Source organism: Cupressus sempervirens, chromosome 8, assembly GCF_028749045.1.
Source record: "Cupressus sempervirens isolate cs-2001-9-10 chromosome 8, ASM2874904v1, whole genome shotgun sequence".
Lineage (NCBI taxonomy): Eukaryota > Viridiplantae > Streptophyta > Pinopsida > Cupressales > Cupressaceae > Cupressus > Cupressus sempervirens.
The window spans coordinates 72,010,435-72,082,523 of NC_143125.1; the positions used below are offsets into that span (position 1 = coordinate 72,010,435).

General features: G+C 34.1%; 1 protein-coding gene across 3 annotated transcripts; it reads right to left on the reverse strand.

Moving 5' to 3' along the window:
* Nucleotides 1-30,292: 30,292 nt before the first annotated feature.
* On the reverse strand, nt 30,293-32,615 carry LOC149541674 (UDP-glycosyltransferase 85A1-like). Of its 3 annotated transcripts, none has more exons than XM_089796820.1 (3): nt 31,978-32,615; nt 31,239-31,804; nt 30,293-31,021 (listed from the first exon to the last, which is right to left on the reverse strand). In XM_089796820.1, the coding sequence occupies exons 1-3, from the start codon at nt 32,486-32,488 to the stop codon at nt 30,638-30,640; spliced, it is 1,461 nt and encodes a 486-aa protein (XP_089652946.1). In that variant the 5' UTR covers nt 32,489-32,615; the 3' UTR covers nt 30,293-30,637. The 3 variants fall into 3 exon arrangements, with proteins under 3 accessions (XP_089652946.1, XP_089652947.1, XP_089652948.1); XM_089796821.1 differs by having other exon boundaries at nt 30,293-30,999; nt 31,978-32,573; XM_089796822.1 differs by having other exon boundaries at nt 30,582-30,999; nt 31,178-31,804; nt 31,978-32,573.
* Between the last annotated feature and the right edge of the window lie 39,474 nt (nt 32,616-72,089).

Sequence of the window (72,089 nt, forward strand, 5' to 3'; positions counted from 1 at the left end):
TCATCTTCGACAACAAAGACCATGCATGCATGGGTTGAGTAGATAGATCTAGAGGAAGAGGTGGTGACCACACCATAGGAGAAGAATAGAACACAACTAGACTCTTTGCAAGTTAGGGTTGTTGAGTCATAGGCAAGTATCATGACTACATCATCATTGAGGACCTATCTCCAAATTCCTATGAAATGAAACACGTATGCCATGGTAGGAAATTTACTAACACATAAGGATAATATCTCTCATTATTAAATATTAGAGATTGGGTTTTCCTTGACATTTCTTTAAAACATTGATGTAAAAGGCGTCCTTATTTTGCACGGATTTTTAACATTGGGGATGTGGATCATTTCACCATTGAGTCTGAGTGGATTAGTTCATGTTTCAAATTTTCTAGGTAGACCAAATTTTGATATTCAAGTGATATAAGGTCTATTGGAAATTCAAATTTGGCACAAAGACCACAAGCTTATTTCATAAAGAGTGCTACTAAATTCACTCTTTATTGTAGACCACAGTAAGGTGAAGCAATTATGATATACATAGTACTACTAAATTCAGTCTTTATTGTGGATCACAAAAAGGTGAAGCAATTATGATACATAGAGTACTACTAAATTCACTCTTTATTGTAGATGATAGTAAGGTGAAGCAATTATGAAAATAGGTGAAACAATTTCAGCTACAGAGGCAACTATAGCATTGTGAACACACTACTTGCTCAGGCGGCAAAGAAAGAGGATGCGTATTTTGTAGAAAGGCTCTTTGAAAGAGGGCTACATCCCTCCAAAATAGATGATAAAAGAGGAAAAGCAGTGTTGCACCATGCAGCAAAGTTGTATGATGTGTCAAAGGGACTTGATATTCCAGCAAAGCTACTTTCAAAAGAAAGTAGTCTCAAAAATGTCATTGACCAGAAACAGACAACTCCTCTACATAGAGCAGCATTTTCTTGAAATGCGAGAATGTGTGGACTCCTCCTCCAAAAAAAGGAAAGTGTGAGATCCAAAGATGAGAATGGCACCATGCACTTGTGCACAAGCAACAAAAGGAAGAGGTTGTTCATGTTGTGATTTCAACATAGGTAGAAAATAGCATTGAAGGCAGACCTTGGTTGGTAGATGTAGAGGACAATAATGGAAAAATAAAGAAATAAAAAGAGATATTGGAATATGCATTCCTAAACTAAATTACATGATCATGGGTAAATACCAATAGTCATAACAAATTATGACATACCTAAATAATAAAAAATGATTTAGAATGGAGGAAAACACAAGGAAATAGATTTAAAATGGAAATACCTACCTCACAGTTTTGTACATTTTCGAACAAGATAACTGACCGATCATAAGTTGTGAGTTGTTTCCTGCAAGAGAGGTAATGAATAAAACCTTTCAATGAACTTGTTAGTCCAAAAATACAAAGAAAAAAATTGACGATAAATGCATCCAATGTTCAAATTGAAAAAATAAAAGTGGATTTAATAAGATCAAATACATTGCTCCCAAATTACCAAATTAGATTGTTTCATAATCATGCTTCACTTCTCTATGAAAAAATCCAACAAATCAGTAAAAAATGTAACAACTAAAAAAATAGCTAAGTTGAATAAAGAGGAATGCACCATATTCTCAATGGAAGAAATATTTACTTGCAACAACTACAAAATACTCAAAGCACTACTTTCTACAAATCTATATCAAAGTAATGTATAGAACAAATAGCATTGCTCTTTAAAGACAATTATTATAAAATTAATGTGACTATCACCATCATAAATGAAATATTCAATGCTCAACAAGTAACATTCCCCTATCATTTGGTTAAGTGTACCAATGTACTTGAATAGTTCCTTTGATTAAATGTCCGAAGGTGTTGAACAATAGCTTCAAGACATACTATATTGTACAAAAAGTAAAGATGAAGATGATAATGGAATTCGTATCCACAAGAAATCTGACATGTACTTGATTTTTATCCTAAAAAATGGTGAACATTGATTACAAAATCTAGAAGAAATCTATATTGACACACTACAAGGCAGTTACTTTCAACTTTAGTAGGTCAATAATTGTACTAAATACTACTATGGACACAACTTTATTGACTTCTTACAAGATTTCCCAAGATATACTCATGAATACCAACTTTTTAGGTTATAGACTACCTGTCTAAACACAACCTACACTTTATTATTATTACAAAAATTAAATAGTATGCAAAAAAAATTGTTATGGCACAATGCAAAAAGAGGGGTAAAAATTTATTAAGATAGAAAGGAATACAACAAGGAGAGCTCAACAAGGAGCTCGATCCTGAGCAACAAGATCATCAAATTCTTGCACCATCTCAAAGGGCAGTTGCCTCCTATCCCTAATATTCCAACCCAGATCATGACTAGATGCTCATTTGTCTAAACAATCAGTAGTTCTATTCCATTCATGAGGAATATACATGAACCTAATGAACTGAAAAGAGGAAGAGAAGAAAAGAATCTTCTTAACAACAGTAGCTAGCTGCCAACTAACATCCTCAAGCTCTTGTGAAGAAAGCATGTTCACCACCACCTGGGAATCAGACTCATAGATAATCTTACTCCATCCCCGCAAGAAACACTGTTCCACAGCATATAAAATAGCCTGAGCTTCCATGAGATTGTTAGTATAATCACCCTTATGAACAGAGAAGAAAAATTTAACATCCCAAGAACTACAACATGCCACTCCGCCAATACCAGCCAAACCAGGATTCCCACGGGAAGAACCATCAGTGTTAATTTTTAGAACTCCATAGGGAGGAGGAGTCCAGTGCCCATCCCAGTTAACCCGACCCTTCCTCTGATGGTGAAGCTACCTGGACATAGAAGGAAACCTATGAGCTACAGCCCCATCCTGCAGATGAAAATTGAGGCGATTACAAATAGCAAGACCAACCAGATCCATACCCCCATCAAGCTCACACTTCACAAGAATAGTTTCCTGAAGAGAATGTGATATTTTCTACCAAAGATGCAAAACACCAAGCTGAACATCTTGGAATATGCGACAATTCCTCTCCAACCAGATATGCCAAAGCATGAAAGATGGGCCAACAATCCAAGCAACATGGAGAAACGAAGACTTGGAGGGAGCAGTACCCAAGCGGGCCCAGAACTCAGGCAAAGAGGAAGCATGCCGACAAGAGCAACCCCAAGCACACCACCAAAGGTGCCATATTTGAGTAGAATAGGTGCAATGGAAGAACAGATGGGAGAGAGACTCCTCTCCATTACCACACAAAACACAATAAGAGGGGCGCTGAAATCCACGTTTACAAAGATTATCCCAGGTAAGAAAATGGTTGTGAGCTAGTATCCACATGAAAAAATTGCACTTGGACCAAGAAACTTTATTCCAAACTTGCTTCCACCAAGGGACCTCAGCATCCCCAAATAATTGTCTAGTTATCTCCTAATACCTAGTAGAGACATGATATTTACCAGACAAGGTACCACCCCAAGCCAAAACATCTGGACCAAGCAAAGAAGAACACTCTCTAGAGGCTAGAATTTGAGAAAGCTCCTGACGATCCATGTTTGTACCTCCAGGAGACCAATCAGAAGAATGCTTCCATCTGTAACCAACAACAGGTCCCAATTGATAAGGAGTCTTGTAATGAGCCACTTTATCCCATCCAGCGGCAAGAAAAGAGTCACAAAGAGGCTAAAGATGAGGGTATATGGATAAAATGGAAGGGAATCCATCCCAAGCATCAGACCAAAACAAATCCTGAGAACCTCCTTTACATATCCAAAATAGACCCCTCTTTACCAACAACGCACCTATCTTCAAAGTATGCCAAACCATTGAGCCACAACCTTCAAGAGGAAGTGCAAAAACAGAGCAAGGATCAGCACCATGAAAATATTTATGAGTTATAATACAAGCCCAAAGTTGATGTTTTCCAGAGCACCATCACCAATAAAGTTTAGTAGCCAAAGCTTGACTACTCAATAGAGAAGATCGAAGACCAAGACCACCCTCCTTTTTAGGCCTACAAACAGTTGCCCAATTAACCAAGCTCCATTTAGTATTATGCAAATTACCACTCCAAAGGAATTGTCGAGAAAGAGCATCAAACTCCTTGAGAAAGTAAATAGGTGCAGCGTGAACCATGCTTCGATAAGTAGGAAGAGCTTGGAGAACAGCTTGAAGAAGAGTAACTCGGGCAATAGTAGAAAGCCATCTCTGAGTCCAATGATTTACCTTATCCTGAAGCTTGGTAATCAAATTTTTCCAAACGAGACATGGCTGCCTGGAAACAACAATAGGGATGCCAAGATAAGTCAAAGGAAGTGATCCTATCTGAAACCGTAGGATACCAACAATCCTGTGCTGAATAGAATCAGGAGTGTTAAAAAAGTAAATGGAAGATTTGTGCTCATTAACTTTCTAGCCTGAAGCTGCCAAATAAATGTCCAAAGCATGTCGAAAGGCTTCAGCTTCCTTGATCCTAGCAAGACCAACAATAGCAGAATCATCAACAAATTGAAGATGGAAAAGAGAAGGTAAGCCATTACCCTACCGCTAGCCTTGAATAGAATTCTGGGACACTTGATGCTTAATGAATCTGCCCAAGCCTTTAGCCATGATGATGAATAGATATGGGGAGAGAGGGTCAACCTGGCAGAGGCCTCTAGAAGCACCAAATAGTTGAGAAGGTTGACCATTAATAAGAACAGAAAAAGAGGCAGAAGTAACACAACTCATAATCCAACTCACCCAGTCAGAGCTAAATCCAAAAGAAAGAAGAATACTCCTTAGGAAGCTCCATTTAACTCTATCATAGGCCTTAGCCATATCCAGCTTAACAAACATGGCTCTCTCCCTTGAAGTAGTCATAGAGTGAATAGCCTCAGAAGCAATAACCACCCCATCCAAAATTTATCTGCCAACAACAAAACCACCTTGTTCTTTTGAGATAATAATGGGAAGCCACCTTTTCAATCTCTCAGCAATCAACTTAGTAATAACTTTGTAAACCACATTACATAAGGTAATTGGTCTAAAAAACTCCAATTGATTAGCACCCTCTCTCTTAGGAATAAGAGTCAAGAATGTAGAGTTCAAAGCTCGAAGCATCTGCTTGCTAGCATAGGATTCTTTAACCACCTCCAACATATCATGATTAATGATGTCCCAAAATTCCTGAAAGAATTCAACTAGAAAGCCATCAGGACCAGGAGCCTTCCCCTTAGGCATGCCAAAGACCACCTCCTCCAGCTCTTCCAAAGAAATAGGACGCATGAGATAATCATTCATTTCCTGAGTGATAAGGGAAGGAATACAGGACAAAATAAGATTTTCTTCATTATCAGCAGGAGGAGAGTCCTCAGAGAAGAGGGTAGAGAAGTACCAAACAGCCTCCTGGAACAAAGCTAGCAAGGAATTTAGTTGGATACCTTGAGAATTGACCAAAGAAGAGATAGTGCTCTGATTCTTGCGAGATTGCACTATTTTATGGAAAAAGGCAATGTTACAATCACCTTCCTGGAGCCAATCAACTCTAGCCTTTTTCTTCCAAAAAATTTCCTCTCGAAGTTCCCATTCTTCTAGAGCTCTAAAAGCAAGGGATTCAGCCTTGCCAAGATCCTCTGAGAAACCTCGATCTCTAATCTCCCTTGTGATGACATCAAGATCTTCTTGAGCAAACCTCTTCATAAAGTGAAGGTTCCCAAAGCATTCCCTATTCCATATCTTGAGCTGCCTTTTAACATATTGAAGCCTTTTAGAAAATGAGAACATTGCAGTACCATATGCAGGAGCACCATCTTTCCACCAATAGAAAACACAATCATGAAGAGAGGAGTCTCGAAGCCACATCAATTGGAACTTTAAAGGAGGATGCTTCAGAACATAAGCCCCTATAGTGGAAAATTTGATTGGCCAATGATTTGAACCCCTCCAATCAAGGATTTCTGAAGAGATAGTAAGGGTGCCACTAACCCAGAAGCAAGAAACAAGAAATCTATCCAGACGTTCTGAGGTAGCAGCAACACCAGTCCTGCAATTATTCTAGGTATAGAGACCATTAGAAGGCTTAACATCAGAGAGATACAAAAGAGATATATGTTGCCGAAGAAGAGCAGAAGAAGGCCCCAATCTAGCCAAGCCACCATGCTTCTCCTCTAGACTTAAAACTGAATTGAAGTCCCCTGCTAACACCCAAGGATGATAAGGATGACAATTTCTAACATATTGAATATGTTCCCAAAGTTTCTCCTTTCCCACAAGATCAATAGGTGCATACACATTAGTAACCATGATTACCTCTCCTGAGTCTAGAGTAGAAGCTACCATAGAGAGAGATGAGCGAGAAGACATCCAACCAAGAGGAGAAATTTTTTGAGGATCCCAAAATATAGCTAAACCACCCGCACTACCTGTTGCCCCAACACACTGGCATTGACCACGAGAACAAATACTAGAGGCATGTTAGACCATAGACTCCATAGAGAGCTTAGTCTCTTGGATACAAAAAACATCAGGGCTATGATCAACCACCAAGTTATGAATAGCCTTTTGTCTAGGGATGCTATTCAACCCCCTTACATTCCATGAGAGAATAATCATCATTAGGTAGAATTGGGAAAATGAGAATCCAAAGGTTTCACTGAACCAGATACAATCAATATATCTCCATTGAGTTTAATCTTCTCTTGGTCTGTTTTGCGCCCACTCCTTAGAGGAGGAGTAGAAGAAGCCCGCTTAAAGGGTCGAGACATCAACCCCGAGGGGAGAGGAGAACCCTTGCCCTTACCTGATGGTAGCACATTCTTAACCAAGTCAGCTAAAACAACATCATTATCCTCCGACACTGCAGGAGTAACCAGAGCCTCTATTACAGGAGCTACAGGGACCTCATAGTTCTGATATACTACAACTTGGGATGCCCCACAAGCATCATTAGGAACAAATCTCTCATCTGGGCAAACTGGATCATAAGAGATAGGAGGAGGAATACCCTCCTCTAGAACCATACTATCCAGCACCTCAAAGCGGTTAAAACCTGAATTAGATAATCTTTCTTTCAAAGGCCTCTTTTGACCACGACCCTTAGCATGAGGGTGAATAGGGGTAAATCCATCCTTATCCTGCATTTGAGCCTTACCCTTACCTGTAGCATCTTGCGGATTCATCCCCTTGGGAGTATTAGCCATTTGAGATTGTCCTTTCCCTGTAGTATCTGCCAAACCACCAGTATTGCCAGCTGTAGAACCATCCACTCCTTTGAAACTTGAGTTACGGGGGCACTGACACAGTAAATGACCATACTCATGACAAATCTGGTAATGGAAAGGGAGAGATTCATAATCTAACTACTGCACCCAAGAAAAATCCCCCATACCAATTTCCAAAGAATCTGGTAATGGGTTATTCAAATTAATTTCAACACAAATTCTAGCATAAGAAATAACCTTTTTATCGAGGGATTGATGTGCGATTGCAGCCGACTTCCCCAACAAAGCAGCAATTTGTCGAAGGATGTCTTCATGCCAAAATTCCAAGGGAAGATGAGGCAAGCGAACCCAAACTGGCACTGCTGAAGAGAGATCCTCAGCAGAATTAAAACCTGAATGCCAAGGTTTGACAAATAATCCCACATGGTTGTAGAAATAAGGGCCTCCTTCAAAAACACGATCCCGATCAGACATGCAAGAGAATACAACAAAAAAATAACTATTCCCCGCCAACATAATCTCCATATCGCCTTCCACCTGCCACGAGCAGCAGATCCATGCTTCAAAAGTGGATAGGGAAATCCGAATTCCAAGAAATTTGCATATCAAAGCATGCTTGGTCCAATAATCAATGTCCTCCATTATAGCCATTGGAGGAATAACCTGAACAGGGCGATCATGGCTACGCGAAAAATAACCATTAACTTTTTTCAGCTTGGAGCTCTCCCCTGAATCAAATGATTCAGATCACATTGCATGCATAGTTGGAGAAGAACCATCTGTTCTCACCAACAGAGAAGAAATCCTAGGCCTTGCCATGCAAAAAATAAAACCCCAATCCAAAATTGACTACAGAAGATTTGCAAAAACACCGACACAAATTATGTCCAGTAGCTAGCAATCCAAACAGAACAGAAAAATAGTAAAGATCAAACACCAAGAACAGGCTAGGGGAAAAACCCTAGCCCAGCCGGCAGCCAACGCTTCTTCACATTCTCCCAACCATTCAATCTGCTCCACCGCCAACTCCTATTCTACTACCACATTTTTCTCGAAAAAATTGTTATGGCACAATGACTACTCAATGTACAAACCAATTAGAAAGAAGAAAAATACATATTTTCCTATTTCTTTAAAAAAATTGAAAATCAAACATTATGAAAGGAAGACTCATAACATTAATTATTTGTTCTCATTGGTCAAAGAGAAATAAAAATAGCATCCAATGAATGCTTTAGTTTCCTGCCATTTGATAGGAACTAATAAGAGGGTCTAGTAAAAATGGTAGTTCTCTGGGGACTAAAAATACAATTAAATTATATTAATGTTCTATATAAATTATCACATAACAAAATGATCGAATAAATTTTACCCATTGATCATTTTCTAGTATTTCTCAATTATTTTTACTTTTGATTAAGTTTGTACAATGACAACTACTATCTTCTTTTCATACCTTACAACTCTTCCTTAAGACAGGGACTTCAACTCTCTCAGAGCTATTGTTCAGCCAAATTCAAATTAGGCCTAACTTTTTAATTTCCTTTTTTTTGAATTTTATGGGGATTGTTCGAATGAAAATATACTTCAGTGGAGAAAGTTGTCTAATTAGCACTTGTACAGAGTGTATAGGTAAAGTTGATAGTTGTATATATCATTCTCTTTTAGTTGGATGCAAGCAAAACTTTTGAATGTCATTTTCCTTTGAATTCCAAAGCTTTTAATTGGGAGGACAAAGATGCCTTTATTTTTGGTGTTGGCTATCTAACCCCAACATTCAGGATAGATAGATGCACTTTTTATCTATGCCATGGTATGGCATTCACGACCCCCCTTTGCACCATTTCCAAGCCAGTAATGCGAGTGTCAACAATAAAAGGAATGAAGGAGATGTGTGGGATGTTTTATTAAATTAAAACTTAGAATTTTTTTGTAAGTGTAAAAATAGTGAATATATTTTATATTTGTTTGTGATTAGTTATAAATTTTTAATTTTTAGCATTAATTCTTTGTTTTAATATTTATTATTTTATTATTATATTGAATTGATAATGTTTATTATGTATATTTTTATTATTTTAGAGTGTTTAAGTTTATTATATATCATTTATATATTCAATGCATATCTAGATTTATTGGGTTTATATCATTTATATAATAAATCTATATTTTAATATAATAAATCTACATTTTAAATATGATAAATCCATACTTTTATCTAATAAATCTATGTTTTTAAAAATCTATATTCATTATGATTTAAATATATATTTATTATATTTAATGCATATAAATTATATATTTATAAAAAAAAAATATTTAATACATCTATAAGATTATTTGATTTATAATATATTAAAATCTAGATTTATACTATTTATTGAAAATCAAGATTTTTTAAAGTAAAATCAAAATTATTTTTTAAATACTTAAACAATAAATGTACATTCGATCAAATACTTATGTAATTTTAAGACCATAGTTTTAATTGAATGTACATTTATATTTGAAATTTAATACATAAAATAGTTTAAATGTAGATAATTTGATCTATATAATTGAAATTTTGTATTTAAAATATATGCTATCAAATTATTTTAACATATATATGTTAATAACATTTAAATCAATATGATGGAAAACTTAACAAAACCATATAACTAAATATGTTTTGAGTTAACAATTATTTATATGCAATATTGAAATTTAGATATCAAGTGAAAACTTTAATTAGACTTTAGGCTTTTTGTTTGTAAAATTAGACTAAATGACAAAGAAACAAAGCAAAATATTTATATAAAAAAAGTATATATATTAATAAGTTTGAAAGATTAATAAGATTCTTGTTAGCAAATTTTATATTGAAATTATAATAATAAATTATTTTCAAACGTTACTTACTAAAAATTCTACTATAATTAATAGATTCATGTCCTATTTAAATTTTGATATAATATGATATCAAATTCTTTTAAGATTTATAATATTAAAATTATTATATTATTTAACTTAAAAATATATATATTCAATGTAATAATAGAATTATATTTAAGTTTAATATATATTAAAAAATATTAGTTAACAAATAATTTTATCTACTAAAAATTTAATTTAATAATACATATCAAATATAAAACAAAAGAAAAATAATCACAAAAAACATTAATAAAAATATATACTACATAAAACATAAACTTATTTTATCAAAATGTATTATACATGAAACATCAAATAAAAAAACTAATTTAAAATAAAACTATAAATAATTCTTAAACAACACTTAAGATTGTTATGCCCCCACACACACACTACCCCACATGGTCATGGAAGCATGGCATGGTCATCCATCCATCTAGAATAGTGGGGTTAGATAGCCAACACCTTTATTTCCTCCTCGCATTCTACTTCTCCATTTGATGTTACTAATTATGGAATGTCCACATGACTTCTCTCCTCAAAAGCTCTATTGTGGGGCTCAAATTTTTTTAGAAATCTTACATTTTAAAATCTTGTTACCTTTTGGCAAGATCAAATCATAATCTTTATACTTAAGTCAACTTGTTTAATGAGTGGATCTCTTTATCTCTCTTGATCAATATAGAAAAAATCACCATAACATATATTTTGTTGACAAAGCAAAAAAATTGGCAAATATAATATTAATATTATTAGTTCGTGCCTATGGCAAGTAACTTATGTAATCATTTAGGACAATTTTTAAAATTTGAATAGTCAAGCAACCAATCAAAATAAAGTATTAAATTTTATTACATCAAAACATTATAGTTAACTATTTATATATATTTATAATAATTAGAAAATATGATTTTTTGAATTCTTATTGAAAAAAGCAATGAAGAAAATCATTTTCCTTTCACATAAAATACAAAATTTATAACCTAATAACAATATAAACTAATTGAAAACTCTAGAAATATTGCCTAAAAGTTTTAGATCTTGCCAGATATTCTAGATATCCAAGATCATGTTGTGCCTAGAAGGCCCAAAAACACTTAGGGAAGAGCTCAAAAGGTTGAGAAAATTGTTTGTTGTTGTAGCTATTCAATACTTTTGGTAACAATTCACATGCTGCTTTTGTAGTGACAAAATTAGACATGTAAATATTTTTGCTAGTTAATTGCTAATGTACTTTAATTTTTGTTGTGGTAGGGAGATCAAATTTTATAGGATGCCAAACCCTAGGGTTTCCTTCGACATGTCCATCGGCAAGGAAAATATTGATGGAGCTTTTCAAGGATGAAAAAATAAAGATGACAGAGAACTATAATCTGCACTAGTGGAAAGGCCCTCTAATTGAAGGGCAATTCTTTCCAAAAACCCATTGACTTGAAGGGATCTCTTTCCACCAAACCATCCCTAACTTTATCTACAATGGCAGTGACTTTACAGTTGGAAAGAACATTGATCGATTCGTTAAAAATTCTAGTAGTTATTTTTTCCAAAAATATTGGAAATTATTTATGTTTCTAGTTGAATGGGAATACTTATTTTGATATAGAATTTTGAAGGAATATGTGTTTTAGACAATATTTGAAAAGTTAAAGAAAAATCAAAATTTGTTTTCTTTTGGATTTGGATTGTGTGCCAAATTTTACTAATTCAATTTATTATTAGTAAGTTTTTTATTAAGAAAAATAGGTTTTATAGGGATCCTGAAACCCAATAGTTCTTACATAACAAAGGGTTGCAAATTGACAAAACAAGCCCATCAACAAAACAATGGCCAACAAAAAGGCTAGAATGAAAAATAGGCAAAAATCCAAAAAGAAAGAAACCTATAGAGACAACAGAAACCAAAGGTGGAACTTGAAAAATCTTCACTTACTCCCCCGCCTTCCTTTCAAGGTCTGGGATGGTCTCTAACACTTCATAGGCCCTTTGAATCTCCTTTTCTATTAGCTCCTAGTTCTTCTCACAAATTTGATCCAAGTGCCTTTGGGGTATGTCCATTATGGTGTCCTCTTCCATCCTATCTTCTTCATTGTCCTTCCCCTCCTTCTCCACAACAAACCCTCTGGCTTTCAGTTTATCACCAAGACTAACAATGTTTTCATTGAGAGAATTAAGAATAGTGAGCATTTAGTTAGCCATATTGTGGTTCGATTCCCCTGGTCTATCAGGTTCCCTTGCTTAGTCTTCTTCCCCTATCTTTCCAACTATCCCATTCTATCTTTTACCTCCTCCAACTCATGCAAAAGTCATTTTATAGATCCAAAGTTATCAATCATGTTATTTTTTACATTATTGAGCAAGTTCATACCCACCTCCCTCGCATTGTCAATGATGGCCACCAATGCCAGTTCTATTAGTTCCTCTAATTCGATCTTAACCTCCTTTTCTTCAAGGATTTGGGGATTCATAACTTCTCTCACAATCCCCATTTTTGAGGTTCTGGCACTGAAGTTTTTCCAAGCCATACGCCTATCTTTTATAACCACCTCACCACTTCCTTCCTCCATTTTCTCCTTTTATTGCTCTAAAACTTTGGGGGAAACATCCATTCCTATACCCTAGGCTAGCGAAACAGGTACTTGGCACGAAAGTCCTGTAAGGGAAACTGGCTTACAACCTTTCTCCACTACGAAGGGGATTTATTATTAGTAAGTTAATGATTGTATTGGGGTAGGGTTTTTTGGTGTAATTAAATATTCACTAATTACACTTACTTAAGCTTACTTAGGATAATACATTGCATAGTAGTTTGTGATTGAGACACTTATGAGTTTGCACCTCAATTAAACACATGGTGTAGGAGAATTCCACTCTAGGTGGTCATAGTTGTTATCACATTCCACCTTTAGTGCACTTATCACATTATCATCCTAATCATTGCATAATGGAGGATGATCCACCTTTGGTGGACATGTGATTCCACCTTGTGTGGGTGATAGCTTGTCTTCTCCTTATCATTGTCTCTTATCACCTCTCTTATATAAGGAGGCCTATTATGTACATTTTAATTCAATATATTGGATGTCAATAAAGTCCATTATCAATAATAGCATTCTTGCATATCCATGCAATTATCTTGTCAATCTCTTGTAGAAGTTATCTTGGTCTTTCATTTGATCCTAGCCTGGGTGTTGTAGAGTCACCTAAAACTTTAACATGGTATCAAAGCTCTCATGGTGTAAAGACCTCTTCTCAAGAAGTGTAATCTTGGCTTGACTTATTGTTGGTGCAAAATTTTCAATTTGGGCATCATAATTTGGAGGATATTTTAGGAGTTGTATTTTGTTTCCTTCTATTGTAGGTGAAAATTAGAGCTTGCTAGGGAAAATCAGAGGTTGGCATCATATAGAGGAGGTCCAAAAACCCCTAAATAAAATTTTTTTTCATCCAAAAAAGACATTTGAGGCCAAATCTATAGCCATTTAATTTTTGAAGGTGTGGTGGCAGTGATTTAAAAATAATAATTTCGAGGGAAATTTTCAAACAATAATATCTCCCTCATATGGACTCCTTTTTCTGAGCAATTGTTTTTGTTTTGGGGTAGAATTGCATGATCTACAGAATGGTGCAAGTGATTTTGGATATCTGTCTTTGAGTTTTTTTGAAAATCACAAATCCCAATTTTTTGCAACTTTCAAGGCTTTATTTGGACACATCTGATAACATTTTTAGGTGCAATTATTTTTTAAAGTGCATGATATTTCATCTACTTTCCAGATTTGTAATCAGATTTTAGTGATTTGGAGTGGACATATCGCTTTCAAAAATAGGTCTTTTTTTGCTATATTTGCACTTGTCAAATACTTGGATTTCAATTTTCTTAATGGAATCAATAATTTTAAGGAGTTATCAATTGATTTCAGTCATTCTTTTGGTTCATTATAGATTTTTCAAAAGTTCCATTACTCACTCCATATAACTATCATGAATGGAAACAAGCAATTTCTAATCAATTGATGAGTATTGGATTGCTTAGAATGATTCTTGGATAGGATCTAGAACCAGCTACAGGTGTTGCAGAAAGAAGGAAATGGTTTGATGGAAGGATAAAGCACTTGGCTCTCTTAGATCTACCATCTCTCATGATTTTCTATATCATATTGCATCATACACACATCCTCATGGTGCCTGGACAACATTGAAAGGAATCTGTGGTAAACCTGATAGAATAAGAAAATTCAAATTGGAGAATGAGCTTATAGGTCTAAGTTCATGTGATTTTGATAATATTCAAGACTTTTTCTCTAAGCTTAATTCTATTAGATTAGAGCTTTCTAATTGTGGCATTACTAAAGATGATGAGCAATTGATATTTTCTATTCTTTCCAAGGTAGGTCCTAAATATTCAATCTTTGTTTCCACATTCTATGCTTCTATAGATGTTCTTGGTAGTGCATACAAAATGCCTTCTCTTGATGTATTTTTGACTTATTTCACAAGAGAACAAGTAAAGTTAGCACACATGGGTCAATTGAAGCCTTCCAAGTATCAAGCATTGGTTGCAAATGACTCCTCTGCAAAGGCTCCCAAAGGAAAGGGAAACAAACAACACAAGGATCCTAAGCAAAATGAAAAAGGCGATGACTCTCCTTCACAATATAATATTGAATCCATGTCCTCTTCAAGAGAGGAAACATCTAGAAGAAAGAGAGATAAAGGTGCTTATTGAAAAAAGCTAGGACATGATGAGCATAAATGTTTCCATAAGAAGATTGATGAGCTCACTCGCATACTTCAAAATAACAATATAGAGTTGCCCTCATCAGTGTCTTCTCCTTCTTCTCAATATCAGGTAGCTACTACATCTACATCATCATCTAGAGGCAAAGGACAAGCACTTATTGCTTCCACACATCTCGAGCAAGGTAAATGGCTTCTTGATTCAAGTGCATCACATCATATGACATCTTCTATGGATATTTTTTCTTCTATTGAGCCTTTTACTTCTCCACCTATATTGATGGGGTTATAATACATACATTAAGGTTTGTGGTAAAGGTTCTATTCCTATGGGAGAGGCTACATTTAATGATGTTCTTTGTGTACCATCCTTGACCACTAATCTCCTTTCCATTTACCAAATTACTCATGGGGCACAAGGTAAAATTGTTCAGTTTACTCCTCATTATGTCTATATTAGGGACATGAATACTAGAGATGTCATAGCTATGGGAATTGTTGATCATACATCACACTTATATTCTTTTGCACATTTTGTTGATAATGATGATGATATTCATGATGTACCTAACCCTATATCAAGGGTGAATGATACATGTAAGGAGAACATTGGACACTTGAATCATTTTATTCTTGAGACAAGTGTTGAACTTCCTACTCCTCCACCTCCCACTTCTTTAGACAAGCCTCATAATGAAAATTTGGTTAATACATTTGAGTTCTACTATTCGGTAGGATGATCTTTATGCTTTAGATCTAGTAGTGTGGGATGAATTCCTGGATGCTCTTTCAGAAAAGTCTCATAATGAAAATTTGGTTAATACATTTGAGGAGGTTTCTCTTAGAGATACTTCTTCACCTTCTTTGGATATTGGATTTCCCAACTCTTCATGTTCTCTTGATTTTTCACATCTCATAGGTTAGCTTGATGGTGTGACAGAATCTTTGAAATTGGAGACACCTATTTATTCTTCAAAGATGCATACATGGAGACCTTCTTCCTCCTTCCTCACTTTTTATATGCAGTGGCTTCTTCATCTTTTGATGTATTTATCTCTTCCTAAGGAGAGACATCTTTCTTACAGGCATTGGATTATCTATTTCTTGCAGGTACTCTTCATCTACATTGGAGCTTCTTCATTATGGGGGGATATCATGTCTCCTTATTTCCTTCATATGGGGGTTCATTCTTTGTATATACATGATGTATACAATTTTTGGGGGGACTTGAGTACTCCATCCATCCTTGCATCTTATTTTCATATCTCTTTTTGGAGAAGGGTTTTTTCCATGAGGTTTTCTCTCTTTCTCCACTTTATGAGAGATTACATTTCATGTATTGCATTGCATATTGTACATGGGTGCCTAAAATGGCCTAGTAGCCCGGACCAATCTTGCATTGTGAGTTTAAGTGCATTCCCCTAAGGTACACTTAAGGGGAGGGTGTTGGTGTAATTAAATATTCACTAATTACACTTACTTAAGCTTACTTAGGATAATGCATTGCATAGTAATTTGTGATTGAGACACTTAGAAGTCTACACCTCAATTAAACACATGGTGTAGGAGAATTCCACTCTAGGTGGTCATAGTTGTTATCTCGTTCCACCTTTAGTGCACTTATCACATTATCATCCTCATCATTGCACATACTTCATTGCATAATGAAGGATGATCCACCTTTGGTGGACATGTGATTTCACCTTGTGTGGGTGATAGCTTATCTTCTCCTTATCATTGTCTCTTATTGCATCTCCTATATAAGGAGGCCTATTATGTATATTTTAAATCAATCTATTGGATGCCAATCAAGTTCATTATCAATAATAGAATTCTTGCATCTTCATACAATTATCTTGCCAATTTCTTGTGGAAGTTATCTTGGTCTTTCATTTGATCCTAGGGGTGTTATATAGTCACCTAAAACTCTAAAAGGGTTCTTAGTTTTCATTACATCTAAAATATAGCCAAATCCACTTCAGAAGTGAATTTTGACAGTTAGCCTTAGATTCAATTTCTTTATTGCTCTACTATTGAAGTTCATGGAAAATGGGTGCAAGATCAAGTTGGTCAGATTGATGCCCATCATATGCTCATAGAATAAAGTAATTGCCAAGGGCTAAAGGAAATCTTTGAGACTATTATGCAAACCCTAAATGGAATAGTTTCCCGTAGAGGAGGTCTTTATGCAACATTCTTCTATGTTGTGGACTTGGCTTTTTTTAACACTTTTACCATATACTTTGCATCAAAATTTCCTTTTTTTATTTCATCTAACCAATGCCCTACCATTGCAAAACCCTAGTGAATATTCCTTCACCATCATAGATGTAAAATGATCAAAAGCCCTTGGGTTTTTATCAGAAGTCATAGAGCCCAATTTACCTACCAAGATTGAGCTTTTGTTTGTGGGTTCAATGGAGTCCATGCATAGGGAAGACGAAATGCTCATTAAGTTTCATGCATTTTCCCCTTTAATTTCCCTCGCTGGAAAAGAGAAGCATTGTTGGATTATTGGGGACGAAAAGGTCATGGCAAGGGCTTGTGAGTTTGAGAAAGAGGCACTTCACAAGATAGCACAAGCAACAATAAAAATCATGATTTGCCTAGTTATGTCCTCTATTTCTATTGAGTTGCCTATTTTCCCTCAGAAATAGCTCCATGTTTGCTTTTGCTACTTAAGTCCTCTTAATATTCAAAACCATTTTTAACAATTTGAATCAAGAAATTCAATTTCACTGTAGTAGGCAATGTGAGACATCAATTAAGAGCTCTACTAGAAACTAAAAGTAAGATTTTATAGTCCATATAAGGAGAATTATATGAATAGATGAAACTTAATCACAACTAGTAGTTATATATATCACAATCAACACTTCCATAAAGTCAAGCAACCAATGAAGAATCTCATCAGCAAAGGAAAACAAAAATGAATTAAAAAATGTGATTATGGTAAGGTGCACAAAATGGATCTAAAGGAAGCTTTAGAAATTTGATTTCATTGAGGCAATCAAACAAAAATCAAACTGAGTTAGTGTGCAAACAATTGGAGCCATATTTGGGGACTTAATATGAGTAATAAATGTTGTTTTTCATGTCTAAATAAATTTTCAAACCTTTTCCCTTTCATTGGGGGCATTGTGACAACATTTTTTATATTTTTAGAGTGATGATAAGTTTAGAAACTACCCAATTCAAAAATGACAACTTTAGTAAAGAAAGTGAGAAGCTTTTCTGAGTGGCACAATCTCCGTACTAGGAAAATCCTCCACAATAGAGCGTTTTCTTTGGTGGTTCTAATACAAATATTAGCTTTGGGACCTTATAGTATTCAAGATAGATTGAATTCTAAATCTAGTTTGCTCATGCTCCATTTTAACAGCTTGTGGTTTCACTGATGCTTTCAACTTTCCTTTGTGTGTGCCTACATCATATTTATGGTGCAACATCAATTAGTGCTTTGAAAGAATTGCTAATTCTCTTATATATCATGTTCATCTTCCATAAGAATGCTCCATATTCTGCAATTTTTTTGAGGGTACCAAATATCAACTTGATCAATTTGGTAGAGATTGTCAGGTCATGGAATAATTGGTGTTGGCTACTCAAGGTTACACACAAACATATGTGACATGTGTAGGATTATAGGTTAATATTGGTTGCCATATGCCTTCTCTTCCCCACCAAAAGGCAATACATAGCACAAGTTGTGGCAAATATCATGTGGCATGGGAAAGTGCGAAAGAGACACATTGGGAAGGTGAACTTCAAGTTATCTATCCCTAGTAAATTTAGTTTCTTGACAATTTTTTTTTTTAAATGCCTTTTTTCAAAATTATGAGATGAATTTTTTATATTTCTTACACTTTTTAAATATTTAAATATAACTTGATTTCATATGTATTATATGATATAATTTCATTATAGATTTTTCCTAATTACTATATCAATTTAATTATTTTACATTGATATATATATTTATGAAATGTTATATATAATATAATATTTTATTTAAGAAAAATAACTTTTAATTGTTATGAATAAGTTTATTCAGTAACAAATCAAAAAATTCAACATGCATTAAACTCAAGAATAGACAAATGACATGGAATATAAAGAATTATTTAGGTGGTATTTTTTAATGTGGCCACTGAATCCCTTTGTAATAGATTTGGTTTATGAAACGACCTAACTATAGAAAAATAACGAAACTTGTTTTAGTTAACAAGAATCAATTAATCAACAAGCTTCTTTAGATGCCAATTTGCATCTTATGTAATCTTAATTAAAATTAAATATTTCATTGTAACTTTTTATTGAATCGTGTATTAATTCTATTAAAATAATTAAATTGTACATTTCTATATACATTATAGAATTTGTATAGTATTGATAAAAATATTGTAAATAATTTATAATTCAATTTTCAATTATTATTAAATTGAAATCAAGTTAGATTATTATTGCAAGAATTAAAATTTGTGCACTTTTAACAACAAAAAATAAATCAATTTGCCTTATGCTTATGATTTGAGTTACTTGATAGGTTACATTTAGAAATACATTTAAGGTTGTTTAATGACTTTAAGGAAGGTGCATTAAATGATCATACAAGTAGTTAGTGCACGTAGTTAATGCAATAATAAATACTTCAATAATGTGAGTGTGCTAAAGGCATCAAGTGAAATATTCCACACAAGTGCATGGGGGAAGGAGAAAAAACATGCAATCACTCCATCATCAAACCAACTTTCTTGTGCACTTAATGTTTATGTTTAATGTTTTGTTTAAGACTACCCATGTAACATAATTCTATATTTCTTTACCTAGCATTCCTTAGATAAACAATTTATGAATATGTCACCATCATTAAATGTTAAAAAATCTACATTTACAGTATGACTCAATTCTTACCCAAAAACCTACTACACCAAAGGCAAGAACTTTGGCGCTTGTGTCCCTTGTTAATTGTTGTTACTCATCTACTTTTTTTATTAGATCCCCTATCCACTAGTCTAATACGGTTGCATGCTAAACAAAATGCAAGTGAAGCTTATAAGGGTAGAGCGTGAAACATACTTCCTTGTGACCTCAAAAAGTTTTAAAGCATCTCTAGAAAATCCATTTTGTGCATTTCCTACTATCATAGCATTTTGTGAAATCAAATTTCCATTGTGCATTTTGTCAAATAGTTCACATACCTTATGTGTTGTTCCACATTTTACACTACTAGGGTACTCATGACAACATTTGACAAAATAGTTCATTCTTTTATATTTGCTAATAATAAATGAAATGTTGGTTTTTTTTTTTTCATCTACCTTAGATGCTAGTAATAAAAAAGTAGAATAACATCAATAAATGTCTGTGTTTTTTAATTTCATGAAGAAAATTATTCCACACTAGTGTTTTCCACAAAATAAATTATGGCATCCTTTCTATTATCAATTGACATGGAACTTATAGATTTCTACCATAAAGATAGAAACCAAAATAAGGATTTTCTTCTAAGATATCAATTTTTTATCATAAAACTTGTGTGCATTGCCTTTTAAGTTAAAGTGATCCAACCAAGTAAGTTTTTTATATCATGAGCTCAAATTTTTATCATTAAATTCACGCTTCTCTTATGGAAGATAAATAAAACCTAGTATTGACAAACAAAAATGTAGTTTTTAAATTTTAATTAAGGTGAAAAATTGTTCACGGATCTTCAATCACTCTTATTTAGGGTGTTATGACTATTTCAAGTCATCATATTTTAGTAAGGACTCTATTGAGCATGATAATATAAGGGTAACAATAAGCAAAATGAGAAAAGTAGCTCTAATAACTATAATCTCATTTTTTAAAGAAAGATTTGAACCAAAATGGCCTCAGAATCTATGTTTGAGATTTGAATTTTTTACCTTGGATGAGAGGATTTATACATATTTAGTTGCTCACTAAAATATAAGATATTCACATTGTGAGGTATATACTTCTTAAAATACAGTGGATTTTAAATTATAGGCATTCATTGCCCTTTAATATCACCACTTTAAGGTTAGAAAATGACTTCATCACTTATATTTTTTTGTATATGAGTGTGTATTCCATACCTATCTTGAAATTTCTCTAGGGAAATCAAGAATTAATGGAAAAGAGATTTTGGTATTTCAATACATACAAAAATTGTAGCGGGTAAGAGTATTTCAAAATGCAACACAAATAAACTTGCATATTTACTCTAATTTTTTCTTTGTTATTTTTCTACTTCGTACGTTTTGTTGATGTTTTACTCTTATCTTTTAAGAGATTCTTTGTAACACCCTGCCAAGGGATCCAAAAGAATTAAACTAAAATTTTACTAAGTTTGCCAAACAATTTTTTTTTTTTAAACATGAAAGATAAACCATTCATTTCAAACACATTTTAGTGGAAGTAATAACATACATACAACTAAAAACATTCATAACAAGTTACATTCCTTAAGGATCCCAAGACGTTGAATCACATTTGATTTAATTAACACTAAGTCTAACCACTACCACATCCACATGAAAGAATAAATGGAAAGTCCAATGTCCATATTACACATTTGTTCTAAATGCCTCTTGGCAATTAAATTCAGAATGCTCAATCATCCACTGTACATGACATAGGGTATGCAAAGCTTAAAAGATATACATGTGTGAAAATGAAGTACGTCATCCTATTCTAATCCATGATGCAAGTGCAATAAAGTAAATGAAATCAAATTCCATACATGATACATCATCATAGAAGATATAAACATCCATCATAAAAGATAGCCATAAATCATAAACACAACACATAATTATATAAATGCATAGTTCCTCCCAACAGTAAATAGCATCATTAGACCATTGTGGGCCCTAGCCATCCTTCCATTCATAACATCCCAAAATCACTGAAGAGATCATCGGTATTATCATAGTAGGAGTGCCACTCCTAAACATACTACATCATATGCAGAAAGAAATATAACATGCAAATTGAAAACATAAGATAAGTAAATAACATCATCTAACATATGCTAATCATCAATATAAGGATACGTGTCCATCATCATAATCCAAAAATAGAAAGAAGATAGATTCCAAGAAGGAATGCATCAGCCATGGTGTCTCAGATAGATCTCAAATGGTAAGAGTAAAGAAACACTACCATCCAACCACATGGAACCTAAATGGCCCACTCCCACCATGCTGAGGAGATAGTCTCAAGTCCCAAACAAGATATCAAATCACATAACACATGTACTCTCTAAGTCCAGGAATCCTAAAAGTATGCTAACTCAAAGGTTCCATCATAAAAGGGTTGACACCTATACCCAGAGGCACACAAGACACGTAGGAAACCTACTATGTAAGTGGGAAAGTGTCATCACACGAATCACACTAGAGTTACCCTGGTAGTCTCTCAATAGACCCTAGCCCCCTAGCGATCCCTATGCTGCCACTAGTATCCTCTCATACTGATGAGGCATACTACGGAATGCAAGGTCACAACCAAGAGTTCTCTCTACTCCCATCGTAGTCTGTACTAGCACTCGAGGTATGGACGAGAATAAACAATTATCTTATTAGGTTCATTTAATCCCCATTTAGTGTTAATGTTTTCACTTGTCAAAGGGTTGTAGCTCAATTGGTTGGGCACAATTGGTGAGGATGATGGTACAGTTGAAATTTCCATCCACCAAGGTTCAAACCTCCGGAGACACGTTTGGGCCAGGTTCGACCCCTGGGTGACTTTGACGGACTGGATCCCCCTACACGTGGTGGCTTAGCCGAAGGATAGCTTCTAGTTTAGATATATGATACCTCATAACGTTGTAATCAGCTTGTAAAGGCAGAGATGCCGATATCTATGTAATCCGGTTGTTTCCATCAAAAAAAAGAAGAAAATGTTTTCACTTATTAAATAACTTACAATGAGTTACCCTGGCAGCCACTTAGGGCCCCGACCCCCATTGCAAGCCACTTCTCGACACTACAAGTAGATAACCTACCCTAGGCTCATGGAATCATAAATCACAAAATCACATAAAATCACCTCAGTCCTGAACAAGCGACTGGAAAAATACCAAAAGATAATACACAATAAGAACATCAAATATCCACAATATCAAAGATAATCACTATATCCATCAGTCCTCATCGAGCAAACATATAAATCTCAATATCCATATCAATGATAAATCACCATATCCATTGGTTCTCAATGAGCAACCAAAAAGGCATCTCAAAGAAAATAATACCGATCGAAGACTCCAAAATGGTCGAGTCAAAATATGTCACAACATGATATCATCAAGAAATAAATCAACAATTTAGTCCCATCATGGCGACTGGAAAGTAGTCCAAGGATAATTGATCGATGACTCAAAAATGGTTAAGTCAAGTATCTCAAATACATACACCTCAGCTTCACATAAGAAGACTGGAAAGCAATAACAATCAGTAAATACAAACATCTCATAGAGCATGCCATCACATTACCATGGTTGGGTTTTAAAAAGATCGAGACCAAATCAACATGATTCCACATTCACATAACTCCCAAGCCTTTGGTAGATGTCCTATAACTAGTCAACACTCTAGGACCACCCAAACCCCAAACATGGATAGCATAAAGAACAAGATACAAACATATATTTTAGTTTTCTTTCGCAATCAAATGGTTAAGCCAAATATTAGGTTTCAATTTTTGTTTCAACTATACTTCAAGTGTATAAGATTCTTCATGTAATTTCCAAGTCAACCCATTTATCTTTTTGAATAAAACATAGAATTTTCCCTCCATTATTTTAGAATTTTTTTCTAAAATAGTCAAAAGATAATTATTTACTTATTTAAATCATTGAATTAGTTCCCATTGACTTTGAGATAAAATCATTCACATTATTCAAAACATTAGAATAATACTTATCAACTTTCAAATAATTTGTTTACAATTTCCTTTAAACACTTCAAGGACAATCATTTATTTAAAATAATTCTCATTGAGGTACCCATGTACATAAATTTCCTTTAAACAAGTCAAGCCTGATGAGGTACCCATGTACATAAAATTCCTCCAAAAGAGAGAGAAAAGAGACTCCCCAAAGAAAATTAGGACTCCAAGTGAAAGGAAGTAGCCCCCCAAAAAGATGAAGCATCCCATACCCCCATAAAAGCTTGCAAATTTTGTTCGGTAGATCCACTTACATTGAACAATTTTTCTTCCCTTAGAAAAAGGGACAAGATCCCAAGTGTGGTTCCTCATCAAGGAACTATAATCTTCCTGCATAGCTGTATCCCACTCAGAAAAACCAGAAGCCTCATGAAAGGATTGTGGATTTGAGGTAGTAGCAATGAAGATATGTAGAGCATCCTGGAATTATGAATGAGTCTGCTTGGTGTCTGATGGATCCCCAACCCAATCACCTACAAACTGCAAGGTCTGTCTAGCCCAAAGTGGACCAGAAGATGGAGAATCTAGAGGAGAATCATCAACTTGTGAATGATGACTAGGAGAGGAAGGAGGTGAGTCCTCTGAATCACTCTCTGCATCAAAAGTGGAGGTAGAAGACTGCTTAAGTGAATCTGACCCATTAGAAGATCTATCATGTATTCCAAGTGACTCCAATGTCAAAGTAGAAGGCAACCCTGTGACCATGCTCTGATGGTTAAGCTGATGCAAGTAGTGGAAGTTAAGATGGCCAAACTGCTCATGCCATAATTTGCTCACATTATTAGAGTGAGTGAGTGAAATAGTCAAAGGAGGATCAGGAACAAAGTGAGAAAACATATAGAGTCGTGACTGATGATCTGCTCTCCCAACTGCAACTATAGAATCATTGTGCAACTCACATATCTCCACTGAATTAGGAGTGAACTCAAACCGCTTGCCTAAACTTGTGTGAGTGATCTGGTATATCGATAGGAGATTAGTTGACAATGAGGGTACACAAGGAACATCATGGAATGTCCCATCCCCCACATCAATAGACCCTCTCCCACACACCTCAACAGGAGTGTTATCGCCCATCAACATAGAAGTCATAGTACATGGCTCCAAGGATGCAATTTCTTCCTTAGATGAAGCCATGTGGTGTGAAGTACCCGAATCAAGAACCCAAGTGGATGGTGAGGAAGCAACTGCAAAAAGAGCCTTGCCCTTTCCTTTCCCCTTGTTATTTTCTTTTTCTTTGTTAGACCCTTCATTCGAACTTTGTTTGATAGACTTAGGAACACTGATATTATTCTTCTCAAGAATGTATGTCAAGTGATCAAGTTATTTCTGCAAACATTCATGTTCATCATGACCAGGTCTTTTACAATAGACACATTTGACCTTTTCTTTCTTAGGCTTATCACCCTTGGAAGATGGTGTATCAATAGTTGCTTTTGAAGAAACTGGCATCTGATCCTTCTTCTCCTCGCTATTCTTTTGTTTCTTGTCCTTACTATTGTTGTTACTACTTTGTCCTTGTTGTTCTTTTGTGCCTTGGTTGGTAGCCAAGGCATGTGACTTAGACGACTTAAGAATGCCCATCTGAATTAGCTTGTCCTATTCTCGAGTGAGATTGACAGCAAAATCATCTAAAGATGGCATGGTGAATTGAGTACCAAGTGCACCCTTAGTAGCATAGAAGGTAGAGACAAACACATAATATTCTAAACTTAGCTTAGAGAGAATACTAAGAATCAGTTGTTCATCTTTCTTTTCAATTCCACATTTTTTTAACTGCAGCCTTAGTGATTTCAATTTGGTGAAGAAATCTTGGATTGTGTTGAAATTGCCTGGACTCAAACTAATTAATTCATTTTCCAACATATGACCCATCATTGAATCTTGTGTGCCAAATAGTGTTTCTAGCTTTGTCCATACTTCATTTGGTGTATCTAAAGACTCAATGTGAAATAGCAAGTCAGGAGAAATAGACAAACACAATGTTCCAAATGCCTCATCGCATTTGTTAAACCACTTAGCCTTATCTTCATCTTTAGCAGGTTCAGTTTCAAGTCCCATAGTTATCCTATTTAATCCAGCTTTCCTTAAGTGAATTGTCATGTGTGATTTCCACTCAAAGTAATTGTATGGAGTTAGGATGGGCATATTTGTTTGATCCATGATGAAGAAATGCAGAGAAGAAATGCTAGAAAGAAGAGAACCCAGCCACGACAATGCCCCCCCTAAAGAAATATGATTTGGCATTTTATTTTAGTGTGTTTACAACTACCACTAGAAAGAAATACTTAGTGGTCTTGATTTCAATGCATTACAAACCCTCATGAAGAGCATATGCTAAAAGTGAAACTTGGGCACAATAATCAAAGAAACAAAGAGCACCACTGCGATCTACTCAAAAAATAATGTACTTTCAAAAAAAGAATCACCTCGATACGAGGTCATATGAGAAAGTTATGATCCTCCGAAGTTTTCAAAACGAAAACTGTGCATAGTTACGGCTGAGAATCTACAATTTCTGAAGAATTCATGCATGAAAATAAAAAAAACAACTCCACTAGTGGATAGAGCACAAAAAAAAAAAACCAAATTCATAACAAGAATCATCAAAATCGGAATCCGTATGAGCAAGAACGAGACATTTAAGAACTGCATTCAAATCTGCGACTGCCAATGGAGAGGGGTATGGCTGTAGCTTTGCATGCTCGATTCTGCAAAATATATAGCTTGCATGCAAAATCTAAAAGATACCCAGATGGTTTTTTGGGGTTGCGAACAAAATTTAGAAAGCGTTTTTCTTTCTGATGTACAGAAGATGCTGCTGTAGTGTAAATTAGATGCCTTTAATAGTAAAAAAATGGCTCCAAAAATCAAAAAATGACCCCAACAACCAAAATATGACATGCAAATGTTGGATCAACTTCCTAAGTCCATCAATGGCATGCTGGAACCTGCAATACTGATTGAAAACTCCAAATATGCAAGTTGGTTGTCAAATTTGAGATTGAAACCCCAGAGAAAAGTCGTTTTTGTCAAAACTTTTTTGATTCTCAGGATCATCCAAAGATGCAAGAGAAGAGCATACTTCATTTTTCAAAAAACTACAATAAATTTTATTTGCCCCCCCACGAATCTCTCAAATAAGGAAACTAAAATCTACTGTTGCACATAGAAAAGCTTTGATACCATGTTAGAATCTGATAAGATTAATAACCCAGAAAACTAGTGCAAAGAGTAAATATCTAAACTATGAATGCAAATGATACAAAATCAAAATAGCATCATAGAGTTAGTCTCCAACAGAGTAATGCAAATGCTGGAAGCAAAATAGCATTAAGAGGATGCAAAAATAAGAGATGCAAATACAAGCCAGGTAGCATGCTTATATAGGCTAGGAAGAGGGAGGAGGTGGCAACACCAACCAATGAGGAGCAACCATCTATCGGACTAAAGATAGCAAAGTATCTTCCCAAGATAGCTAATGGATGCTCACATGTAGGAAGGTGACACCTCACAACCATTCACCTAATAAGACATGCTTTATTAACCTAAGCGAGATTATTAAAAGTGTAGGAAAAACTTAGCAAAATAAGAAAAATAAAAAACTACACTAACAACAACTAGTTTGAAATGTATTATTAGCATTGATGAGCATAAGTTTTAGGAGGGGAGGAATGGTATGGAGTTTGTAGGGTGTCTGTGGTCGAAATGATGCAATGTAACAAAGTTTCATACAATACCAAATTAAATTCTCTACAAAGTCCTAGCTTGCTACCGTAAGGGCATAGTCTTCTTTTTGTATTGAAAAGACTTCTCATTTGGATAAAATCTTGAGTATAAATGTCTTAGATCTATGTTGGTTTAGTTTTTAATTCATTCCATGCTTTGATAGATTATTTTTGTGAAGATTAAGCACAAAGAACTCCTGGTTATGGGAAATGGAGAAATGATTGTCATTGAATAAAACAATCCCAATACGAGGGCCATATCTCCCTAATGAACCGTTGGATCGAGTCAAATTTGAAATATGTTGGAGAGGGCCAAGTTGCACCAAATCTGATTGGAGCGATCAAATAAATTTGGTCAAGGTAAAAAGTTATGAATGTCTGAGTTCAAGTCTATGTAAGGGATAGAGACAGGACAATTTGTGATGAATTTCCTTCATAAATAAAACAAGAGTTTCCTAATATTTTCTTCACAACCAAATAAAAATTAACATACATATCTATATTCCAATTTCAAGATTTAAGATTCATTCATGGAGTATATTCAAACACATAGAACAGACACGAGGAAGATGGGAAGAGAAAGAGTGCAAATGGAATATGCAAAAATCACGAGTGTACCTGGATACTGATGCTAATTTGCTATGCCTCAGAAGTCCATAGAAAAATCCCTTCCTTTTCCAACATTCTCCATTTCTCCAAGAATCAAACCAACTAAAACCCCCAAGACTAGAAGTGTTTGTAGAAGCATATAAGCATGTAGAAGCATATGAGCTTCTCGAATGCATGTAAGCTTGCCCATACACACTAGGAGAGCCTCTATATAAAGGCCTCTAAGATGCATCTAAAATGTGTCTAGAAAGAACTAGGAGATAAGCATGACAACTAAGTATGTAACTTCCACGACAAGAAGATAGACATGATAAAGTCTCTAGAATGTTGTAGACACTATGTGCTCAAATAATGTGCTAACTCCAAAGTGTAGACAACACGTGCATAATTAGAGTGCAAACTCTTGTGTTGTCAACATGACAACTCCCAAGAGCTCGCATACTCCTGTGTGAATAAATATTAAAATAATGCATATTAATTTATTTAATTAAATTTTTTTATTTAATATTCACTTGACTTTTTTTAAAATTAATTTATTAATTTTAAATCTCGTGCACGCACTTTATTAAATCTACTTTTTTTATCTTAATATATTTTAATCACATGCACACATCATCTGATTTAGAATCTTTTAATAATTTTAATATATTTTCCACTTTTAAATTTATTTTTGAAACTTAATTGATAAAATATTTATTAACTTAAATAATAATGTTATTTAGGATTTATTATTTTAAAAATGAACTCTAAATATATTATTATTAAATTAAATAAATATTATCACATTCCAAATTTAAACTTATAACTTTTATCTTCAAATTTAATTCTTTTTATTTAATTAATTTCCCAATTAATTAAATAAAATTAAATATTAAAATATCATATTAATTTTTCATTAAATTAAACCATTAATTAAATCTTTTAATTAGGCTTAATTAATAGAAAATACGCTAAGGACTCATAAAGTAAAATACAAAAACCCATCATAGCAAAACACATACAAAATCAAATCAAAAGGGTTAATATCATGAATTATGTCATTTGACATATACGAAGAGTACTCAACTTAGATACTTGTCCTAATTTTTAATTAGGACAAATGGCTTAAAGGGTTGGGATTTGGACTTGAGAATTTATCTCCCCTCTCTTACCATTGAGATAATGCGATAGGGTACGCTCATCTTGGCAATTCAGGGAAGTCAATACCCGATACCTACAACCTGCATAAAACTCACGCATGTACAAGCACAATATATATACTAAGCTAAAAAGGAAATGGCAAGAAGTGGTGCATCGTGTAGATCCCGACTAGGAGGTGACTACGACTCCCTTCCTTAACCACATCAAAAATGCCATACAGAAAGAAAACAAACACACACACCATACACATGCAAGTATGGGGTAAGTATCCATAAGAAAACACACACAGAATAAACCATCTATCTAATCATCATCAATAACTGAAATCACTTGAATAATCATCATGCATACATGAACTATATAGTACCAAGTAATCTCATCATATAATAAACTGAATTTGAAACAATATCTGATAATCTAGCAATAATGTTACTAATAATCATCAACATAAAACTAGCCCTAAAAGAGTTCGACAATGATAACAAAAATGCGACCTAGGGGCAAGCATTACATTCTTGACATTGCTAATGATATCTCTAGAGAAAATTCAACACTGGTTATCTTTTCCCTATTGTGAGACTCTAGTTATTAAAGTTGCCTTTAAGAGTGAGATTTGACTCATGTCAAAATGACAAGTTAGATGTTAGGGGAAGAAGAACGTCGTAAGTGTAAAAGTTGTGGATTTTGATTATCAATGTAAAATATAAGAAATGACTATTAAATAAAAGAGTTATGCAATGATAAAGAAAGAATTTAACCAAAAAAACTAGAATCAAATTCAAGCGAGATGTTTGGGAATTGTGTGAGTGTTTAAGTCAAAAGAAGAATGAATAAGCATGGATCTATAAGATTGAACATTAATGAAGCTTAAGTACGAACATAAAATGAAAATAAATCATTTAGAGGTACATGAATTGGTAAGCTAATGTAAAAAAAATAGTAAATTACATTCATTATCTTTCAAAAGCTTCCATAACATTCAACATAATAAATAAAATCTCATATCATAAATTAATTAAAATATTGAGTTCAACCCATAGTGTGTTCCAATTAAGTGGCCTAATATTTTGTTGTGACCATCATGGTGTAAGCCACTACCAAACCATTGAAATCATATGATTATGCTTTTGATGATCTAATGGACTCACATGTTTAAGCCTTCGCATTAATTTGTGACCTCACCCATCTCATAGCCTTAGATCAAAAGTGCTTCACATGACTTTGGGGGTATGTGATGCCAACATCATTGGTTATGTTCAATAATTTATCCAATATAGAAAATAAAGAAATGTTAAAAGATTATTTTAACAAGATAAAATTTGGCAATTTCTCAAACATTCGAGTTCGCTATCTTTTGCATATCTTGTACAAAAGTGCTCAAATTTGTATGAGAAGTTCCTCCTTCCATCACTGCCTTCCTTGCTGCCTTCTTCAACTTCACAACATTTTCTCGTAATTCCTTTCCAATAGAACCTTCCATTAGATTTTTGATAGTGCTTTCTACCACCTCTTTTGTTACCAATTTGAATTCATCTACATCAACACCCTCAAAATCTAGGCCAAAGTTCCATATGTCTCTTGCAAATCGACAATCAATAAATTGATCACCAAAATAAGGCCATCCAATGAGAGGAACTCCCATGCTAATTGCCTCAAGAGTAGAGTTCCACCCACTATGCGTAAGAAATCCTCCTATAGAAAGATGAGAAAGCACCTACAAACATTAAAAAAACTTATTGTAGATATGAATTTTGAAATATTGTATCTTAATGTGTATGACATACATATATAGCAAGCTAATTAGCATATGACTTAAATATCACATACAAAGATTTGATTCAAAAATGTTAAATATTCAAAGTCAACTGACCTTTTTAAAGATTGACCGGCATGTAACATATCTTTGTACCAAAAGTAACAGGGGGCCTTACCTTGAGCTGATTGGTCCAACTAACGATGAGGGCCCGATCCCTGGTTCGATCCATGAAACCGTCCGGTAACTCTACGGACTTGCCTTCTGCTGTATCTGATCTTATTACCCACAAAAACGGGTACCCACAAGCTTCCAGTCCGAGAGCCAGTTCATGCAATTGCTTTTCAGATTTTACAGCAATGCTACCAAAGGAAACATACAACACTGATTGCTTTGCTTGAGCATCTAACCATTGGAAGCAGGATTCATCCTCTTCCCACATGCTGTACATGGATTTCCTGCCTTCCAAGAAATTTGGAAGAAAGACAGGGCCTATTGCCAGAGCAGGGCAGCCATTAACGCTGAGACCCATTTGTGCTTCTTTACCTCCTTCAAGCTCCTCAAAAGTGTTGACCAGCACGTAGTCCGCTATGCTTTGGAAGCGAGACTCGTAAAGTAAGTGGTCGTAGGTGATTTCTGAGATATATTTCTCGCGGAAGAAGGAGACAATGTCGGTTGGCCTGATTGGTGGGATTTTTCCGGGAAGGCACGTGATGATTTTCTCTTTTGATTTCAAGTCCTCCTCTGCAATAACACTTTTCGTCATTTTAGAAGATCGGATGAGAAACAAAGGTAACGAAACTATGCTCAATGTATATATCACGGAAACAAGTAAAACAAGAAACAAAAAGGAAATAAATGATACAAACAAACAGAGCAAGAAACACGGTACATGACAAAAAGTAGAAGAAAAATACCTTTAACAGGGATATGACCCAGGGAAAGAAGAAAGTGAGCGTTTTTGTGAATAATGGAAAATGCAGTACAAGTAGGCCAGAACATAACTCTCGGGACCCCAAGACTTTTACACACTTCTGCCGTGCTGGATAAATAGCTATCCGAAATAATGCAAGTGATTGGCGGCACAACTTGAGATCCGTCAGCTGCGGTTAACAGACTTTGTAAAGCAGGGCCCAATCTTTGCAGCGCAAGCAAAAGCTCTCCAATCTCAGTAGTTCTGCCATGTTCAGGCGGCAAGCCGTCAGGGATTGTCAAAAACCGAAATTTGAGACCCCTTTCTTGAATCTCACGGTCACGTGCAGCTGCATCTTTGGAAGCTGCTTTCAAAAGCCGCTGATCCATCCATTCTGTGGTTACAAAAGTTATGAAGAATCCTCGCATGACCAGCAGCTCAGCGAGATTCATCATTGAATTAACATGGCCCTGTGCAGGCCATGAAACCATTACTGCGTGCAAAGGAGCCACCATTTGTCCTTATCTATTCACTACAGTGCCCTCTCTTCCTTCTCGTGTATAGAATGGTTTGAGTATACCATAATTTAAAGACAATGGTTGAGCATAATTTTTGTTATGAGACCACAGCCTGATCGGTGTACAATCTGTGGAGTATGAGCCTCACATGTCTCTATCAAACTCTCAATAATTCATCTTTTGTCATGATTCAATAGTCATCTTTAACAACAACCCATCTTTCATAATTAGAATGAATGGAATATTTAGTATTCATTACATCTAGTTGATATTCAGAGAGTTAATGTGCCGGGAGGTCGTCCATTCCAATATTATTCTAGGTAAAACATTCTTTAAATACTAACTTTTCTCCAAAGTGAAGTCCACTTTGTTTGCAACAACATTTGCAAAAATGTCAAGAATTTTTGTGCCTTATGAATCATTCATTATAAAGCCCACTTATACTTTGAAGAAACATAGTAGTTAAGTGCATTTGAGCTGGAGTATCCCATGGAGTCCCCCTGCTTCACCTATGTTGCATCAGCTAGATGTAATGTATGCTAAGTATTTCATTCATTCTAGTCACTAGAGATGAGTTCTTGTGAGCACAAAACATGAGTCAATGGGGTTAACTTAAAAACTAAACACTTGAATCATGATAGCAATATCACAATTTAACTTACCATAGAAAATCTCTCTTACTTATTAATGATTCCTTTTATGTTGAAAATAAATTACAAAAGTTAAATTGTATAAATCCAAACTCTTATTATTTGAAGAAGAAACACCAAAAGCTCTCTGTAAGATGCAACTATTTTTCACACAAAATTGTACAAATGTATACGAAACCTAAATTTTATACTATAATACCATCTATTAGATTATCTTCTATACAACGATTAAAAATAGTTCTTATTGTGAAGTATTTTTGACATTAGAAGGATAATTTTACAAAACATAATTGTCTCCATTAGTTTCTCAATAATTTTGTAAAAATAAACTTGCATTTACCAATAATTCTCCATGTTAAAAAGAAGAGCTTAAGAAGTACAATTATTGATAAGTAGGAGATATTTTCGAAAGTAAGTCAATTTGTGATATTGCCATCAGAATTTAGGTGTGCAGTTTTTCAGTCAAGCTCGTCGACCCATATTCCATGGGTAGTGATTTCTACAAACCCATCATACATTTGAAATAAGGACAGAATTTTTTTTTGTATAAGAGGTCCCATTTTGAAGGTTATCTTTTTTTGTTGTGTTTTCTTCCTTAATTAAATATTTCATTAATATAAGCAGCACACATAAGCTTAATCTGATTTTTGATAGAACTAGTATTTGAAATTTCTCCAATTTGCAATGTTTGTTAAAAACTGGATCATAGTATTTCAGTTTGTGTGACCATGAAGGAAAACAATTTTGTTCCAAGGGAAAGAAATTCTCCTATCCTATTTGTGATCATTCGTCCTCACTCAAAGCAATGGATCAAATGGCGGATTCTGATTCGACTAAGGCTGAAAATTAGTTTGACAGCTTCTGCAATTTTTGTATATTCTAAATTTATTTTTAAAACCATGTTTTATTGATGGAATAGGAATAGAAAACTATAATTTTAATAATATATTTTCGTATATTCTAAATTTATTTTCTAAACCATGTTTGATTGATGGAATAGGAATAGGAAATGAGAATATGTTTTCTTGTTCTGCTGTAGTCTAGGCTAAAGAAAGGGGGGAATTGAGCTCGTGGTTCAATTCTCATGCCCGTCGCTTGCATGCCCTTTCTGATCGCTTGATGTAGTAAGTGCGGGTGCTTTGAAGTGTAACAAGCCCAAAGAATGTGAAATTGAAAATATAAAATGAAAGAGCAAAAATGTAAAATGTTGAAACTACTAATTCAGATCATTCGAATACACATAGACTTGATACTAAAAATGATATTGAAACAATACTAAATAATATACTAGAATGATATGAATAATATTGAATAATACTGAATCATTACATTGATGTCTAGGCATGTTTATATAGTTTTATTTTCCCTTACAACAACTGCTTATAGGAATAAATTCCCAGCAACTATATATTGAACTAATTTCATTTATCTAATCTAAACACAAAAACTAACCTAATTAATGTAATAACCTAACATTCCCCCCTTATTACATTAATTCAACAATCATTCTCACTTATTTAGAAACTAACCTAGTTAATGTAATAAGTCCAACATTCCTAACCTAATTAATGTAATAAGTTCAACATTCCCCCCCTTATTACATTAATCCAATAAAATTGAAAAGCTTTCACCAAGATGATAAACTTTGATGAAGCTCCTTCACCAAAATTTGAAAGTAGTTTGCAACTTCAAATTGCAAATCCTAATCCTGAAGTTGAGCTCCTTCACCAATCTTTGAAAGTAGTCTACAACTTTGGATTGCAAATCTTAATCCTGAAGTTGAGCTCTTTCACCAATCTTTGAAAATAGTCTGCAACTTCAGATTGCAAATCTTAATCCTAAAGTTGCCCTCATATCCCAACTTCAGATTGCAAATACTGAAGTTGGCCTCATAAAAACATTGTTTTTACCTCTTTTACACAAGGAGACATAGTTCCTCCACAATTTTTACATCTCCATGGAGTGTGCTTGATGCCTCCTTTGGTGCTGCACATGAGACACCTTTCCTCCAAAAGTCCACATCTCCTCCGAGTGTGTCTAACACCTCCTCAAGTGTCGTAGAAACAATCACCACTAATATGTCTAGATGTCTTTCCTCTGAAAGTTGACATCTCCTCCGAGTGTCTCAAATGCCATTGTTGAAATCCTACCCCCCCTCACTCAATAGAAGGACAATCACGTAGCGAAGCCCCCTCTTTTCTTTAGGGACACAAATCTATCAATTCCCCTCTTATCTTCAAGGAGGAATTGGCTAAGCCACACAAATCTATCAATTCCCCTCTTATCTTCAGGGAGGAATTGGCAAAGCCACACAAATCTATCAATTCCCCTCTTATCTTTAGTGAGGAATTGGCCAAGCCTCAACTTTATAGGGACACAAATAGTTGCTTCTCATGCAGTAATCATCTCTAAGCGAGAAGCTAGCTTGAGATGATAAAAATCCTCCAACCTCCATTGCCTCCAGCCTCCTATTATTTTAGACTCTGATCATCCAAAATCCATCAAAGGCAGTCTTCTCCCCATTGATTAACCTACTCTGATACCACTGTAATAGGCCCAAAGAATGTGAAATTGAAAATATAAAATGAAAGAGCAAAAATGTAAAATGCTGAAACTACTGATTCAGATCATTCGGATACACACAGACTTATACAAAAAATGATATTGAAACAATACTGAATAATATACTAGAATGATATGAATAATATTGAATAATACTGAATCATTACATTGATGTCTGGGCATGTTTATATAGTTTTATTTTCCCTTACAACAACTGCTTACGGGAATAACTTCCCAGCAACTATATATTGAACTAATTTCTTTTATCTAATCTAAACACAAAAATTAACCTAATTAATATAATAAACCTAACATGAAGTAATTCAAAAAAGTAACGGTTTCTGAGATTTTTTATATGAAAATTTTTATTATAAGACAAGAGTGGCGAAACTTATAAAAAATTTGTAAAATTTCATAATTTATTTAGAGGATAGGCTTTTCTTATGGAGCAAACGCTCTAAAATTGATTAATTCCTTGTCTCGTACCAAAAAAAATATGTTTTTGTTTATGTCGACCTGGTTGCATTTTCAAACATGTTGTTTAATATAATGACTACGATGTAGAGTTCTTATCAAGAGACCATTTTAATTTGATAAATTCTTCAAAGATGCGGTCTCTTTCTCAATGACATTTAGGAATTCTAATTCATTAGGAACGTACTACATAACTCTATTCAATAACTTTTGACAGAATATTGAAGAAGATTTTGAAAATACCAATGGCCTGTTAAATCGTGTATGCCAAACCTTCTAAATTGACATGTGTATGGGCAAGTGGCAGAAAAGGCACAATGTATGCACCGTAAACATTATTTATCTTGCTTACACAAGACTCTGTTCTGATGATGGATTAAACAATTGTAAACCGTGTTCTGTAAACCATTTCTCAGCAGCAATTTGCCAGCGTCAGACGGTTTCATATTACAAGTGATTCCAACCAATATTCTCAATACTTAGTTGATTTGCACTTACTTTTAAACTAGAATTTTTCAAAATTAGGTTGCCGGCTCTTGAGAGAAATGCTCTAAGTTAAATCGATCTGAGTGCTTGCACCGATAAGTCAGTCCGCCAATTCCTCTCTGCAAGATGAGAGGGAAGGGAGGGCAGGCCAATCGGGCTAGGGCGGGGTTTTTCTTGCCCTTACCACATTATCAAGGGCCTTTGATTGGCTCCTTGTAGGGGAGTGACTTATGGTTTTCCTGATCAAATCTATAGATTAAAAAATTGAATTCACCATAAAGCAGCATTTTGGTGATTTTGCCTTCAATCGCTCAAAGCCTACTAAAATCACTGACAATTGAACAAAAAAACATTGCAATGGTAATATGTGGTTGTGATTTAATTGGATGCAATGACATATGAGGGTGAAGAAAATGCTTTCGATTTGTACCTCGAGTTTGAAGAGCATTTACAAAACGTGTTGAAGTTAAAGTTAATTTATTGCAGAAATGGAGTGGGGAAATTACTCCAGTTTAACAAGACTCCATTACAGATAATGAATTCATTTCTTCATGGGTCAAAATAATGCACCACAATAGTGTTTTATTCGTGCCAGCAATAATTTAGATTCATTGTAATTTTGTCACAGTGTTCGAGTTTGAACACATGACTAATTTTACAACTGTATCTTTGAACTAACTAGTTGCCTGTCAATGTTACTCCACATGTTTTTCGTCAATCTCCTTCGCAGTTTTTCATTTAGCTGTATAAAAATGCTTCCACTTCTCAATACCATCAAGTTTCACAGTTTCCCATTTATTTGTTGAATAGCACCAAAGATCAGAAGCATTAACCTTGAAACAAAAAATAGGCGAGAGCTTTTTTCAGATTAGTTTTTCCATAATATGATGGTGTTGTTTTATTTGGGCCAAGTTCAATTTCTTTTCAGTTGTTGTGATTCGTATTAATTGCTTTGCATCCATAATCCTGTATTTTCACTATATTTTGGTAGAATTTAGGGTATCTTAAATGCTTAAATGAGAAAACCAATATTTTGTAGGATTACATAATTTTGTTGTGCATTACTACTTTTGCCTTCCCCTACCTTCTTATTTAGACAGTATCATTTGGAGGAATTTTCTTGCTCACCCGGTATCATCTCTATGGCCTCTATTACATTCAATCACCTCATCCTAAATATCATGTGCAGCCTTCTACTCACAAACTTTTGCCATGCCTCTTCTACAAACATAACCTAATCTCCATGATCTGAAACAACAAAGGTCTCATGTTTACAAGAGCCTGCAGGATGTGAAAGCAGAGACATCCAAATGAACTTTTTATCGTCAGTTTTCTTCTTACAAATTTGTCATAGCTGAAAAAATTGAATTAAATATTGTTAAACAAGGACTTTGAAAAATTAAATGCTACACTTGTATTCCATATTCCAATGTATGAAAAATATAATTATTTAGTATATTTTGCATACTAAAATGAGAAAATTAGATAAGTTTAATAATCTCTTACTCACTTTACTTTCATAGAAATTTGATAAGAGTGGAACCATCTCTATCCACATTTTTTTTTGGTGCTGAAAATGATTAATTCTATCATCAAATTTAGAACCATTGGAAACATGATAATTTCTCTTTTTTCATATATTTTTATTACTATGTCATAATTCATCTTTTAGACTTCTAGAATACTTAATCATGAAAATTATACTAATATATCTTATTCTAATATCCATTTTTTCTTTTAAAACTTTTACTTACAAATGTTACTTCTATTCTTGAATTTTAAATACAAATTGATTTACTTAACAAAATTGGAAAAATTATTTGTTATTTCAAAACAAAATTGTTCAAAATATTAAATAAAAATGTAAACTAAAAAAATCAATGGCAAAGGTTACTCATAAATTATACTTATTGACTAAAATGATTAAATAAAAAGTCATACTAATAATATCAATTTCAAATATTGCTCATTACTTAAATAGAATTTGGATTTGACATTTTTTTTTTCTTCAAAATTTTAATAAATAACTTTTTCTTTCTACAAATTAATTTCTTTATCTTGTATCTAAAATTAAATTATTACAATAATTTTCCAATTTGTATTGTTATAAAACTCTATATGTAATGATGTATTTATATGCATTATCCACTAATGTTGTCCCACTTATGGCTTGGGGATGATCAAATTTTTTTATGTCCACTGCACTACATCAACCCAAAATAATGTTCAGTTTGTATTCAATCATATGTTTAACATTTAAACTATTTTATAGGTCATGGCACATCATCTGCTTCAAGACTAGATTATAGATATATAGAGTAGCATGTTTGAAATAAGTATTCCACTTTTGTCAAATATCTCAAACTCATCCATCAACTACCAAAGGTTTTCATAAACAGAGATTGAGCATTATGCAAGCTCACTTAATCTTGTTTCTCAACGAAATGTTGAACACCTGAAAGTAATAAGTGGGTGTACATTTGATGTCAAAGAATGTGAAGTTTTGGCTATACACGATATACTTAAGAATTTTCATGCCAATTATGTTAAATGTGCTAGATTTTATACTTAACTAAGGGAAATACATGGGTATGTGCAGGATCATGGAGAACCAAACTATGGCCTTAAGTGGTAGTGAAAAACCAACAAATCAGGGTTATGTCAACTTGAAACATAATTTGAAAGTGGTTCTAGACTTTATATCAAAAAGTTGTAAGAAAATAATCTGTAAGAAATTGAATGCAGTTTCTAAACTACTAGGTCTTATCTAGAGAAAAAAATAATTGATTGGTCAAAAGCTTAGATTTTAATGCAGTACTACGAAAATTTCAGGGCGAAAATAAAAAGTAGGTGTATGTCTGACCACCTTAATCAAAATCAAATAATAAGTTTTTTTAATATAATTATAGATATAAAAAGTAGACTCATGCCTGAATGTGATGCATATTTTTGGGTATTTTTATACCAAATAAATAATTAAATATGAATTTTTTACTAAAAAAATTTTGAAAAAACTCTCATGTGTCTGACCACCTTAACTAATAGAAAACTTTACCAATTTTTATTTTTATTTTTTCCCCATACTAGGCGAAACATAGAATGTGACTCAACTTTTGGATTGAAAAAATGTTACACTGTTTAAAAGTTATAACTATTTTTCAATCAGTATGTCAATCAACACTTTACAATTAATTTTATTAAAAATTAACTAATAAATACTTATTGAACTAAGAATTTGATAGATATTATACCAATGGAATCTCAAAAGTGTTATAAAAAAACCCTTTTCATTTCACTCAATTTCGATGAAAATAACATTGTCAGATGGCTACCTGAAGTCTAAGTGTCATAGAAACCCTTCTCAAACACATTCATTGGATTAACCAAATAGGGTAGGTAAATACCAAGCCTAATTAAATACCCAAAATAAAATTAGGTATCCAATTAGGCTCGTGATTTTTTAATTGAAATTTTGGAAAAAAATTTGAGAAGGAAACTTTAGAGTATTTTACAGGGTAATTTATCTGAGGGAAGTGTGGACATTGATATTATTATTATATTATAGTAATATATATGATTATTATTATTAAATATAATATAGTTATAAATATAATAATAATTATTATAACTAAATATAATATAGTAATATATATGAAAAATATTTTTATTATTATTAAATATATATAGTAATATTATATGACTATTATTATATATAATAATATAGATGGTTATTATTATTATTAAATCTATAATCTAGTAACATATATGATTATTATTATTATATAATCTAATATTACCTTATTATTATATTAAAATATACAATATTATATCATTATTAAATATAATATTATCAAAATGCATCGAAAGGGGTCATAGGTTAACCTATGACCCCTTTTGACACATTTTATGACAACATATGTCACTAGGGCTCTTAGTGTCCCCTTTTGACACATTCATAATGGGTCCCTAAGGGTTTTAGGGGTCCTAGGGTCATAAATTGTCATGAAATGCATCAAGAGAGGTTGTAGGACCCCTAGGGACATATGGTGTGATGAAATGCGTGGTCATAGGTAATCCTATGCTCCCTTTCAACCCATATAAATAATTATAATATGCTCCAAGGGGTCCTAAGACCCCTAGAGATATATGTCATCATGGAATGTGTCAAAAGAAGTCATAGATCATCCTGTGACCCCTTTCAACCCATATAAACAATTATAATATATTCCTAGGGGTCCTAGGACCCTTATAGACATATATTGTAATAAAATGTGTCGAAAGGGGTCATACATCAACCCAGAACCCCTTTCAACCCATATAAATGATTCTAATATGTACCTAGGGATCCTAGGACCCCTAGCGATATATGTCATCATGGAATGTGTCAAAAGGGGTCATAGGTCATCCTATGGCCCTTTTCGACCCATATAAACAATTCTAATATGTCCCTAGGGGTCCTAGGACCCCTAGCGACATATGTCATCATGGAATGTGTCGAAAGGGGTCATAGGTCATCCTATGACGCATTTCAATCCATATAAATGATTTTAATATCTCCCTAAAGACATATGGCATCATGAAATGTGTCAAAAGGGGTCATAGCACATCCTATGGCCCCTTTCAACACATATAAATGACTCTAAAATGTCCGTAGGGGTCCTAGGACCCCTAGACACATATTTCATCATGGAATATGTTGAAAGAGATCATAGGTCAACCTATGGCCCCTTTTGACCTATATAAACAATTATAATATGTCCCTAGGGGTCGTAGGACCCCACGCGACATATGTCATCATAAAATGTGTTGAAAGGGGTCATAGGTCATCCTATGGCCCCTTTCGACCCATATAATAGATTATAATATGTCCCTAGGGGTCCTAGCACTCCTAGTGACATATGTTATAATAAAATGTGTTGAAAGGGGTCATAGGTCATCCTATGGCCCCTTTCAACCCATATAAATGACTCTAAAATGTCCCTAGGGGTCCTAGCACCCCTACAAACATATGTCGTCATGAAATTTGTTGAAAGAGGTCATAGCTGATCCTATGGCCCCTTTCAACCCATACAAACAATTTTGATATGTCCCTAGGGATCCTAAGACCCCTAGAGACATATGTTATCATGCAATGTGTCGAAAGGACCTTTGTACCCATATAAATGATTATAATATGTCCTTAGGGGTCATAGGACCCCTAGAGACATATGCTATTATGGAATGTGTTGAAAGGGGTCATAGGTCATCCTATGGCCCCTTTCGATGAATATAAATGACTATAATATGTCCCTAGGGGTCCTAGGACCCCTAGCGACATATGTCATTATTTAATGAGTCAAAGGCGATCATAGGTCATCCTATGGCCCCTTTTGAACCATATAAATGATTATAATATATCCCTAGGGGTCATAAGCCCCCTAGTGACATTTTTTATAATAAAATGTGTCAAAAGGGGGCATAGGTCATCTTATGGCCCCTTTTGACCCATATAAACTATTGTAATATGTCCCTAGGGGTCCTAGGACCCCAAGGGACATATGTTCTAATAAAATGTGTCGAACGGGGTCATAGGTCATCCTATGGCCCCTTTCAACCCATATAAATGATTGTAATATGTCCCTAGGGGTCCCAGCACCCCTAGCAACATATGTTGTAATAAAATGTGTTGAAAGGGGTCAGAGCTCATCCTATGGACCCTTTTGACCCATATAAACAGTTTTAATATGGGACCCTTAGGGACATATGTTGTAATAAAATGTGTCGAAAGGGGTCATAGGTCATCTTATGGCCCCTTTCGACTCATATAAATGATTCTAATATGTCCCTATGTCCTAGGACCCCTAGAGACATATCTTGTCATGGAATGTGTTGAAAGAGGTCATAGTTCATCCTATGGCCCCTTTTGCCCCATATAAAAGATTCTAATATGTCCCTAGGGGTCCTAAGACTCTTAGAGACATATGTCATTATGGAATGTGTCCAAAGGGGTCATAGATCATCCTATGGCCCCTTTTGACCCATATAAATGATTATAATATATCCTTAGGGGTCCTAGGATAGCTAGAGACATATGTCATCATGGAATGTGTTGAAAGGAGTCATAGGTTATCTTATTGCCTCTATCGACCCATATAAATGATTATAATATGTCCCTAGGGGTCCTAGGACCCTTAGCAACATATGTTGTAATAAAGTGTTTTGAAATAGGTCATAGGTTATCCTATGGCCCCTTTTGACCCATATAAATGATTCTAATATGTCTCTAGGGGTCTTAGGACCACTAGCGAAATATGTCTTCATGAAATGTGTCAAAAGGGGTCATAGGTCGTCCTATGGCCCCTTTCGAATGATATAAACAGTTCTAATATGTCTCGTCCTAGGACTTGTAGAGGCATATATAGTCATGAAATATGTCAAAGGAGGTTATAGGTTATCCTTTAACCCCTTTCGACCCATATAAATGATTATAATATGTCCCTAGGGGTCCTACGACCTCTATAGATATATGTCATCATTGAATGTGTCAAAAGGGGTCATAGGTCATCTTATGGCCCCTTTCGACCCATATAAACGATTATAATATGTCCCTAGGGGTCTTAGGACCCATAGAGACATATGTCATCATAGCATGTGTCGAAAGGGGTTATAGGTCATCCTACGGCCCCTTTCAACCCATATAAATGATTCTAATATGTCCCTAGGGGTCCTAAGACCCCTAGCGACATATGTTGTAATAAAATGTGTTGAAAGGGGTCATAGGTCATGCTATGGTCCCTTTCGACCCATATAAATTATTGTAATATGTCCCTATGGGTCCTAGGAGCCCTAGAGACAAATGTTGTAATAAAATGTGTCAAAAGGGGTCATAAGTCATCCTATGGCCCCTTTTGACCCATTTAAAAGATTGTAATATGTCAGAAGGGGCCCTAGGACCCATAGGGACATATTTCGTCATGAAATGTGTCGAAAGCTACCATAGGTCATCCTATGGCCCCTTTCAAACCATATAAACCATTTTAATATGTCTCATATGTCGTCATGGAATGTGTTGAAAGCTGCCATAGGTCATCCTATGACCCCTTTCAAACCATATAAATAATTCTAATATGTCTCTAGGGGTTCTAGGACCCTTAGAGACATATGTCATCATGGAATGTGTCAAACAGGAACATAGGTCATCCTATGGCCCCTTTTGACTCATATAAATGATTCTAATATGTTCCTAGGGATCATAGGACAACTAAAGACATATGTCATCATGGAATGTGTCAAAATGGGTCATAGGTCATCCTATGGCCCCTTTCGACCCATATAAATGATTATAATATGTCCTTAGGGGTCTTAGGACCCTTAGAGACATGTGTCATGATGGAATGTGTTGAAAGGGGTCATAGGTCATCATATGGCCCCTTTCGACCCATATAAATGATTCTAATATGTCCCTAGGGGCATTAAATATGTTGAAAGGGGTCATTGATCATCGTATTACCCCTTTCGACCCATAGAAATTATTATAATATGTCCCTAAGGGTCCTAGGACCCCTAGAGACATATATCATTATGGAATGTGTTGAAAGGGGTCATAGGTAATCCTATGGCCGCTTTAGATCCATATAAACGATTGTAATATTTTTCTAGGGTTGCTAGGACCCTTAGTGACATATGTTGTAATAAAATGTTTTGAAAGCGGTCATAAGTAATCCTATGGCACCTCTCAACCCATATAAATAATTCTAATATGTCCCTAGGGGTCCTAGGACCCTTAGAGACATATGTCACAATAGAATGTGCCAAAAGGAGTCATAGGTCATTCGATGGAAACTTTCAACCCATATAAACGATTCTAATATGTGCCTAGGGGTCCTAGGACCCCTGGCAACATATGTCATCATGGAATGTGTTGAAAATGGTCATAAGTAATCCTATGACCCCTTTCAACCCATATAAATGATTATAATATGTTCCTAGGGGTCTTAGGAACCATAGAGACATATGTCATTATGGAATGTGTCAAAAGTGGTAATAGGTCATCATATGGCCCCTTTCGACCCATATAAATGATTATAATATGTCCTTAGGGGTCCTAAGACTCGTAGACACATATGTCATCATGGAATGTGTCAAAAGGGGTCATAGGTTATCCTATAGCCCCTTTTGACCCATGTAAACTATTCTAATATGTTCGTAGGTGTCGTAGGATCCTTAGAGACATGTTGTCACAGAATGTGTTTAAAGAGGTGATAGGTCATCCTATGACTCCTTTTGACCCATATAAATGATTATAATATGTCCTAGAATGTCTCAAAAGAGGTCATAGGTCATTCTATGGCCCCTTTCGACCCATGTAAATGATTATAATATGTCCTTAGGGGTCGTAGAACCCCTAAAGATATATGTCGTCATGGAATGTGTTGAAAGGTTTCATAGGTCATCTTATGTCCCCATTCAACCCATATAAATGATTCTAATATGTCCCTAGGGGTCCTAACACTACTAGAGACATATTTTGTAATAAAATGTGTTGAAAAAGGGTCATAGGTCATCCTATGGCCCCTTTTTACCCATATAAATGATTGTAATATGTCCCTATGCATCCTAGGACCCCTAGAGATATATGTTGTAATAAAATTTGTTGAAAGGGGTCATATGTCATCCTATGGCCCCTTTTGACCCATATAAATGATTGTAATATGTCTCTAGGGGTCTTAGGACCCCTAGCGACATATGTTGTAATAAAATGTGTTGAAAGGGGTCATAGGTCATCCTATGGCCCCTTTCAACCCATATAAATGATTGTAACATGTCCTTTAGTGTCCTAGGACCTCTAGGGAGATATATTATAATAAAATGTGTCGAAAGGGGGTCATAGGTCATCTTATGGCCGTTTTTCACCCACATAAATAATTCAAATATGTCTCTAGGTATCCTAAGACCCCTAGAGACATATGTCATCATGGAATGTGTCGAAATAGGTCATAGGTCATCATATGGCCTTTTTTGACACATATAAATGATCATAATATGTCCTTAGGGGTCCTAGGACCCCTAGAGACAAATGTCATCATGGAATGTGTTGAAAGCGGTCATAGGTCATCCTATGGCCCCTTTTGACTCATATAAACGATTCTAATATGTCCCTAGGTGTCCAAGGACTCCTAGAGACATATGTTGTCATGGATTATGTTCAAAGGGTTCATAGGTCATCATATGACCCCTTTTGACCCATATAAACTATTATAATATGTTCCTAAGGGTCCTAGAACCCTTAGAGACATATGTCATCATCGAATGTGTTGAAAGGGGCCATATGTCATCCTATGGCCCCTTTTGACCCATATAAATGATTATAATATGTCTTTGGGGTCACAGGACCCCTAGAGACATATGTTGTAATAAAATATGTCAAAAGAAATCATAGGTCATCCTATGGCCCCTTTCAACCCATATAAATAATTCTAATATCTCCCTAGGGGTCCTAGGTCCCCTAGAGACATGTCATCATGAAATGTGTCAAAAGGGGTCATAGGTCATCCTATGGCCCCTTTCAACCCATATAAATAATTATAATATGTCCCTAGGAGTCCTAGGACCCGTAGAGACATATGTTGTCATGGAATGTGTCGAAAAGGGTCATAGGTCATCTTATGGCCCCTTTTGACCCATATAAATGATTCTAATATTTCCTTAGAGATCCTACAACTTCTAGCGACATTTTTTGTAAGAAAAAAGTGTTAAAAGGGGTCATAATCCTATGGCCTCTTTCAACTCGTATAAGCGATTGTAATATGTCTCTAGGGGTCCTAGGACCCCTAGGGACATATGTTGTAATAAAATGTGTCGAAAGGGGTCATAGGTCATCCTATGGCCCCTTTTGAACAATATAAACAATTGTAATATGTCCCTAGGGGTCCTAGGACCCCTAGCGACATATGTTGTAATCAAATGTGTCGAAAGGGGTCATCGGTCATCTTATGGCCCCTTTTAGCCCATATAAATGATTGCAATATGTCTCTAGAGGTCTTAGGACCCCTAGAGACATATGTTGTAATAAAATGTGTCGAAATGGATCAAAAGTCATCGTATGGCCCCTTTTAACCCATATAAATGATTCTAATATGTCTCTAGGTGTCCTAGGACCCCTAGAAACATATGTCATTATAGAATGTGTTGAATGGGGTGATAGGTCATCTTATGGCCCCTTTCGACCCATATAAATAATTCTAATATGTCCTTAAGCGTTCTAGGACCCCTAGAGACATATGTTATCATGGAATGTGTCTAAAAGGTTCATAGGTCATCCTATGGCCTTTTTCGACCCATATAAATAATTATAATATGTTCCTAGTGGTCATAGGACACCTAGAGACATATGTCATCATGGAATGTGTCACAAGGGCTCATAGGTCATCCTATGGCCCCTTTCAACCCATATAAATGATTGTAATATGTCCATAGGGGTCCTAGGACCCCTACCGAGATATGTTGTAATAAAATGTGTCGAGAGGGCTTATAGGTGATCTTATGGCTTGTTTCGACCCATATAAATGACTCTAATATGTCTGTAGGGGTCCTAGGAACCCTACAGACATATGTCATCATTGAATGTGTCAAATGGGGTCACGGGTCATTCTATGGCCCCTTTTGACTCATGTAAACTATTCTAATATGTCTGTACGTGTCTTAGGACCCCTAGAGACATATGTCGTCATGGAATGTGTTGGAAGGGGTGATAGGTCATCCTATGACCCCCTTCAACCCATATAAATGATTATAATATGTCCTAGAATGTGTCAAAAAGGGGTCATAGGTCATCTTATGGCCCCTTTCGATCCATGTAAAAGATTATAATATGTCCTTAGGGGTCGTAGGACCCCTAGAGATATATGTCCTCATGGAATGTGTTGAAAGATGTCACCTATCATCTTGTGGCCCCTTTCAACCCATATAAATGATTCTAATATGTCCCTAGGGGTCCTAAGACTACTAGAGACATATGTTGTAATAAAATGTGTTGAAAGGGGTCATAGGTCATCCTATGGCCCCTTTTGACCCATATAAATGATAGTAATATGTCCCTTTGTGTCCTAGGACCCGTAGGGACATATGTTGTAATAAAATGTATCTAAAGGGGTCATAGGTCATCTTATGGCCCCTTTCAACCCATTTAAATGATTGTTCTATGTCTCTAGGGGTCCTAGGACCCCTAGTGACATATGTTGTAATAAAATGTGTTGAAAGGGGTCATAAGTCATCCTATGGCCCCTTTTGACCCATATAAATGATTGTAATATGTCCTTCAGGGTCCTAGGACCTCTAGGGACATATGTTGTAATAAAATGTGCCAAAAGGGGTCATAGGTCATCTTATGGCCCCTTTCGACGCATATAAACGATTCTAATATGTCCCTAGGGGTCCTAAGACTCCTAGAGATAGATGTCATCATGGAATGTATCAAAAGGGTTCATGGGTCATCCTATGGCCCCTTTCGACCCATATAAATGATTCTATTATGTCCCTAGGTGTCCTAGGACCCCTAAAGACATATGTCGTCATGGATTATGTCGAAAGGGGTCATAGGTCATCCTATGACCCCTTTCGACCCATATAAATTATTATAATATATCTCTATGGGTCCTAAGACCCCTAGAGACATATATCATCATGGAATGTGTCGAAATGGGTCAGAAGTCCTCTTATGGCCCCTTTCGACCTATATAAATGATTCTAATATGTCATATGTTGTAATAAAATGTGTCAAAAGAAATCATAGGTCATCCTAGGCCCCTTTTGATCCATATAAATGATTCTATTATGTCCCTAGTTGTCCTAGGACCCCTAAAGACATATGTCATCATGGATTATGTCGAAAGGGGTCATAGGTCATCCTATGACCCCTTCTGACCCATATAAATTATTATAATATATCTCTATGGGTTCTAAGACCCCTAGAGACATATATCATCATGGAATGTGTTGAAATGGGTCATAAGTAATCTTATGGCCCCTTTTGACCTATATAAATGATTCTAATATGTCATATGTTGTAATAAAATGTGTCAAAAGAAATCATAGGTCATCCTATGGCCCCTTTCGATTCTTAAAAATGATTCTAATATGTGCCTAGGGGTCCTAGGACCCCTAGAGACATATGTCATCATGGAATGTGTCAAAAGGGGTCATAGGTCATCCTATGGCCCCCTTCGACCCATATAAAAAATTCTAATAATAATAAAAACAATATTATATGTTGTTATAGTAATAAATAAAAATAATATAGTAAAAATATAATAATATAGTAAAAATAATAATCTTATATATATTAATATATATTATATTTATAGATAATAATAATAATAATAATAATAACATAATATATTATTATATATTAATAACATATATAATATATTACATTATTATATTTAATAATAATATAGTAAAAATATTAAGAATATAATATAATAATTTCATATGAATATTTATATATATTATAGTTATAGATAATAATAATAATAATAATACCATAATATATTATTATATATTAATAGTTAACATAGGTCATAATAATAATAATATCATATAATAACACATTGTAAGGTAATACATAACTCATAACTCATAGATTTTGGTAATTCATAACTCATTACTCACTAATAATCAACAGTAATTCATTTTTTCCTTCAATATTTGGGTCGTAATATCGGGTATCCAATTTCAAATTGGATATCCAATTTAAAATCGAGTGTCCGATTTGAAATCGGATACCTAATATTTACTCGCATGATTTTCCCAAAATATTCCCTGTCCCTGCAAAACCGACAACATCGCTTTTTGTGGGCCATTTTCACAGGTTTTTAGAAAAGTCATGTTTTGGGCCCCAAATCATCGAAAAAAATTTGATAGTATATCCCTTGGTGTCTGATATGCTTAAAGGAAAATACCAAAATGCTGATAAATGAAAAATATTGAATTGTTTGATGCAACATCTATTGAGGAATGAAAATGGTGTGACTTAATTCACATTGTTGATTGAAAGTATCAACATTTGGGATTGAATCAAAATGTTGCATTTGATCCTCTCCATAATCATCTTCATGTTCAAGTGCTAGTTTGAATGGTGACTCCTCCCTTGACTTGAGCTGGGAAAAATACCTGATTGCATAGCCTCTTGAAAGCACAAATCTTAAGCTTGATTTTCTAGTTTCTATAGCATTTCTCCTTTTTGTTGGTTCATCATGGTTACCATGCATTATTACAACCATGCCAACTCTTCCTCCATGGACAAGGAGTTGCCTCCTTTTATTAAGGTAGCTCAAAGTTCAAAACAACTATCAACCTGTTGAATGCTCTTGAGAAATGGATCCATCTTGCATTCATGCTTAGAATTATTAGAAAAATGCATATACTCTAAATTTTCAGTAGCAAGGTTCTCATAATTTTTTTTTACAATACTATAAAAATAATATTCTAAGGTTTGGTTAGCTACTATCTCATTCATATTTTTTTATCTTGGCACTAAATCATTAGTGCCATTAGCTCTGGATGGGCAAGTGAACCCTAGTGACACCCTTGTTCTGGCCACAGAGACCCTCCATCATCTGTGGCCACCCTATACCGAGTAGTCTCCAAGGTGCTATAAGTGCATTTCGAGGTCGATCTTCTGAGGGTGATAACTCAAAGCTTGTGAGGGTTATCAATGAAATGTCCAATTCTATAGGATGATGATGCTGAGGCATAAAATAACCTATCTCATTTTTAAGAGATCACATTCCATTTGGATTCAGCACATCGATCTTGCTTGATGCCAAAACTCACAGTGTGCCTCTATTCATAGGTGCACCATAGCGTAACTTTGAAACCACTGATCTTGGCATCAAATTGTCAATTCCATTAGCTCTTGATGGGTGAATGAACCCTAGTGACACCCTTTTTCCAACCATGGAGACCCTCTATCATCCGTGAGTAGCCCGTACTGAGTAGTCTCCAAAGTGCTCTAAGTACATTTTGAGGTCGACATTCTGAGCGTCATAACTTAGAGCTCATGAGGGCTATCAATAAAATTTCAAGTTCTATAGGACAGTGATGTTGAGGCCTAAAATAATCTATCTCATTTTTGAGAGATCACATTCCATTTGGATTTAGCATAATGATCTTGCTCGATGCCAAAACTCGCAGTGTGCCTCAATTCATAGGTGCACCACTGCATAACTTTGAAACCGTTGATCTTGGCATCAAATCATTAGTGCCATTAACTTTGTATGGGCAAGTAAACCCTAGTGACACCCTTGTTCCGGCCATGGAGACCCTCCATCATCCGCGGGCAACCCGTACCAAGTAGTCTCTGAGGTGCTCTAAGTGCATTTCAAGGTCAATCATCTAAGGGTCTTAACTCAAAGCTCATGAATGCTATAGATGAAATGTCAAATTCTATAGGACAATGATGCCAAGGCCTATAATAACCTATCTCATTTTTGAGAGATCACATTCCATTTGGATTTAGCACAGCGATCTCATTCAGTGCCAAAACTCGTAATGTGGCTCAGTTCATAGGTATGCCATAGCGTAACTTTGTAACCGCTAATCTTGGCATTGAATCATCAGTCCCATTAGCTTCGGATGGGAGGGTAAACCCTTGTGACACCATTGTTCTAGCCATGAAGACCCTCCATCGTCCGTGACCACCTCATACCGATTAGTCTCCAAGGTGCTCTAAGTGCATTTTGAGGCCGATCTTTCGAGGGTCGTAACTCGAAGCTTATGAGGGCTATTGATGAAACATAAAATTCTATAGGATAGTGATGTTGAGGCCTAAAATACCCTATCTATTTTTTGAGAGATCACATTCCGTTTGGATTTGGTACAATGATCTTGCTTGATGCCAAAACTCACAGTGTGCCTTAGTTCTTAAGTGCACCACAGCGTAACTTTGAAGCCGCTAATCTTGGCATCAAATCTTTAGTTCCATTAGCTCCAAATGGGTGAGTGAACCCTAGTGACACCCTTCTTCTATCCATGGAGACCCTCCATCATCCGTGGGTATCTCGTATCGAGTAGTCTCCAAGGTGCTTTAAGTGCATTTCGAGGTTGATCTTCTGAGGGTCATAACTTAGAGCTTGTGAGGGCTATCGATGAAATGTAAAATTCTATAGAAAGGTGATACTAACACCTAAAATAACCTATCTCATTTTTGAGAGATCACATTTCATTTGGATTCAACACAGTGATCTCGCTCGATGCCAAAACTTGCAGTGTGCCTTAGTTTATAGGTGCACCACAACGTAACTTTGAAATAGCTGATCTTGGCATTGAATTGTTAGTGCCATTAGCTTTATATGGGTGGGTGAACCCTAGTGACACCCTTGTTCTAGCCATGGACACCCTCCATCATATGCAGGCAGCTCGTATTGAGTAGTCTCCATGGTGCTCTAAGTGCATTTTGAGGTTGATCTTCTGAGGGTTGTAACTCAGATCTCATGAGTGCTATCAATGAAATGTCAAATTTTATAGGACAATGATGCTGAGGCCTAAAATAACCTATCTCATTTTTGAGAGATCACATTCTATTTGGATTCAACACAATGATCTCGCTCGATGCCAAACTTGTAGTGTGCCTTAGTTTATAAGTGCATCACAGTGTAACTTTGAAATAGCTGATCTTGGCATCGAATTGTTAGCGGCGTTAGCTTTAGATGGGTGGGTGAACCCTAGTGACACCCTTGTTCTAGCCATGGAGACCTTCCATCATATGCAGGTAGCTCATACCGAGTAGTCTCCATGGTGCTTTAAGTGCATTTTGAGGTTGATCTTCTGAGGGTTGTAACTTGAATCTCGTGAGGGCTATCAATGAAATGTCAAATTCTATAGGGTAGTGATGCTGAGGCCTAAAATAACCTATCTCTTTTTTGAGAGATCACATTCTATTTAGATTTAGCACAGCAATCTCGCTTTATGCCAAAACTCGCAATGTGCCTCAATTCATAGGTGCACCATAGCGTAACTCTGAAACTAATGATCTTGAGATTGAATCATCAGTGCCACTAGCTCTACATGGGTAGGTGAACTCTAGTGACTCCCTTTTTTTGGCCATGAAAACCCTCCATCGTCCGCAAGCACCCTGTACCGAGTAGTCTCTAAGGTTCTCTAAGTGCATTTTGAGGTTTATCTTCCAAGGGTCATAACTCAAAGCTCGTAAGGGCTATCAATGAAATGTCCAATTCTATAGGACGATGATGTTGAGGCCTAAAATAACCTATCTCATTTTTGAGAGAACACATTCTGTTTGGATTTGGCATAGCGATCTTGCTCGATGCCAAAACTCATAGTGTACCTCAATTCATAGTTGCATCATAGCGTAACTTTGAAACCACTAACCTTGGCATCGAATCATCAGTTCCATTAGCTTCAAATGGGTGGGTGAACCCCAATGACACCCTTGTTCTAGCCACAAAGACCCTCCATCGTCTGCGGCCACCCCATACCATGAGTCTCCAAGGTGCTCTAGTGTGTTTCAAGGTTGATCCTTCAAGGGTCATAACTCAAAGCTCATGAGGGCTATCAATAACCCCTTACCAAGTTTGGTGAACTTATCTAATTAAGAATTTAAAGTTATATCAAAAATTGTTCAAAATTGCAATTTTGCAACTTTTGCAACTTTTTCTTGCAAAGTGAAAATTAGTGCAAAGAGTTAGTTAGGGTTTGAGCACAATGATACAAGGTTGGAAACATGTATATAAGGTGTGAAATTATAGCATGCATTAATGAAGCCAGTTTTGTTAAGTGGATTAGTACGGGTTATGTGAACCTTGTGTATGAGGTTAACAAGTGTGTTTATGTCATGGTAGCACTTCAAATTAAACATTACATCCAAATTTGATAATAAAATTTGTTAAAATGTTATTCAAAAATTATTGCATTTGAATTGAATATAAAAAACATGATCAAAATTACTGATATTCCATAAACATGAACGATACACATGATCCATGATAAATTAAATAATACTAGATACTAAAATAATATGTATATCATTGTGCACATAAATGAAAAATATATATATCAAAATACATAGATTCATATACAAAATGTGGCTGATCATGCCATTGGAATGTGTATAATATCAATGTTTCTGTAAACAATGTGGCATATGCCATCTCAAAATGTCTCATGACACATCCTATGACAACTATACTATCCTAGGGTCCTAGTGGATGATCAAAATGCAGCCTCTTCACTGCACTAGGTGGATCAGATGCCTCCTACATAAACTAAAAAGGAAAACCCAAAGTTAGACTACTAAATTTATATGATTTTTTGTATCTAACATTGAATTACTCAAATGCACAATGATCTTTTTTTTAATGAAGATTTATACTATTAAAATTTCATAATGAATACCTCTCTTGTTGACCTCCTACACCGATCAGGGGTCCTCTCGTATGCCCTCGGCAATGCTTGTACCTTGTTGATTGTGGCCTATGTATGTTCAAACATGTTTGTCAGATGAATCTACAACTTAAAGTATAACATTATAATTCATAGCATGCTAAATTTATAAAATTATTAATCATGAATTCAAACTAAAACTTACTAGTGTAGGCTCCTCCTCAGGATATAGTGGTTGCATCATCAAATCTACAAAACTCTCCCGTTGAACCTTGTGTGCACTAGGAGTTTCCTATGGGAAAGAAAATAGTAGTTGTTGATATCACAGAATTTAGTTTTGAATTTATTTATGAAGACAAGGAAAATGAAAAATAAATGATACTTATACATACAATGGGGCTCTCGATGCGAATAGAAATGCCTAAGCATCTACAACGTGGAATCTGTATGGTCTCATCACTAATAGCCAAGGCCTATATACAATAAAGAATGTAATTAAATTTCATTACCATAAAAATTTTAGAAGAATGCATCGATATTTAATCAAATAGAAAGAACCTAATTACCTTTCCTTTGTCGATGGGTGTTGGCTCATCCCCCACACTTTGTCCCCCAGGGACCGGTGATACCTGCAAGATAAAAGAAAGATTAGAAACCATATATGCTACAACATCAAATAGAAAAAATAATGAGAACACAACATAATGTACCACAGATGTCTCAAGGCCAAATGAAATGGCCAAGAGCATGGTATCATCAACCTATCTCAACTCCTCCTCTATCATCAACTAAACATGAATGAAGATCACATACATGTATAAGTTAGTATGGCTTAAAAATTAAAATTACTCTATTATAAAATTAAATTTAAATCACATATGTCATAAAAAATAAATGTATACATGTACCAACATAAAAGGAGTCCATGCCTCTATATTCCCCTCCTCTCTCGCATCAAGGTCTATAGGCTCTGCATCTGCATTTGGTGTATCCTCATCTAATACAAAATGATACTCAAGAAGATCACCTATGGGACCCAGGAAAATATTCTTGCATGTAATGCAAGTGTGAGGCACACAAACGTGTGATGAGCTAGCTAATGATGAACTAGCGCTAGCATCATCAACACAGGGAGTTAGGACTGACCTGGTCCAAGATATCAACAGGCTACTCAATCTATGAATGGATCTAATGGTCTAAGAGCTAGCATCTGTGATAATATTAGGATGTTGCACTCAAGGAGGGGGGGAGACATCAATAGGGTGGACAAAAGTGCCAACTTTCTTCCGCTAGGAAGAGGGTCTATCCTGAGGAGCTCCTAGTCCTACACCCATGTCAGGCTTCATGCTCCAATAATTCACTTTGAGTTTCAACACAAATTCTACATACAATTTTTTAAGGAAATGAAATGGCACCTCTATATTTCTATGTGGAGGGATATCAAAAACCATCCACCAACAATCCAAAAAGTTTGCATGTATGTCATCATTTATGCACCATTCAATCGATAATTTGGGTTTTTTGTAATCAATTGGTAAACTAGTTTTTGGGTTCACAAAAAGGCTAACCAAATCATCTTTGGTTATATTGAGGGCTGCAACCTCATCATGGTCCAATACATCATCAAACATCTCATGCATTTGGTCATGCAAATGAAGAGTGGCATTTTGTTCATTGGTAAGGGTTTCAATGTTACCCACTATGGTGTTTAATGTGGATAACATAGGAGCCAATGCAGGTACATTATTATATGTTCTTTGCAAACCCCTCAATTCAGTGAGATTTTCAATTATCAAATCTTCGATTTGAGGAAGATTTTGAAGGGGTAAAGGATCATTTGGTGGATGATTTTGCGAGGGCACTAGATTTTTTGGTGGGGGGTTATGAGGAATATTATTCCTTGCCTCATGGTCATCATTTTGATCAGCCATTCCTATTAATTTGCAAAACATAATTTATATTAAAAAAACCTAAATTCTAACAATTTTTAACAAAAAAATCCTAAATTCTAACAAATTCAACTAAAACTAACAATTTTATGATAAAATTTATTAAATTTATATTAAAATTTGTTTAAAAAAAAAAAAAAAAACCAACCTATTATCATGTATCCGATATAATATCAAATACCTGAAAAGTGACATTGTTATTAAAAAAAAAGATCAACACATGAACCTGGGGGTTGTCTTTTTTGAAACACCCTGCGGGTCAAAAATAACATATTACTAATGTATTATATTATACTATTATATTATATTATATTATTATATTATATTATATTATGATTTTTGAAATGTAAAAATATTAATCTTCATAAATAATATAATATATATTTATTATTTTATAATTATATAATGTAATAACTAATTTATTATTTCATATTACTTTATATATATTTCATACTATATATTTTTAAGTACTCATTATTGGGTATTCGATATCAAATCAGATATTCGATAAGGGTCGAGCCTTGCTTTCCAAGTTTGGTACCTAGATAGGTGAAAAAAAAGTCAGAGTGGATTTTGAACTTCTTTTAGATGTTTTCAAACTCTATTTTTTTCACATCGCCACTTTTTGGCACACCATGATCTTGCACATACCCACATGGTGATGAACATTATCATCAAGGCAATGCTCTAGTCATTTGTCATGCATTCTAGGACTACCTCAACCACACTTATTAATGTGTTATGGATTTAATATAATGTGCTTTACCCTATGCAAATTTGAAATAGATGGTGGACATTGCAGAATTCATGAGATAGTTTTGTTATTCACTGTTACAGGATTCTTTTGGGGTCTAGTAGATGACCCTATTCCTCTTTGTAAACCTACTATGAAATCTATGTGTACTCAATCCATAAAGAATGTATATCAATTATTATAAACTCTTGGTAAAGAGTCTCATAAATGTATGTTTTCCAAATATTTTGAAAAATATATCTACCCTATCAAATGTTGTCTCTATTTTTCTAGATTTGTTTTCTGAGTAGTAGGACATTCTAGACCAAGATATCATTACCTAAACAACCTAAACAACTATATCCTATCAATATAGATGAATATTGGCGTGTTGTTGTTAATTTACTTTTTTTTGTACTAAATTTGAATTTTATATTATATTTTATTAAATTTCTAAATACATAAAATTAGAAATTACATGTTACTCTTAATATTTAATAAGCTATAGTTTTTTCATATTACATTCACTACATTGAAATTATTATATTGTTCTTTTTGAAATTATTTTGTTTAAGCTCGTAAGTTTCCGCATTATAATTTTTGTTAAATTATTAGTATATTTTGAAAATATTAAACTTTTTATCCTCACCTTAGTGTAAATCCTCCATAATAAAATATGTCTATTCAAATAAATACAATCTTCAGTATTAGTTATTAGAACATTCAAATTAATAATCTATACACCTCATTTTTGTGGACTATTCAAATAAATAGTTTTGCCTTTTATTTTGGCATAATTCTATGTTCCTTGTGGTTTTTCTATAATTTGTTTAATTTAAATCTTTACTTATTTTTAAAATAATTACACCATTACATTATTGATCTATTAATAGAAATTTATTCCACGCAAAGTTTGAGTTTTGATCAATCAATCTAATTGATGTTATGACAATTTATTTGTTTTTTTATTGTTTCTTTTCTAACAAATACTAATAAAATAAATTACCATAGCCCAAGTTCCACAAATGTGCATTTATTTACTTCTTTTATCTAACCTTTTTTTCCCCTTCTTATTTATAGGATTTATTGTATCTATCATTTACAAGTTCCATGTCATACTCTTATCTACTTGTTCTAGGAAGGTGCATCTTTCTATCTTTTACTATATTTTTCTTTACAACTTACATTAGCCCAACTTTTCATTTTTTCATACCTGTCTGCACAAGGAATAATGGTCAAATATTTTTTCAGCCATGTTATTTTAAATATGAAAACCTACCATTTTTCTATTGCCTTTACTCATATTTTTGTACTTATACAATATTGTGATTATGGTGCTAGGTATTGTACAAACAACTTATCCTTGCATTACATTATTTATATTCTAAGAAATGTTTAACACCTCTTCACCAATAATAGGTTCGTTATGAATCCATTTAGTTATGTCTCTGTCTCTGACTAAAGATGTTAATACACTTCTCAATGGTGACAACTTTGACCTGCATTTGTTTCTTCAAGTGTTTTCAATTCTACCAATTTCTCATACAACTCAATCAACAACTAGATAAAAGTTAGAGCTCTCTAATGGTATCCACATACAAAAAGCTACCTTGCCAAGCAAGTTTACTGACCTTGTCAGAAAAGGATAAGTTCAAGAGGACACTATATTAAGCCACCTATTGTAGAATTTTTCTTATAATAAACCTTTTCCATTGTGCCATCCAAGTACACAAAATACTTAATATATAAATCTTCTCTATTTTGTAGGTGGATTGTTGTCTCCAAACTATTGGTCTCCTCCCCAACACATGCAATAATTGGCAACACTACCTTCTTCTTCAAAGAACTTGAGAAAACTCTAGAAAAGAAATGACCTTCTTCATATATATTGACAAATGCAAAAGAACTTCTCACGTCCATTCTGCCAACTCCTCCAAAGTTGATGCTTGGCTTGCATGCATCCCTACTAAGAACCCCCCCCCACCCCAACCTCAGCTACTATTTCTCTTGCACCAAGATTGAATTCATTCCAACCACAATGGATGATACAAGGTCATGTTAATGCAAAGAAAGAAATCCACCACTTCAACAACAACAGAGGAAATGGGCACATGTTTAGTTTTGCTATGATTGATAGTGAAAGAACTGAAGTTTGTGTCACTTGCTTAAATGAAATAGCAGACCTCAATTTCCAACATATTCAACCTGGAAGAGTTTATACATTGTCTCATGCTACTATCAAATCTACAAATAAATTTTATAATAAGATTAATAGTGATATAGAAATAACATTGATTGATGACTCTATAGTCAACCATTATGAAGATGATCACTTAATTCCAAGATTGCATTTCTCATTTATGCACATTTTAGATATCTTGTCTCAGAATGTTAATTCTTCTCTTGATCTTATTAAAATCATTATATGTGTTGATCGTTTGATGCAGTGAATCATCTATGGCATTCCATAATCTACAAATCTTCATTTCTATTTCTTTCTAAACATAGATTAGAGGCTCATGTTTCCTTAATACCCCCATAATAATCATGACTACATTCATTTTAGGAATGATCTTTAATATCCTTCACATCACCAAATACCAGTACTCAATGACATCCACTTCTTCCTTTAAGGTCTCAAACTCTTCCTTACTATATTCAGGTTTCATGCCCATGAAACTGAGCTCTCTATTTCTTTTGGGATACTTCCACAACTATATTTAGTCTCCTTCAACTGACTTCCTCCACACTCATGTTTTTTTCCAACTTAGAAATCCGGTCCCTCTCTTCCATCCTTGCGTTGCACTCTCCTTTTTTTCCCCTTGCCTTGGTATTAGCTGAAAGAAATGGAGCCATACCTAATGGTGTCCCTTGCCATAGCAGCTCCTTCACTTTCCACTTCCAATGACCCATTTGTTGGGTTAGTGAAAGCACCACCTTCACTATTATAATAGTTATCGAGATTGTTTCATATCGAGTTCTTCTTCAAATCTGAGCCCTCTCCATTATCCATTCTAACCACCTCAAGCCTTCATGTCAACATAGGAATTCTTGTTCATGTAAACTTTCACCACCTTTTTGATAGAAATGGAGTGATTTGTTGAACCCTTGGTATTTGATCTTTGATTGGTGTCATTGATGTCAATAATGTAATTATAATGAGCATACGTTATGGCTAACATCATGTAATTATATTATTTGATGTCCTTCAATATTGTTCAAAATATATTCAAGACAAACACCAAAGTGTTATACAATTAACACTTAATGTTCACATTGGTTTAGAAAATGGTTATAAAAAAATAGTTTCCATCTATGAGAAACTCAACAAGATTTTTTATCATATAGACCCCAATTATCATACCTTTTTGGAAATTTCTTTAAATAGATAAAATGAATCACTATTGGTTTTTGTATAACACATGTATGGAAAGAGAAAACATTTTTTTATTAAAAATAGTTACCAAATTGTTATGATAGTTTTAGCAATTTTGAGTGATTTTTGGTCCAATAGAAGTTTGAGGTATCTACCTACCTCTAGATTTTCAACTTTCTTGGTTTATAAGTAGAGGAAAATTTCCTCTAAAACCTTCAATAGCTAGTTTTGACAAAAGTTTCAGGATTTGTGTTGAATTCATTGTAGACCGAACAATTTGTAGGCATATTTTTAACAGAAAAGAAGAGGGTACTACTTTATGTTTCTATTTTCATATTTGTGAATTAATTTTCATTGTAGAAAATTATCACAGGTAGAAGAAGGGTTAAATATTTCTTCTTCATTCATTCATATCAATATTTGATCAGATCTTTTAATGGAAAAGGAAAATATATTTGGGTATTGGTTTTTTTGAGGAGAATAGAAGTATATCCTGCATTATGTTTTCAACAAGAAGTTGAAACTAGTGATTCATGATTTGTGTTGTAATAGAGATGATCCTCTAGTTTTCATCTCATTTTTCCATTTGGAATTTAGTGCTTCTTGTATTCATGAAGTTGGTGCTTTAGGTGTAAGGGATTGGTGTTCCTTGAAAGTGGTGTTTCTAAAATAGGGTGTTGGTGCTTCCCAGAGTTATAGATCTAAAATATTTTCCCAAGAGGCCAATAAAGTTTCAAATTGAAAATGGTTTTTTACCCCAAGGGGTTTTCCATGTTAAAATATTGTGTCACTTTGTTATTCATTAACTATCTTTCTCATGTGTTAAATTTTTATAACTTGTAATTTTTTCAAGTTTTGAAAAGTATTTTAAACCACTGATTCACCCCCTCCCCCCACTCCCCCTCTTAGTGGTGGTTTCATTCCAAAAAGTGGTATTAGAGAAAGGTTCCCTACATTAAGTTTAATAACTTTGGGTAGATTTTGGTTGAGTGGAATACTTATCTTTTATGGCTCAAGATAGTTCTTCAAAGGTTCCTACTTTTGATGGATCAGATTATGCTTTTCTTGAAGTAATGATGCAAAATTAGTTGTTATCTATTAACGTTGATGTTTGGGCTTCAAATTTTTATTTTTATAAAGTTCCTAATACTTTACCTACATATATTGATGAAAAGAGGAAACATGAAATTGATATGAAACCTAAATTTTCTATACTTAATAGTTTATCTAGAGATGTTTTTGTTAAGGTAATACATTGTAGTTCTTCTAAAGAAGTATGGGACAAATTGAAAAACACATATCATGGTAATGATAGAGTTAAAGAAGCAATGATACATCATTTGAAATCAATATTTGAAGACCTTAATATGGGTAATGATGAAAAGGTAGAAGATTATCTCCTTAAGATAGATGAAATTGTAAATGGTATAAGAGGACATGGTGAAGAAATTGATGACATTGATGTTGTAAATAAAGTTTTGAGATCTCTTCTTGATAAATTTGTTTCTAAGATATGTTCTCTAGAAGAAACTAGAGATATTAACAATTATACTATGGAATATATTCATGGAGCACTTGTATCTTATGGAATGATAAAGTTTGGCAAGTAGGAATCCACAAGTAAAGAAGCAACATTCAAGGTGGAAAAGAAAGTGAAGCAAGTCTCTTCAGAATCAAAAGATATTGATGCTCTTGAAGTGCATTTATCAAGGAAATTAAAGAAAGGAGGAGGTAAATAAAAAGGTAAACTTCCTTTCAAATTCTTTAACTGTGGTAAAATAGGATACTTTGCATCTAAATGTCCTTATAATAGTCATGATGAAGTAGATGATGAGACAGAGAAATCAAGTACAAAGAAATTTTATAATAAAAAGAAGTTCTTTAAGAAGAAGAAGAGTTTGATTGCTAGCATATCAGATAGTGAATCTAGTAGTTTTGAATGTGATGAAAATGAAGTTCTATTCATGGCTATAGATACTACTTGTCAAGAATCAGATAGTGATGATGATTTTGAACTTGTTGAGGCCAATTTAGAATGTGAATTTCTTTATGCACTTAAAACTATCAAGGAATTAAAAAGAAATTTAAATGTTCAAGATTATCAATTCTTAAAGGAAAAAGAGAACTTTGAAAAAGAAACTAAGGAATTAAATCAATAAGTTATAGAATTGAAATTACAAGTTGAAGAACAAAAGAGAATTATCTTTGTCACTAAGGAAGAGTTAAGTTCTAAAGATCAGGAATGTACAAGGTTAATGAATGAAGTAGTGTCATATAGAAGAAAGTTAGAAAAATATTAGAATGCTACTTTGGAAGATTTTTAAGGAAACAAAGAAGAACTGGTGATGTAACAAGAATTGGTTTTGAACTTCGACAATGTTCTAGTGACAAGAAAGATAAATCTTTATTCAAGATATTTAAATTTGAAAGTAAGGATACAAGTCGCAATGCTACCACTTCATTTATTGGTAGAAGATACTCAAACAGGTTCACTTATTTCTTTGATGGGTATTGCTTCATGTGTCATTAATATGGACATAGAATAAGTGATTGTAGATACATGTCAAGGAGGTATTCAAAGTCTCATTTTGGTTATTCATTTCCTAAAATGAATCATCTAAGATGTTACAAATGCAATCTCTTTGGTCATGTTATGAGTAATTGAAAAAGTAAGTCAATTCAAAATGATCAATCTTATGCTAGTCTACAAATTGATAAAGAATTTGATACTAAAATGACTAAGATATGGAGGCCTCAAATTAATAAGTCTATGTTTGTTCAAATGGCTCTACATTTTGAAGAAAAGTACTTTTGGATAATTAATAGTGGTTGTTCTAGACACATGACAGGAGATAGACTGAATTTTGACAAATTAATTAACTACAAAGGTGGCAATGTTAGTTTTGGTGGTGATTCTTCAAGGAAAATTAAAGGTTTGGGTTCTTTGGTGCTTATTGAAAAAATGTCCATTCATGTTGTGTATTGTGTTGATGGATTAAAGTAAAATCTTCTGTGTTAGTCAAATTTGTGATCATAGATATGAAGTTGTTTTTGATAACCATGTTTATCAAATCAAATTAAAAGATATATAATTAGTTGCATTAGGTAAAAGATCTAAACGGAATGTATACAATTTAAAAGATATCACAAATACTAACAATCATGAAGATGCTTGTCTTATGGGATAGGTGAATGAAATTTGGTTATGGCACAAAAGGCTTGGGCACTTGAATTTTGACAACTTGGTACAAATTAGTAAGCATCAGAAAGTAAGAGGTATGTCATGTATAAGTAAAGCCAGAGAATGTTATTTGTGAAGGGTGTCAACATGGTAAAAAACCAAAGACAGCTTTTGGTTCAAAGGAATATTTTTCTTCTAAACCTTTGCAATTAGTACATACTTATTTATGTGGTCCTACAAGTGCAATATCGTTAAATGGTGAAAAGTATTTCATGCTTTTCATAGATGATTATACAAGAATGACATGGGTAACCTTCTTAAAGCATAAATTAGAGGCATTTAATAAGTTTAAGATTTTTAGGAAAATGGAGAAAATGAGTTAGGCGTGAAGATTAAATGCTTACAATCAGATCAAGGTGGCAAGTTTACTTTAGATGAATTTGTTGATTATTGTAGAAAACATGGCATCAAAAGAAAATATGCAGCATCCAAGACACCTCAACAAAATGGAGTTGTTAAGAGAAAGAATCAAATAGTGAAAGAAATGGCAAGGACTATGTTAGATGAATCTAAAGTACCAAATAGGTATTGGAAAGAAGTAGTTCACACATTAGTATATATTTTAAATAGGGCATAACTAAGGGTAAAAACTAAGTACACTCCTTATTAGTTATGGTATGGACATCCTACTTTTGTTGAACATTTTAGAATTTTTCGAAGTAGATGTTTCATTAAAAAATTTGATGATAAAATAGGAAGCTTTGATTAAAGATGTGATGAAGCAATACTTTTAGGATATTCTTCTCAAAGTAAAGCTTACAAATGTTTTAATAAAGGGTTGAATAAACCTATTGAAAGTGTACATGTGAAAGTGGATGAATTTTTGCAGGATAAAAAGGAAATAAGTATAAATAATACTTTTCTATGACACAGTGATAAAGACTTGAAAGAAGCATATAATAAAGTTGATGAAGGTAAAGAAGTGGATAATAAAGTTTATGAAGGTGAAGAAGAGATAAAAGATCAAATATAAACATTAGAACCCATAGGTGCAAAGGCTACAAGAACAAAATTGAAGAGGTATCATGCTCAAGAATAGATTATAGAGGATAGACATGCAGGTATTCAAACAAGAGCAAAAATTGCATCTAGTGAATGTGCAAATCTTTGTTTTTATCTCAAATTGAACCTAAACCATATAAAGATGATAAGATGTACGAGTTTTGGGTTAATGATATGAAAGAGGAACTAAGTCAAATTGAAAAGAATAAAACTTGGGAATTAGTGTCTAGACCTGAAGATAAAAATGTAATAGGTGGTAAATAGATTTTTAGAAATAAACTAAATGAAAATGGAAAGATATCAAGGAACAAGGCTAGATTAGTTTGTAATAGGGTTTTATCCCTCTCTTCTCTTGCATAATTTCATAAACGAGTGATAGGTTTCAAGGGGAGCATATTTTTCTTATCATTTTGTTACACTAAAACCTTGGTACATCTCCTTTGACATTGATTTCAAAGGGGGAGAAAAATGAAGATGAAGATGTCTACATGATGGATATATAGGTATAGGTACATGTAGATATACAGCTACATATAGAGGATATACAGATACACATGGATATATAGGTGGAAGTTGGTATTGACATCAATGCTAAAGGGGGAGTATGTTGAACCCTTGGTATTTGGTCTTTGATTATTGTCATTGATGTCAATAATGTAATTATAATGAGCATATGTTATGGTTACCATCATGTAATTGTCTTCTTTGATGTCCTTCAATATTGTTCAAAACATATTCAAGGCAAATACTTAAGTGTTATACAATTAATACTTAATGTTCACATTGGTTTAGAAAATGGTTATAAAAAAAATAAGTTTTAGTCTATGAGAAAGTTGACAATCATTTTTATCACATAAACCCCAATTATCATACCTTTTTGGAAAGGTCTTTCACTTAGCTAAAATGGGTCATGCAATTTGTCTTGGAGGAAGATTGGTTTCTTGGCTAAGCAAGAAACATGATTGTATTTCATAGGGTATAACTGAGGCAGAGTATGTAACAACAACAAATAATTGTAAACAACTTATGTGGATGAAATAGATACTGAAGGATATTCGGATAGAATTCTTAGAACCTATTATCATATATTGTGATAACACAAGTATAATAAGTATGTGTAAGAATCTTGTATTGTATTCTAAGACTAAGCATATATCTATTAAGTATCATGTTTTGAGAGAGAAAGTAGTAGAGAAAGAGATCAGATTGGAGTATTTTAGTACTAAAGATTAGATTGTAGAATTTTTACAAAGCCCTTACCTAAAGATACATTTGACTACTTGAGAGGTATGCTTGGGCTTATGCCCCTTATTGTTGGACTAACTGCCAATGTTCCCCTTTGGGATTTGTGACATGGCTTAACTGCCTCTTGTATTATATAAGTCTAGTGGTTGTATCGAGCATTAACAAGTTAATCTCTTGGTACAATAGAAACTCTAGCTTGTAACGAGTGGTATCAGAGCTTGGTCACAAGTTTGAATCTCCTCGGGTAACACTAAGGGGGGATTGTTGGACTAACCACCAAGCTTAACTATCCCTTATGTTCTTTAAGTCTAGTTGTATTAGACATTAGCAGGTTGATTTTTTGGTGCAATAGAAACTCAATCTTGTAACACTTCTCACTTCAAAGTAAATGATGGAGAGAGTGCATTAGTCTAGTGGTATAGAGCACTATTGCTTAACTAGGTTGAATATTGATGCTTCCTATATGAGGGATTATCTATGATGATAAGAGTCATTATGGACTCTTGGTAACTAGTCTGGAATAGCATCTTTGGTTAATTGAACTGGTTGAAATCTTGAAGTAGTTGATTGACATAATGAGGTCTTTGTCATTGATGTCAACGGGGGAGATATGTACATGAAAAACATTCTCTAGGTGAATTGGGGAGGGCAGGGAGACATATATTTAATAGATTTATATATGTTTAAGTTGTGATTGTCCTAGTAGACATGCATGCAAAATTAATAATATCATATTTCCACAATCCACTTGTAATGCAAGTTCGTTTTGGATTTGATTGTGTGTTTTTTTTACCATCATCATTTCAGATCACTCTCTATAATCCATCATCAACCAGATGAGAGAGTGCAGGATGCATGCAAAATGTCAAATCATAAGTAAGGCATGTGAACTATTTTATAGAATGTCTCAAAGAAGCTAAGAATATTGAAATACTTACAAGGGTGTGAGGCACTTCATATTTTTTGATGTCACAATATTGTTTAAGAAATCTTCCTCAATGATTAACTTGCACCATAGACCGAAAATCTTCATCTTTGTTGTGGGCTCCTATACCCTATGTGAGTGCTGATGTAGAAGCCAAAGCAGAAAAAATAAGTGAAAGTGTGTTGAATAAGGTTTGTAATCTCAACTTGGTCAACATTTTTTATTTAAGGGCTATGGACTAGGCAATTCTTCAATGTCTAGCAATTAGGAGTAGCATTGCATCCTCTTTAATTGTTAAATGTACAACCCTAGGAGGAAATAAGATGTTGGCTGCTTCTTTTGGCCTAGAAGGATATGACTAAAATAAAGAATAAGCTCAATCAAATATTCCCAAGTTCACACTAGCTTCTACAATTTCAAATGATTAGCGTACAAATGCAAAAAAAACTATTTACCAAATGTACATACTAGCAGAGTCAATCTCAAGCACTAAAAGAAAACTATATATATAATACATTCCATTCGAACACATGACAACAAGAAAGATTTTGAGTTCATTTGAATATCCTCAGTTCAGTGTAGTAAGCTCAACAAAATAATTTAATCAAGCCAAAGTGAAACCCTTAGATAGGTTGTCATTTGTCTTATGTCGCAACAAGTTCAAACCAAAAGAGATATGACATCCCATCATTCCCTTGAATCTTTGGAGACAAATCTATGAATAGAAGCAAGCTTAATAGATGTCTTCATGAATCTTAATTACTTAACAATGTGACAGTGTTAAAGCTCTATTATTTGCTTCCATATCTCTCTTTCTTGGTTAAAAGTATTTGTACTTCAAGTGCATCACTAGTAATATATCATAAGATGCACTTGCGTTTGATTATTTTGGAACATTCTTTTGTATTTGTATGTTGGTATAACTCTGGGCTGAAATATTAATTATATCTATATTTTGTAGGCAAAGCACAAAAATCATTGCTAGAGTTATTACAGGATTATAATCTTCCCCCAGGATTATTCCCCAAAAATGCTACCAATTATGATTTTGATGAAGTGACAGCAAAAATTACTATCTATATACCTTCAGTCTATAAGGTGGGCTTCAAAGATTCTTCAGTTGTGAGATATGCTACATGAGTGTTAGGCTTTCTGCTGAGAGGAAAATTAATCGAAATTGAAGGAATGAAACCAAAGTAGTCTTATGGGTTAAAGTTACCACAATTTTAGTAGATGACCCATGATCAAATAAGGTGCATTTCATTGCAGGCATGAAAAATTTGAGGCCAAGAGATGCATATGAGATGCTTCAAGATGGAGTAGTTGTTGATGAGTTTTAAGCTAGATCTAATGTTTTCGAGGAAATAGGTAGATATCTATTTATATTTTTGTCAATATGTTGTACTCGATTGATTGTAACTTATTGATTCCAAGTAGAAAAATTGGATGGAATGTATCAATTGGCCTCATTGACAAGTATTTGGTTAGAAAATATCTTATGATCAAGTGTTTTAGTTTCTTTGTATTCCTTAACTTTTGCAATGTCCTATCCAAACAACATTTGATACTTCATTTTGTTTAACAGAATACCCACTTGCCATTACATAGAACTTAAACACAACTACGCTACTACAGAATAGATTTAGAATGTGAAAAAAAAGGTAATAATTTTAAACAAATTGAACTAAACATGCTGACGAATATTATAATAACACCAAGTTGAGGAGGTTACATTTACTATTAGTCTTAACATTATACACACTTATATTTAAAAGTGGTATCAATATTCGTGGACTACAGAAAAATCTTCACATCTAATTAAATTAGTGTAATTCACTTTCATTATTTTATGTGCATACCAAAAAGCAATGCCTTGTATGGCTTTTTAAATCATTAAATATTAAATGGTTTTGTTTCTTTAGCCCAAAGTTTGCATCCCATTGGCATATAAATTAAATGCTTTGACATGAATATATTAGATGCAAACTTGACCCCTTATATATTCTATAATCATCGAGATATTCAATTGAATTTAACTAATTAAATAACTCATAAACTCCATAAAATGGCAATATTAAACTAAAAATTGAGCTACTCAATTTGCTAAGAAATTTGTTGATGCTCAAAGAAAATCATTTAGGAGATATAGAATATGGGGACAGTGGGACAATCCCTATCTAACACTTGCTCTAGAATATGAAGTTGCACAGATTGAAGTATTTGGGTAAATGTTTTTGCAGGGCCACATTTATAGAGGTCAAAAATCGATTCATTGGAGTTCCTCATCTGGCATGACTTTGGCTGAGGCTGAGTTGGTGAGAGTGGGACAATCCCTATCTGACACTTGCTCCAGAATATGAAGCTGCACAAATTGAAGTATTTGGATAAATATTTTTGCAAGGCCACATTTATAGAGGCCAAAAACTAATTCAATGGAGTCCCTCATCTAGCACGGCTTTGGCTGAGGTTGAGTTGGAGTATCTAGAGTGACACATATCAACAAGTGTTTATGTTATTTTCAAAGTGGTCGGTTAATGTAGCAGACACAACTCTTGATTTTCTCAAACAACTTCTACCTAGTTTGGGTTTGGCTATCTAGACTACAACCCCATGGAGAATTCGTAGACTAATGTAGTCAATGGTTAGCTTCTTTATGTAGTGGTCTAGTTAAGAAAAAAATCATCTATAGATACTGTTATAGAGGTGTCAAAAAGGCTATTTTTGAAACTAGCCAACATATTATTGTTGCAGCAGATTTAGTTAGTACTCTACAATTGAAGTGGGGGGTTGAGCTTGATGTGTTGGAAACATTTTGTGGTTCAGATCTCGAACATTGCAGTTATATCCATCCTTTAGAAAATAGGGAATGCCCTGTTATTATGGGTGGAGATTACATAACGATGGAATCTAGAACAAGGCTTGTTCATACTGCCCCAAGCCATAGCCAAGAATATTTTTTGACTAGCATGAAATATAAGATTCCAGTACTATCTCCTATAGATGATAATGACAAGTTTACTAAAGAAACTAGGCAATTTGCTAGTTTGGATGTCTTGGGTGATGGACATGTGGCAATTGTCAAGAGCTTAGATGAACATTCATGTCTTATCATGGAAGAAGCATACAAATAATAAGGTGACTCTATTATTTTTCAAATATGAAATATAAGATAAAGTTGCCCTATGAGAAATGAAGTCTTTTAATTGAAATGTGTAACCAATAAGCTACATGGCATTTGTTGTAAAGAATAAGCTTTGGCTCTAAAATGTTATAAAAGTGCATTCCTTGCAAGAAGTCGATTCATTATTTTGTCTTTATGTTTATGAAAATTGAGAAAGTCCAGTGGTTTGGTGTGAGTGTTGGGAAATTCTAAAGTTCCATCATTCAATTCCAATATGAGTTGGCCAAAACTGCCAATGAATTTTAAGTTTCTTTCATGATTTGAAATCTACATTTTGATCCATGTTTGGAGAGTTTGAGCTAAAAAATGGATGACACATTAACTAAAAATTGGTTGAATCTGGCATAGTTATAGCTAGGACTTGAAATAGAAGAAATATTTTCATCAACTCTCACCTCCTAAGCTTTGCATATAAATTACTATAGAGAACAACTCCCTCTAAGGTTCAAAAAGAAATATCTTTCTAGCTAAAGTAAATAGCTAGACTTAATATAATAACACTGACACATCAAAGATATGTAAATTGATTAAAAAATTACCTTATTTGGATGCACATACACACAACTTAAAAATTGAAAATGTGAACTTACTTCAAGTATTGTCAGCCATCAAAGCCAATAAGAGCATACAAAGCTCCACCCAAAACTGCTCTTACTAAAGCAAATCACTGCCAAAGTAAAGATCCAAACAAACAAAACACAAAACATTCATATTAGAAATAAGTACAAACATATTTATTAAACAGGAAAAAAATACAATCAAGGGCAAACAAAATTGAAGTATACCATGATAGAATTATAGGAACCCTGCTCCTCTGTTTGATAGAAAGGGGTTAAATATTTTCTCAAAAAATCAAATTCAAGAAAGACAAAGGCAATATGCTTATTCAAAATATGCTTTGAAGAATATAATTAATTTGATTACAGCTTCTAGTTTGTATAATGTAAATTTAAAATCAACTTATGATTATTTATGCACTAGTTATGTTTCTACATTCTGTTTAAACCTTAAAGTAAAAAAGAATCTCCTCTAGTAACATTCTATTTCTTTACTTATAACATGAAGTCAAATAAGATCAATTTTTCATAAACCTAAGATTCCAAACTCTCAACACTAGTAAACTACTAAACATTTTAGAATACTTATCTCTAGAAATAAGTAATTAAGAAATAATATTGTTAAAGATATTGAGAAAAAATATTATACTTGATAAAAATATATTGTACAATATTGTGTATAAACATTACATACCCTAATTTAATAAGATTTTTGAGAACATTATCTTTGGTAGGTAATTAGTGGCTAGTGCAAGGTCCAAAGAAAAATTCATGAATGCAGTTAGGAAGGAAAAAGAAACCCATTGAAAGTCCAAGTAAGATACCAAATGGTATATCATTAAACTTATCTACATGATGAATCTATAGTGACATCAACAAAAAAATTTTATATTTTTTTTCTGCCCAAATATATACATTCTGACTTAGAAATGAACTAAAGATTTTAAAATGGCATGCACAAAACTAAACTGGCTATGAGAAGAGGGTTTATAACACAAACCTAATGTGTTGCTTCTACTTTTTGAAGGTATGGAATATCACCAAGTGGCCCAATAGGAAAACGTCTATCAATAAAGTCATCGTGGATTAGTATATATGCAACCCCACCAATGGTGATTCCTATGCCTTGGAAAAAGTTTTCAGACCCATTAAAACCCTTCAGATGTAAACATAAGAATTAAGTAAATTTTCAATAATGTCTTATTCATCATTTATCTAGATGATGGAATATACAGTGATCCAAATCATTATTGCACTGCTTTCCAAGATTGAATTCATAAAAATATAGAAGACAAGGTAAGGGGAAATCCATATAGCACCAAAACAAAGACTTGTCACAAGGCCTTTGTAGTAGAGTCTATATATTAGTAAGACATTAGCACAGATGGAATTGAGGATGGTAAATATATCGTTCATTTCAAATGGTCCATCTCTAGGCCTATGATGAGATTGCAAAACCAAGTGAATGTTTGAGTAGAACATAGTAAGTAAACCTCTTTTTTGTTATAGTGAAATTTTAGGGTTGAAGATCATTTTTTCATCCACTTTAGCTCAAACTACGATAGCATTAATTTCATACCTTGTAGATATTTCAAAGAGCACCATGCCAGAATTTTTGGTGAACCCAGCAAGCCCAATGCTCCTTTCCAACCTATATATACAAAAATGAACTTACCAAAAATTATGTCAAAGCCAACAACTATTGTGGGAAGAGATTTCAGGATTCATATTAGATAATCTTGTTGGAAAATGGGGTCATATTTGAATCAAAGGTTAAGTGGTGGAGTTCTTATATTTGTATTCAATAAAAACTAAGGTATATAGGACTAGGAATGAAA

What these genes read in the sequence shown, in the direction of transcription:
- LOC149541674 (XM_089796820.1), bottom strand. Translation starts at nt 32,488, where the DNA reads ATGGTGGCTCCTTTGCACGCAGTAATGGTTTCATGGCCTGCACAGGGC. An exon ending in GGGTCATATCCCTGTTAAAG is followed by an intron (nt 31,805 to 31,977) that starts GTATTTTTCTTC and finishes GTGTTATTGCAG; the next exon opens with AGGAGGACTTGAAATCAAAA. An exon ending in GTTGGACCAATCAGCTCAAG is followed by an intron (nt 31,022 to 31,238) that starts GTAAGGCCCCCT and finishes TAATGTTTGTAG; the next exon opens with GTGCTTTCTCATCTTTCTAT.